The 72,089-nt window shown below is 40.3% G+C and overlaps 2 protein-coding genes and 1 long non-coding RNA gene across 3 annotated transcripts; all 3 read left to right on the top strand.

Moving 5' to 3' along the window:
* The first annotated feature begins 7,774 nt into the window (after nucleotides 1-7,774).
* LOC109040233 (uncharacterized) lies at nucleotides 7,775-19,266 on the top strand. Its single transcript, XM_072303064.1, is given in 4 exon segments — nucleotides 7,775-10,710; nucleotides 10,712-10,975; nucleotides 11,314-11,922; nucleotides 12,005-19,266. Coding segments are annotated over 4 exon segments (2,703 nt in total). The 5' UTR covers nucleotides 7,775-9,234; the 3' UTR covers nucleotides 12,359-19,266.
* Nucleotides 19,267-32,414: 13,148 nt separating this feature from the next.
* On the top strand, nucleotides 32,415-43,029 carry LOC140225191 (uncharacterized). Its single transcript, XR_011900325.1, has 3 exons — nucleotides 32,415-32,543; nucleotides 36,851-37,070; nucleotides 42,428-43,029. It is a non-coding gene; the product is annotated as an uncharacterized lncRNA (long non-coding RNA).
* Nucleotides 32,915-36,841, top strand: LOC140225259 (uncharacterized). The gene is made up of 2 exons (XM_072303517.1): nucleotides 32,915-32,964; nucleotides 33,387-36,841. The coding sequence occupies exons 1-2, from the start codon at nucleotides 32,915-32,917 to the stop codon at nucleotides 34,057-34,059; spliced, it is 723 nt and encodes a 240-aa protein (XP_072159618.1). The 3' UTR covers nucleotides 34,060-36,841.
* Nucleotides 43,030-72,089: the final 29,060 nt, after the last annotated feature.

Genomic DNA, 72,089 nt, shown 5'->3' on the forward strand with positions numbered 1-72,089 from the left:
ACAACATAGCATTGACTAACAATAAAACAGTATGCAATAAAATAAAGTCATGACAAGGAACATAGCCGAAAATGGCGCCGATTCCCATCAACCAACGCGCGGTCTCTACAATGTAACATGCTGCATTGATACTCCCCAGCTGGGACCGTCCGGAATAGCAGCTCTAGTGCAAGCACCAGAGCCGCTAAAATATGAGTGTTACATGTTTTTAAAAAAAATCTTTTATTATTATTACTCAAAACATTATAATTATTGTTCGGTTCGTTGTGATTATTTATTACAATGGTGTGCTGTCATTTTTAGTCGCTCTACATCATCTCTGTTGCTAATGTGAACCTCATTTAGTTTCGATTGTAGCTGAGGGAGGCGTAAGGCACTTTAACATTGAATTCTAACATTCGAAGGGCTATGTAGTTTCATTAAAAAAGCGATTCTCTGTAACGCCTTTTGTGAAATTTTTTCCCACTGCATAAGGGATTGTACTTTAAGGAAAAAGTAGCGGTGACTATTGCTAAATATCAGTATTTTCTCGGTTCGAAATTATTGTAAGGCTAGGTAATGTTACAGGAACACAGGACCCAAAGGCATATGCACACAACAATTTTTGTTTTTCTTGACATTTACCGGTGCGTCTAACTCAAAAGAAAATACATCCAGTGGCGTGGCGTGCCTAGCGATGTATCGATTGATCTGCCACTTAAACCTATGTAAAAGGATCGATGAACAGGGTGTTCGCAACGAAAATCTTAATAACCGATTCTTTACCACAGCTTCAAATGGGAAAATATCGATAATCGATCATTCACGCCTCACCAGTGAATACATCGTTCATGAAATGAGCCCTATCATGCATGTATTCTTGTGGATCTCAGGGCTTATTAGAGAATTGATATAAAATTCCTTTTGATTTAAATAACCCAATGGGTTATAGTTTGTTTCACTGGTCACAGCATTGTGTTTTGATGCTTCGTTCTTGCAGATTAGCTAAAAGTATTACGATTTGTCAAACAGCAACTTTCTACGTTCAATATCAACCGAGATATCGTATTTTAAAAATTCGGGGCTTGGACGTCATCCACCGCGGTAGTGACATCCTTGGTTTCCCCCGTCCTGCTTTCATCAGTCAAAGAGACACAAATGGACTGCATTTTGCAATTTGGACTTATAAATTCCGGCCCGGTTTAAAAACAACGTATGTGCCATTAGTATTTCCCTATGCACATAAGTGTTTTTTCGGATGAGGCAGATTTTATAGGTCCAAATTGCAAAATGCAGTCCAAATTTGCAAAGCAAGGTGGAAGAAACCAAGGACGTCACTATCGGGGTGGATGGCGCCAGAAACTCGACGTTTCAATAGGCGATATCTCGGTTCGTGTTAAACGTAGAAAGTTGCTGTTCGGGCCGATATTACTATTTTCAGCTAATCTAGAAAAATCAAGCGCGAAAACACGATTCTTTGACCAGCGCAACTGACTCATTTTGAGAGTACTCTGTTAGAAATAGCCAGAAGCGTCCAATCCTATTTACTGCCCAGCTAAAGGAGGTAAATTGGCTCGCATTTAGCGAAAAGGAATCAGCGCGATTACAGTGTCGTAAAAATGTTGCTGCTTCGTATTTATCTAAGAAATCTCCCAGAAAACCACATAGTGTTGGCTTCTCGCCAAAAGATTATTAATATTGAAGGAGATTTATTGTGTAAATTTTAATACTGAACATGTGTTGAGTGGTTTTAAAACAAAAAGAAAAGTTGCACGGTTTTAATCGCGCTGGTTCCTTTTTGCCAAATGCGATCCATTTCACGAAAGGGCCTAAATCTCATGTATGAAGTCAGAGTAAGTTTTGTCAAAATTGTTTGGCTCTTCTCCCTGCAAATTTTTAGACTCCGTCTTTTGAATAAATCACGCAATTTTCTGGGTCGTTCAAGAAGTAGCTTCGTAACAGATCTTTTGTCTCTAATGCGAGAAGAATAATATAAATATACCCATTATTTGCCAGAACTCTGGTGAAAACCCATTGCTTTCCTGTCGTTCCTGTATTTTCACATCTTTCTGTACGAACGTGTGTTAATTATGTACCTCTAATAAAGTTGTGGATAAAAAAGTTCGTTACAATTTATGACATGTCTCCGGCAGCGGCGTGGCGTGAATTGCGATGTATCGATCGTTATGCCATTTAAACCTATGGAAAAGGATCGATAAACAGGGTGTTCACAGCGAACACCAATAATCGATTCTTTACCATAGGTTTAAATGGCATAACAATCGATTTATCGCAATTCACGCCACGCCACTGGTCTCCGGCAATACAGCAATTTAGATTTTACACTCATTCATCCTAGTCGAGAAGGAGCGGGAGCCTCTATGGTCCCGTATCCTGATAGCCCAATAAGCGGCGAGGAGCGAACGATCGATTTTCGATTTTTCCCCATTTGAAGCTATGGTAAAGAATCGATTAATCGTTAAAGTTTTCGTTGCGATCATCCTCTTCATCGATATTTTTCCTTGGGTTTAAATGGCAGATCAATCGACGTATCGCTAAGCACGCCACGCCACTATACCCGATGGCGATGTCGTTAACCTATTTCGATATGATTTTCTGTATGAAACTGTCAGTCTTTTCGGGAGCCCTATTTCTGATTACAATTTCGCACTGAATTCACGGTCAGAAACCTTTACGTTGCTGTAATGTCTGAACTTTTCACATCTTCTGTATAATTATTCTCAGCCACGCACTTGTAATATTTGTACAATTTAGAAAAAGTAAGGGGGAAAATGTTTGTTGCAATGCGTCCGGCTACAAGACTTCGCTGTCACTCCTATATTTTTTACATCTTCTGTTCAAATATTTCGCAATTACATACTTCTAATAAAATTTTGGGGAAAATTGTTTGTTGTTGTTATACATGACATGCGTCCACCCACGCTTACAGCGACTTAATTGTTTACTGGTTCTCAGTTAAGAGGGTCGAGTCAGTACCCGATGAAATGACAATATGGTTATCCTTTCTAAAGTCAATTTTACTCTGCTAAGTTCTGTGTGATTTTTTTAAAGTTTTTTAGAGATTACCTTTTTCGATAACTATTTTCTTGAATATTTGAAGCATGCCATTAAAATTAATATTTACTTTCACAAATTGAGAGATATGTCCATGACAGTCTTGAATGAATTGTAAATGTATATGATCTGTTATGAACCTCCGTGCTTAATATCTCAAAAAATTTTAAATCAATATTTCAAGTAATACTTTTGTGAAGGCGTGGTTTGAATCAGTTGAGTCAGGAGCCAACCCAGTTTTACAACTTTACAAGAAAACTTAAATGGCCGCCGTTATCTGGCTCAGTGCTTTGAATAAAACAACCAACTCACGTACTTCTATACTCATTCATCCGATACTGGAGAAGTAGGCCAAAAAAGATGGCAGATGAACGGGGTTGGTGTTGTTGTTTGTTTTTAATTCAGAAACAACTGCGACTCCTGATGGCAGTTTTTTTTATTTTGTGCGAAGTTGCGAAACCGAGGTGACTCATTCGCAAAACTTCGTATGTCCTTGTGGCAGTATGCTTTTTGAAGCGTGAAACTCAAAAATATGCAATTTTTAACGTTGGACCATTACTTTCACTTTTTCCGTCCCATTCTATATTTTTGGGAGCGAAATATTGCTTTGCTAACGAGAATTGGACGTATTTCTGTCAAACGGAACTATGTGCATCATGACGTGAGCCGTGTTATGCATGTATTCTTATGGGTCTGAAGGCTCATGTCTTAAGGCGCATAGTTCCATTTGACAGAAATACGTCCAATTGCCGTTGAGGAGAGTCCGCGCAAGTCGTCGTTCCTCTGACGTAAGGGCGTATCTCTACTTCCATTTGAGCCGCGAATAGCATAGAGTTTTACGGGCAGCACGGCTCACGTAGAAATTGAGATACGCCCTCACGTCAGCGGACTGATTATTGAAATTGATAGACAAAGCTATGGACAAAGAAGACATAGGAGGTATAAAGCAATCCTTTTGGTTGAAATTTGTGGTTCTCATAGACTAAGGGGGAAAATGATAGACTAACAGTCGGGTCTCTCGTGGGTTGCCGTTAGTTAGTCTATTACCTACCTCCTTTGTCCATTGCAGCCACCCGCTTCCACCAATAGGATCCCTCCAAATCCTTTTTGTCTTCTTTGTCTATGGCTTAGTCTATCAATTTCAATAATCGGCCTGCAAGGGAGCGACGAAGTGAGGATGCACAGAAATCAGGCCTGTCATGCAGCAGATGCGCTCAATCGAACTCTCCTCAACAAAATTCTTCCTAACATAGCAGAGTTTTCCCCCTGAAAATGTACGAGGTCTGTTAGTTAAGAAACCGGATTTTGGTGATAACTAGCCCATTTTGCGTCTAAATTTGGTTTCCTATGACTTTCCTGATAGGTGGTAACACACATAGAGTACATAGAGTCGTAATGTAAGTGGGTGAGCTGGCGCCACTTTTAAGCATTTTCCAGGTCAAGGATAATGGCGTGCAGTCCTCCCTTTGCGGCGATTTTAGCGGCGCGCCAGCCAGGAAGATCGCACGGGACGGGACCCGAGTAATTGCTGGAGGGTGGCGCGCCTTCAATCCGGCTGGCAGCAACATGCTTACACCCGTGGTCGAATAGTTGTATCACTGCGCCTGCCGTGAATGAGTTCAAATATCCTTTCCTACACGCGTAAGGAAGCGTATTTAGCTCCGACTGCAACGTTGCAGACCTCAACTGATGTCTTATTTTTAATCATTCTTGTTACGAGAGGCAAATACAGTTTCTCTAAACAATTTCCGCGGATTTTCTTCAGTCTCCGGAAATTTTGACGCAATATTTTCGCTCGTTTCATACCTCATTTTAAAAAAATGAATTTAATAAACCCAATCCGAGATTCTGAATCGTTACAATTCAGGGATACACTTTCACTCTAATTGTGGTAAAAACGGGACAGAGAGTCAAGGATAATGACGTGCAGTCCTCCCTTTGCGGTGATTTTAGCGGCGCGCCAGCCAGGGAGATCGCACGGGACGGGACCCGAGTAATTGCTGGAGTGTGGCGCGCCTTCAATCCGGCTGGCAGCAACATGCTTACACCCGTGGTCGAATAGTTGTATCGCTGCGCCTGCCGTTAATGAGTTCAAATATCCTTTCCTACACGCGTAAGGAAGCGTATTTAGCTCCGACTGCAACGTTGCAGACCTCAAATAATGTCTTATATTTAATCATTCTTGTTACGAAACGCAAATAGTTTTTCTAAACAATTTCCGCGGATTTTCTTCAGTCGGCGGAAAGAGCCTAGCCAAGTTTAGGCCCTTTCTTTGTATACCCGAGTTGGTCAACGGGACAAGGCTCAAATGAAAGCGTATGGTAAGGCAAACTTCCATGTAAAGTATCAACTTGAAGTGACCCCTCGTTTAGGCTGTACAGCGTTGCCAATTATCTATTTTTATGCGCTATACTCAAGGAATACTGGATCATCATGGTTCAACACGCTAGTACACCCGAGTTGGTCAACGGGCTCAAACGAAAGCTTATGGTAAGGAAAATTTCCAGGAAAAGTTTCAACTTGAAGTGAAACCTCGTTTAGGCTGTAGAGCGTTGCCAATTTTCCATTTTTATGTGCAAAAATTGAGGAATTCCGGATCACCATAGTTCAACAGACTTGTACACGCGAGTTGGAAAACGAGACAAGGCTCAAATGAAAGCTTTTGGTAAGGTAAACTTCCGGGAAAAGTTTCAACTTGAAGTGAAACCTCATTTAGACTGTACAGCGTTGCCAATTTTCCATTTTTATGTGCAAAAATTGAGGAATTCTGGATCACCATGGTTCAACAGGCTAGTACACCCGAGTTGGTCAATAGGACAAGGCTCAAACGAAAGCTGATGGTAAGGCAAACTTCCATGCAAAGTTTCAACTTGAAGTGAAACCTCGTTTAGGCTGTACAGCGTTGCCAATTTCCATTTTCAAGATGGTAATATCGAGGAATTCTGGATCATCATGGTTCAACAAACTAGTACACCCGAGTTGTGAGTTTTTGGTGAGTTTTTGGGGTGAGAATATGTGAGTTTTTGGAAAAAGTTAAGTTTCATTTCAGGTGAAAAAAAAAATAAAATAAAATAAATAAAGAAACAATAGGAATGTCACCTTAAAAGTTTCTAACTTTGTAAGTGTGCTTCAGGGAAATTCGCAGCAAATCTTAAGAAAAATCATTGCTCCTGTTTTTAAAAGATGTGCATATTTATAATCCCAAATGAGTGCGAAAGTGTCCAACGTGGCAGTCTTGGATTTATAAGCAATTTTTGCGTGTAGCCATTCATATTTGACTTCATTTACGGGAGGTGTTTCTGAGATAACTATTCGACCACAGATGATGCCCACATTGCCGCCAGCTGAATTTGAAGGCGCGTCTTATTATACTGTGACAATAAAATTGCTTAGAGTGTGGCGAAAGCGATACCACAACCCACCTGGGCATACGTTTCAATTTTTGAGATCGGTGGATGATGAACATTTAATCATGTCCGTTCATAATGGTCATGGTCAATGTCAGATTCATTTAATCAAAGTTGGGAATGCACTGAAAAAGAATGTAACTCTTAAATGTGATCGGTGAATTCAACGTGAACGTGTAAATGAAGTTTCTCTATGAGGCTTTGGCTCGTCATAATATTCGAGAAGTTTTGTGGTATTTATCTTCAACATGCTTACAACCCTACCGAGAAAGTATGACAGATACCTTAGTAGGTATCTTGATTAAGTTGTTTTTTCCCCTTTTTTTAAAATTTAATTTTAATGCTCGAGGTATAAAGTGATAGTAAAAATAACCAACATTGTGTAAGTTCCTTGCACTGGAAAAAAAATCATGGTGTATTCACTAAGAAAAGGGTAAAATTACCAAGAATTCAGGGTTCTATTTGATCCCAGTTTTTTCTTGGTAAAATTACCATTTATGGAATTGGTAATTTTACCGAGAAATCTCGGTAAAATTATTGAACTTTCTCGGTAATTTTACTGGACCTTGGTAAGAACGCCAATATTTTTCATCGACTATGGTATAACTACCGAGATAAAATGGCAAAGTTACCGGGAATTGATTACCAATAAAAGTAGTATTCTTACCTGAATAAAACAGTAAAAATTCCGGTTTTTAGGTAAGTTTACTAGTCTGTCATGGTAAAATTACCAATAATGGTAAAAAAAGCGAGATGGTAAAGGTACCAACGGACCTTGGTAAAAACGCCGAGAATTTTTTTTCAGTGTGGGCTGCCGAAACTGAGATACGCTCAGATTCGCCACGAAACGTAGATTTTACACTGCTGTCAAAAATAATACGGGCTCCGAGTGAATTTTGAAATGCTCTGCATTGAAACTGTGTCTCGGTTAACATAACTTCGGAATAGGTTGTCCTCTTTTTCTATCAATTTCAATGATGAGTCCACTACCTTTCTAAGAACCGATTGATCCGGATTAATATGACCAGTCATCATTTTAAAGAGAAGAGAATGTTGCCAATTTGCATGAATCACTGCTGGAGGTGATTGCACCGGTGAGGTTTATGGTTCTCGTAGTTTGTTTTCGTTTCGCTAATTCGATGTAGGTACTAGAACAACGTCCTCAGGGTATCCGGTATCTAGCGACCGGGAAAGTCAGCACACTGGGAAAAAAAACACATTGGATCCTAGAGTCCAGACTCTTTCGACAAGAAAAAATACTCTTGATTCAATCAGATTTAAGCTTAAATCAAGAACCAAGCCTCTTAATTTGAGCGGATTTCCTTTTGATTTAAGCCTAAATCTGATTGAATCAAGAGTCCTTTTTCTTGTCAATGTTTTCAAGAGTCTGGGCTCTAGATCCAATGTGTTTTTTTTCCAGTGCAGGCTGATTATTGAAATTGACAGGCAAAGCTATCAATTTAAGCCTCAGCTGATCCAGAAAGAAGGAATTAACACAAACTAACATGTGTTTTGGACTCCCAAAAACTAACTATTAAGGTCAGAAACTGGCAGGAAAAGGCGTCATTGTACTTAAAACTACTGCTGCCATTGGCTCTTTAGCGGAATTATGCCCTTTACGGCCTTTTCAACCGAAAGAATGTCAATTTTTGCTGAGGGTTTTGTCTTACGTCTCGTTTTTACACGGAAAGAACGGACTGTGCTGTCTTAGCAGCATCGGTCTTTTCGTCCTAATTAAATTAGACAAATTTTGAAAGAAACTCGATTTCGAAAATTTGAGAGTTGTCACGGCGCACAGTGGATCGAGTCAATTCGAGAGGTCGGACCTGAAATTTTTGACCAAAACTGCAAATTTTTAAGTTTATTTCGACACATTTCAAACTTTAAGAGGTGTCTCTTGTACAATATTTCACGAGAAAACCAATAGAACCACTTTTAGAACTTTTAAGTTTTGTGTAAACGGAATTATAAGCGTATAAAGTATCCAAATTTTGTCCGACCTCTCCTACTGACTCGATCCACCGTGCGGCAGGACGGGTTCGCACAGCAGGTATTGGCCCTGAGCTCCGTTGAGCGATCGATTTTTACGAAACTCTGTATCGGAGAGCTCTTTTTGACGCGAACTATATTTAGCACGGTAAAGGAACTTCTCGGTATAAAAAATTGAGACTTTTATCATTCGTCCAAAATAAAGCTGAATACTCGATTTCAATCCGGGAAGTCATCAGCTACTCATAACACTAATATGTGAGAATTGGCCATGATTTTGCATTCAACGTATGCGCAGCTAAACAGCACTCAAAGTCAACACATCAAGACTCCACTCTCCGCAGGTAGCGGTCGGACCAACATAAAACGCCTTCAATTGCGTGCGATACTGTGCAACACGCCAAAGTCGAAGTATTTGTATTCTTGAGTTGGAACCGAACTCGAGTGAATTGCGCCACCAACTAAGGCGTGTCAACCGGTTAACTGCTTTATCTCAATCTACGTCGCATGCTTTATGCTCCTTTTTGCTCGTGGCAATCTAAGCCCCAATTTATCCAGAAAGAAAGAATGAACATCATTAATGTTGCTAACGAATATCGTTATCCGATACATTGCAAACTTCCACCCCGCGGGTACCCGTATCCAATGGCGTGGCGTGAATGATCGAGTATCAATGTTTTCCTATCCGAAGCTATGGTGAAAAATCTACTATGAAGGTGTTCGTCGCGAACACCCTGTACATACATCCTTTTCCATAAGTGGCAGATCAATCGCCGTATCGCAAATGGTATCTCTCCGTCTTTCAATCCCTCTATGGTTTGCCTCCAATCGTAACCGGTCGTCCAAAGCATTGCTTACAAGTCTTGAAATTTATTCTGTTCAGGATTTTGAATGGAGAATGCCGAAGCTAAAAATCCAACTGGAAGAGCACTCTGCACTCAGCACACCCGAGGACTACAATCCAGTGATTCCACCGAACGATAAAAGTGCGAAGGACCCCCTGGGAGACGTCTCGAGGATTGATTGCACGTGCCCTTCAATGCAGGCCCCACCTGACGCGTGCACCAGCCCGGAGTCGAGCGTTATGCCTGGCAACCCGTCTTCCCCGTCCGGAGGAAGTCACCCTCAAGATTCCAACAATACCCGACTTGCATCAGTAGAAGAGACCCAAGACACCTCGCCCTCGTCCATCTTGGATTCGCCCTCCGCTCTTCCCCCCAAAATTGAATGCGAGGATGAAAAAGATTATGCAAGTTGGACTAACCAGCTGCACACAAGCATTGAAATTAAGAGTGAACCCACTCCCCAGACGGATGAGTCAGAACTCAGGTTGGGACGAGGAGGAGAAGAACACGATTTGGAGAATGATATTCGTGATTTTGTCCCGATGACAGCGCGAGTGAAAAGAGAGGACATGAGCTCTCCACTTCCCGACCATTCTCATGAAAGTTGGATTGACCTGTCAGAAACGAATATCGAAATCAAGAGCGAACCCCCTACCCAAACAAACGCGTCGGAATCCAAGTTCGTCGAACATATTCGAACGCACGCTAGTGAGAACCCATTCGCTTGCGGCGAGTGTTCGAGCCTTTTTTCTTCTGAAAGCGCTTTAACAACACACATGCAAACGCACGATGGCGAGATACCATTCAATTACAGTCATTGCTCCTCCTCATCCAGTATTGAAGATAATTTAAAGAAACACATGCGAACGCATACTGGTAATGAGAAGCTACTTAGTTGCAATCATTGCTCCTCCTCTTTCAGTAGTAAAGACGATTTAAAGATGCACATGCGAACGCACACTGGTGAGAAGCCATTCAGTTGCAGTCATTGCACGGCATGCTTTTCTCACAAAAAGTCTTTAACGGCACATGTTCGCAAGCATACTGGTGAGAAATCATTCAGTTGCAGTCATTGCACAGCATGCTTTTCTCACAAAAAGTCTTTCACGGAACATGTTCGCACACATACTGGTGAGAAACCATTCAGTTGCAATCATTGCTCCTCTTCTTTCAGTAGAAAACACAATTTAAAGATGCACATGCGAACGCATACTGGTGAGAAACCATTCAGTTGCAGTCATTGCACAGCATGCTTTTCTCACAAAAAGTCTTTAACGGAACATGTTCGCACGCATACCGGTGAGAAACCATTCAGTTGCAATCATTGCTCCTCCTCTTTCAGTATTAAAAATAGTTTAAAGAAGCACATGCGAACGCACACTGGTGAGAAACCATTCAGTTGCAGTCATTGCACGCATCCTCTTTCCTCACGAAAAGTCTTTAACGGAACATGTTCGCACGCATACTGGTGAGAAACCATTCAGTTGCAGTCATTGCTCCGCTTCTTTTAGTAGGAAAGGCACTTTAAAGGTGCACATGCGAACGCATACTGGTGAGAAACCATTCAGTTGCAGTCATTGCTCCGCTTCTTTTAGTAGGAAAGGCACTTTAAAGGTGCACATGCGAACGCATACTGGTGAGAAACCATTCAGTTGCAATCATTGCTCCTCCTCTTTCAGTATTAAAAACAATTTAAAGATGCACATGCGAACGCACACTCGTGCGAAACCATTCAGTTGCAGTCATTGCACGGCATGCTTTTCTCACAAAAGGTCTTTAAACGGCACATGTTCGGAAGCATACTGGTGAAAAACCATTCAGTTGCAGTCATTGCACGGCATGCTTTGCTCAAAAGCATACTTTGACGGAACATGTTCGCACGCATACTGGTTAGAAACCATTCAGTTGCAGTTATTGCTCCTCTTTTTTCAGTAAAAAGGCAATTTAAAGTCGCACATGCGAACGCACACTGGTGAGAAACCATTCAGTCGCAGTAATTGTATGACATGCTTTCTCACAAAAAGTCTTTAACGGCACATGTTCGCACGCATACTGGTGAGAAACCATTCAGTTGCAATCATTGCTCCTCCTCTTTCAGTATTAAAAACAGTTTAAAGAAGCACATGCGAACGCACACTGGTGAGAAACCATTCAGTTGCAGTCATTGCACGGCATGCTTTTCTCACAAAAAGTCTTTAACGGAACATGTTCGCACGCATACTGGTGGGAAACCATTCAGTTGCAGTCATTGCACGGCATGCTTTTGTGACAAAAGTAATTTATCAAAGCACATACGGACGCATACTGGTGAGAAACCATTCAGTTGCAGTTATTGCTCCTCCTCTTTCGTTATGAAAATTCATTTAAAGGTTCACATGCGAACGCATACTGGTGAGAAACCATTCAGTCGCAGTCATTGCTCCGCTTCTTTTAGTAGGAAAGGCACTTTAAAGGTGCATATGCGAACGCATACTGGTGAGAAACCATTCAGTTGCAGTCATTGCACAGCATGCTTTTCTCACAAAAAGTCTTTAACGGAACATGTTCGCATGCATACCGGTGAGAAACCATTCAGTTGCAATCATTGCTCCTCCTCTTTCAGTATTAAAAACAGTTTAAAGAAGCACATGCGAACGCACACTGTGAGAAACCATTCAGTTGCAGTTATTGCTCCTCCTCTTTCGTATGAAAATTCATTTAAAGATTCACATGCGAACGCATACTGGTGAGAAACCATTCAGTTGCAGTCATTGCTCCGCTTCTTTTAGTAGGAAAGGCACTTTAAAGGTGCACATGCGAACGCATACTGGTGAGAAACCATTCAGTTGCAATCATTGCTCCTCCTCTTTCAGTATTAACAATTTAAAGATGCACATGCGAACGCACACTCGTGCGAAACCATTCAGTTGCAGTCATTGCACGGCATGCTTTTCTCACAAAAGGTCTTTAACGGCACATGTTCGGAAGCATACTGGTGAAAAACCATTCAGTTGCAGTCATTGCACGGCATGCTTTGCTCAAAAGCATACTTTGACGGAACATGTTTGCACGCATACTGGTTAGAAACCATTCAGTTGCAGTTATTGCTCCTCTTCTTTCAGTAAAAAAGGCAATTTAAAGTCGCACATGCGAACGCACACTGGTGAGAAACCATTCAGTCGCAGTAATTGTATGGCATGCTTTTCTCACAAAAAGTCTTTAACGGCACATGTTCGCACGCATACTGGTGAGAAACCATTCAGTTGCAGCCATTGCTCCTCTTCTTTCAGTAGGAAAGACACTTAAAGATGGCACATTTGAACGCACACTGGCGAGAAACCATTCAGTTGCAGTCATTGTTCGGCTTACTTCTCTAAAAAAATCACTTTCAAGAGACATTTGCGAATGCATTCTGGCGAAAAACCCTAGAGTTTTAGTCACTGCTCATCTCCTTTTCGGCTACAAAGGCATTTAACGGAGCATACTGCGATCAGAGACAAGAGACCCTCCTCTGACCTCTTGGCGACAGGTGGAAGCTGTTACCTTCGGGGATTCAACAATTCTATAAGGTACATGGATAATGATAATGGAGCAACAGTCATCACCCTAATATCGGCTGTTAACTTGCCGACAAGGTGGATGATAAGCCTCTGGTGACGTCATGAGGCAAAGACGTTTCCCAAACTTCGGCCATTTTAGGCTTGTTTGCAAAACGGAAATGCCAACACGTTGTTCAACATTAACCATGTAGGTAATAGCCAACATTAGAATACGGAAGTCTCGAAAGTAAAAGTCTACACCATGACCAAGATACTAGTGGAGGGTCTCTCGTCTCTGATTGCGGTAAACCATACATTCCCAGTGCTCTGCATTTTTGTCCAGAAAAAGTCGTTTAAATGAACGCATACGACACACATCGATCGAGGACCTTTCAGTCGCAGGCATCGCTCGGCTTCGTTTTCTGAAAAAAGTTCTCCATGGGTACATATTCGATCGCACCTCTGGAGAAACCCCGTAATTGTTATTATCAAACTAGAAGTTGAGACTATACAGATGACGTTATTTTTATTTTTTCCATTCAAGCACCTTTATTTGTCATGGAGTTCATTCCACCGTTACCATTCGTCGTGTGACTCCGACTTTCTCGTCAAATATAGAGAAAACTTTTAGCGCAGTGCTCTGATTCCTGTCTTAGCTAGAGGCCCAAGACTTATTGATTATGAGAGCTTGTTTCTATTTTCGCTTTTTTCCGACGTTATTTTCTCTTCATCATAATTTGTAAGTGAATATACCTATTGCAGATATTTCCATTTGAATGCTCGAATATTTCTATATGAGCGCTGTTAAATCTCCCGTTATTTGATCAACTTTATAGTTAATCTTCGCTCTGAAACTCCGGAATATTGAAGAAAATCCGAAATTCGTATTATTTTTGTTAAAATAGTTTGGTAATGAGCATGAGATTTCCCTATCGTAATTGGTAAGGCAATGTCTTATATTTGTAATGCATTTTGCAATCAGAAATTACAACGTTTGGCTCATCCGTGTTAACACTGACGTGCATAGGGAAACCAATGGCACATAAATTGGACCGAGTTTAACAGAAAGGAACCAAGCCACACCAGCTATTGCCGAGTTTAACTGGGCAATTAAATTTTTTACGAGAGAACGGTTGTTCGGATTTCTTTGAAAATTTTAAGGACTTTGCTTCGCACTATGGAGAATTTTCACTGAAATTTGCACGGAAATCCGCACAACCGTTTTCATGTAAAAAATTAAATTGCCCAATTAAAGGCAATAGGTGATGTGGCTTGGTTCCTTTCTGTTTGACGCGGTCCATTTGTTTCTAAACTGAGCCAGAAATTTTAGTTCTTAATAGCAAAATGTAGTCCAAATGTCCTAGAAAGAATGGCGTATGAGCCTCTAGAAGTTGCCAAATCGCCTGTGATGACAAATGAATTTTCAAGAAAATTTATGAATATTTTTTCTCGAATTTTGTCCTTCGCACACAAGTGTTTCTACTGAGGAGCAAAAAATTGTAGTTTTGAAAAGCGAAATTTAGTCCATTCAAGATAGTTTCGGAATGCAGAGTGCGAAAAATGCCTCATAGATCCTGAAATATAGTTCAACATAATTGCATGACGGTGGCTCATTTAACTGGGCTATAGTTATTAATAAAGAGAAAAATATGAGTGTTACATGTTTTTAAAAAAAATCTTTTATTATTATTACTCAAAACATTATAATTATTGTTCGGTTCGTTGTGATTATTTATCACAATGATGTGCTGTCATTTTTAGTCGCTCTACATCATCTCTGTTGCTAATGTGAACCTCATTTAGTTTCGATTGTAGCTGAGGGAGGCGTAAGGCACTTTAACATTGAATTCTAACATTCGAAGGGCTATGTAGTTTCATTAAAAGAGCGATTCTCTGTAACGCCTTTTGTGAAATTTTTTCCCACTGGCATAAGGGATTGTACTTTAAGGAAAAAGTAGCGGTGACTATTGCTAAATATCAGTATTTTCTCGGTTCGAAATTATTGTAAGGCTAGGTAATGTTACAGGAACACAGGACCCAAAGGCATATGCACACAACAATTTTTGTTTTTCTTGACATTTACCGGTGCGTCTAAATCAAAAGAAAATACATCCAGTGGCGTGGCGTGCCTAGCGATGTATCGATTGATCTGCCACTTAAACCTATGTAAAAGGATCGATGAACAGGGTGTTCGCAACGAAAATCTTAATAACCGATTCTTTACCACAGCTTCAAATGGGAAAATATCGATAATCGATCATTCACGCCTCACCAGTGAATACATCGTTCATGAAATGAGCCCTATCATGCATGTATTCTTGTGGATCTCAGGGCTTATTTGAGAATTGATATAAAATTCCTTTTGATTTAAATAACCCAATGGGTTATAGTTTGTTTCACTGGTCACAGCATTGTGTTTTGATGCTTCATTCTTGCAGATTAGCTAAAAGTATTACGATTTGTCAAAACAGCAACTTTCTACGTTCAATATGAACCGAGATATCGTCTTTTGAAAATTCGGGGCTTGGACGTCATCCACCGCGGTAGTGACACCCTTGGTTTCCCCCGTCCTGCTTTCATCAGTCAAAGAGACACAAATTGATGTATTTCTACCAAACAGACCTATGTGGAGGTGAGAAATATGGGGTGTGCTCGTTAGTTCTTTGGCCGTAAGAGTGAATGAGAATAATAAAGCGCCAGTGACGTCAGCGGCAATGATCGAGCTCCCGCGAGAGGGGAGATCGTCGTCGGGGCGCTGTAACTCATGAGCCCTGTCCACAACGCTCTCTTGCCATGCCCGCGGCTCATGAGTTCCGCATTCAGTTGGCACATAGGTCTCTTTGATAGAATGTAAAATCCCGCTTTTCCAATTCTTCAAAAGGAATCACGCCCCTTTTACATTGCTTCTTATGCAGCTTCGACGAGCACACCCCATATTCCTCACCTCCACATAGGTCTGTTTGGTAGAAATACGTCCAAATCTGCAAAGCAAGGTGGAAGAAACCAAGAGCGTCACTATCGGGGTGGATGGCGCCAGAAACTCGACGTTTCAATGGGCGATATCTCGGTTCGTGTTAAACGTAGAAAGTTGCTGTTCGGGCCGATATTATTATTTTCAGCTAATCTAGAAAAATCAAGCGCGAAAACACGATTCTTTGACCAGCGCAACTGACTCATTTTGAGAGTACTCTGTTAGAAATAGCCAGAAGCGTCCAATCCTATTTACTGCCCAGCTAAAGGAGGTAAATTGGCTCGCATTTAGCGAAAAGGAATCAGCGCGATTACAGTGTCGTAAAAATGTTGCTGCTTCGTATTTATCTAAGAAATCTCCCAGAAAACCAAATAGTGTTGGCTTCTCGCCAAAAGATTATTAATATTGAAGGAGATTTATTCTGTAAATTTTAATACTGAACATGTATTGAGTGGTTTTAAAACAAAAATAAAAGTTGCACGGTTTTGAAAACACCGTAATCGCGCTGGTTCTTTTTTGCTAAATGCGATCCAATTCACGAAAGGGCCTAAATCTCATGTATGAAGTCAGGGTAAGTTTTGTCAAAATTGTTTGGCTCTTTTCCCTGCAAATTTTTAGACTCCGTCTTTTGAATAAATCACGCAATTTTCTGGGTCGTTTAAGAAGTAGCTTTGTAACAGATCTTTTGTCTCTAATGCGAGAAGAATAATATAAATGTACCCATTATTTGCCAGAACTCTGGTGAAAACCCATTGCTTTCCTGTCGTTCCTGTATTTTCACATCTTTCTGTACGAACGTGTGTTAATTATGTACCTCTAATAAAGTTGTGGATAAAAAAGTTCGTTACAATTCATGACATGTCTCCGGCAGCGGCGTGGCGGGAATTGCGATGTATCGATCGTTATGCCATTTAAACCTATGGAAAAGAATCGATTAACAGGGTGTTCAGAGCGAACACCAATAATCGATTCTTTACCATAGGTTTAAATGGCATAACAATCGATTTATCGCAATTCACGCCACGCCACTGGTCTCCGGCAATACAGCAATTTAGATTTTACACTCATTCATCCTAGTCGAGAAGGAGCGGGAGCCTCTATGGTCCCGTATCCTGATAGCCCAATAAGCGGCGAGGAGCGAACGATCGATTTTCGATTTTTCCCCATTTGAAGCTATGGTAAAGAATCGATTAATGAAGTTTTCGTTGCGATCATCCTCTTCATCGATATTTGGACCACATTTTGCAATTTGGAACTATAAATTCTAGCCCGGTTAAAAAACGACGTATGTGCCATTAGTTTTCCTATGTCCGTAAGCGTTTTTCCCGAAGAGCCAGAATTTATAGTTCCAAATTGCAAAATGCAGTCCATTTTTCCTTGGGTTTAAATGGCAGACCAATCGATGTATCGCTAAGCACGCCACGCCACCATACCCGATGGCGATATCGTTAACCTATTTCGATATAATTTTCTGTATAAAACTGTCAGTCTTTGCGGGAGCCCTATTTCTGATTACAATTTCGCACTGAATTCACGGTCAGAAGCCTTCACGTTACTGTTATGTCTGAACTTTTCACAGCTTCTGTATAAACATTTCTCAGCCACGCACTTGTAATATTTGTATAGTTTAGAAAAAGTAAGGGGGAAAATGTTTGTTGTAATGCGTCCGGCTGCAAGACTTCGCTGTCACTCCTATATTTTTTACATCTTCTGTTCAAATATTTCGCAATTACATACTTCTAATAAAATTTTGGGGAAAATTGTTTGTTGTTGTTATACATGACATGCGTCCACCCACGCTTACAGCGACTTAATTTTTTACTGGTTCTCAGTTAAGAGGGCCGAGTCAGTACCCGGTGCAAATTTTTGGAACGAATATTCATCCCCCGCAAGACGTATCCTTCAACCAATAATTGCTGAACATCACCAACCATCTTAATTATACCATTTTCTTTTAAAGTGGTGTTTGAATATTTTGTCAGTGTTATGTCGACAAAATATGGTTTCTTCTAGTAAATCCGCGCGGATTGACGCAACATCAGTTTTTCCGACTTAAACTGCGTCGATTTGCTATTGTTTAGTTAAACCCTCTATGCCATTAATTAATTTTGGATCTCAGATTCTGGATTCAGCTTAGAAGCAGACGGACGAACTCTGACGTCAATACAGTGATGCAATATGCAAAGGTACCACTCAAGTCTGCAAAATCTCTGATATCCCTCGATCCTAGGATTCCAGGCTCTCAATGTACACACCTCGGAAGTGGTGTTCATAAACCTTACTAGGTCCGGCACGAAGAAATTACGCATTTTCAACAACTAAAGCGCGCACCATAGAGAACGACAAGTGCTTGAAGTATTCCTACCGTCTAGTAGGCGCTTATGTGCGTTTCGCACCGACCGCACTGTTTGGCGCTATTCGTTGAACTCTAAGTCAGTGTTTTTCAGCATGTTAATACCATTAAGTTGTGCAAGCTTTTAATGGATTACTGTCATTTAAAATGGGGGGGGGGGGGACAAAAAAAACATGAGATCTAATTAATTTTCATTGGTTTCTTCACAAGCGGTTAACACCGAACACAGTGCCTCCGTCTCTTTCCAAATTGCCATGGTTTGTTAGTCGCTGGAAACTTGGAAACAACGGCACTGGTCATTGTTTACATTTGAGGAGGCAGACCTCTAGGTTTTGCACGTCGAAAGTAATAACGCCGTATCTCTGTTTAAAACGTTTTCAATTTTTACTGGAAAGTAACGTTTTACAAGAAAACCAACAAATCTTCATCCTTTATTTTTATACTCAATTCCGGCGTACCATCAGAAGCACATAATGAAAAAATGAAGCCGTGTGGTCATTGGATCTTCTTGTAATAGCGCTATTTGTGTGGAAGAAAATATAAAATTTAAAATCGAGTCACGGCGCTTTCGGATCTGAATCGCGCATAAAATTCCCTGAAAAATTCTAAGAGTAGCATCTACAGATTTCCTTGACAATTTGTATTTTATCGAAGGAAAGTTGGCAATTTTTAAGGACGCAAACGGCGTCTCTCCTTACGGTAACGCTGTTTCACTGTGAATGAAGGCGGAACCTTTTTCTGAAGCTTCTTACCTGAATGATATTACCCGATGCATTGTTAGACATCCGATTCCGTGACATATGTCTTCTTGCCAATCCAATAGAGCTGCTGGGCTACGTCCACTGACCACTTTGCGGTTCGACGCCTCGAAGCGCTTCGCTCTTCGGCGTGGTGCATTCCTCGTTATTCCAATGATTTTAGCTTATAGAGTACTTCTTAACTCTTTAACTCGTCAATACTGTAGCCAACGACATTGGAAATTTATTCTTTTCAGGATTCTAAAAACGGAACACATATTTTCCGGACCGAATCCCAACCTGGATTTTCCAGGTACATATTCGGACCCTGTCACGGAGACATAAAAAGCACATGCACCTATGCACTACTCTACTGTATACTGCACGGGAAGGGGGGGGGCGGGGTGTGCAACTACTTTTGAAGTTTCTTGCCCTAATTTTACAATCAAACGCTCAGGAAACTCAGATTTCTGGAGTACTCGAAGATCTCTTTTGGCGCGTAAACGCAGTATACCGCCTTTGCGATCGTTTCGACCCCGTACTCGATACAACGTATCGAGTGCCTGAGTTACTCACCGGAAAGTGACGCACACTGTAACGAAATGGGCAAAAGGTCGGACATGGAGGTGTCGCTAATTTTGGATCCGAAGTGGGCATGAAGTGTTCCTAAGGGTTCATACTATACGAATCTAGCATGTATTTTCAATTTTTTTCCTCCAATTTTTTCCCAGAGCTCCTCAAACGTGGCAGATTCCGCTGTTCCTAAAATTGTTGCACTTTGTCAAAATCTTTTCGACCCTTGTATTTTGTTGTGACGTTATTACATGTAAATTTTGATGCCTGAAACTTATAACAACACCCTAAAACATGCGTTTCCGTGTGAACATCGGCCAAATTAGGGTCAAAATCAGATTCTGCTATGAAAATGCTTTGAGAACATTAAGTTTTGACCTGAAATTCCATAAAGATCGAAGCATGTAGCGGAAAGAAGTTGCGGAGGAAGTCCATGACCGGGCAATCCTATGTTTCGTTAACCGTGCGGCGCTCAGATTCTCTGAAAAATTAACGATACATTTACGAACGATTTTAAATGAAATCACGGAAAATTTCGTCGCGATATCAAATTTAGTCCTATTTTCCTTTTTTCTTTTCACCGAAAAAAAGCCATGGTCCCTTATTCTACATCTTAGCTATTCGCATAGTTTTTTTTTGTTTCCTGTGGTGAAAATTCGATGGGAGTCATAAATAATGACGCATCGTCTAAGTGTCGCAGCGATTATAGCGTTCTTCCCACCCGCCAGAGTCAAGACATCTTCGCAGTTTGACGCGCCTTCAATCCGGCGAAGATGCAACATGCTTACAGCCGTGGTCAAATAGTTGTATGTCACGCCTGCCGTAAACGAACTCAAATATACGACACGGTTCCACGCGACAAGGGACTTATTTCCCTCGATTGCAACGTTGCTAACCACAGTTAATGGTTCAATTTGAATCAATTTTTTTTTAAAAGATACGCTCAGATTTTCTGAAAAATTTACTATAATTTTATGATCGATTTTAAAAGAAATCACGGGGAAATTCGTCGCGAAATTATATTTAGTCCTATTTTCCTTTTTTTTTTTTACCAAAAAACAACCATGGTCCCTGATGCTATATCTTAGCTGTAGGATAGGTATTTTGGTTTCTAATGGTAAAAATTAGACGAGAGTCTTAAATAATGACGCATCCTCTATTTGTCGCAGCGATTTTAGCGTTCGTCCCACCCGCCAGGGTCGGCAGGGCGGTCAAGACATCTTCGCAGTTTGACGCGCCTTCACGCGCGAAGCTGCAACTCTCCTACAGCCGTGGTCAAATAGTTGTTAGTCACGCCTGCCGTAAACGAACTCAAATATCGATGGTTCCACGCGAAAAGGAGCTTTTTTACCTCGATTGCAACGCTGCGAACTACAGTTAATGCTTGAATTTGAGTCAATATTTTTTAATAAACGGCATGACGGGCGGGCTCGCTCAGAATTCTTGCGATCTTGTAAAAAGGTTACTAATGCATCAATCTCTAAGGTCGATTGATTTTCTTCATCGTCTGTATTTTCCTATTATATCCCAGAGCTGACGTGCTCCTTTCTTTAGCTTTTTTAAATACTTTTAATACAGTGCCCCGCTTATTTAAAACATGCATATATAAGAAAAGTAAATGAACTGATTGGAGGATGGCTGAACAGTTAAGCAATCCTCAAATGTGAATTTCACTCTTCCGTTTTTTTAAAAAGCTAATTCCGAAGATCCCTAGCCCTTGGCTACATTTTGGCCCCGTTGGAGCCCCTGATAAAGAAGCGAGGGACCCGTGTGTGCAATCTCTGATGAGCCGTGAGACTTATTAGACCATGTGCTAACCGTGGCTCATACAGAAATCCTTTTGCACATACAGAAATCATTTTACCCTTCTCTCCCTCGTACACCACACCTCAGTCCGGAGACCGAGGCAGTATCCATTGTTCCTCGCGAGCGACCCGACCCCAAACGTATTTTATCGTAGAGAAAGAAACAAAGCAGGAAAATTTACCAAATTGTAAGCACTTTTGTGCAAGAATCACAGAAATGACTTCAAACTAATTTTAAGGGGGGTTTCGGACCCCCAAATTCGCCAGTTTAAAGGTCATACGATTTTCCCGCGATTTGAGCCAATTTCACCTTACTTTGCCTCAACATTATCTTGGTATGTGCAAAATTAGTTCAAAATTGCGTTTTTAAGTCCCCAAATTTCGGGTAAAATTCGAGAAACAAAATTTAAGATCATTCAGTTCAACAGTTTACATTTCGCTTTTTAGAGATTAAGGCCGAGTGAAATCTGTCTCTGCAGATCCACTCGTCAGTTGCATGAACATTCGTCGCCACCGCCGGGATTCGAATCCGGGACCTATTCAACCACAGTCAGACGCGCTGACCACGAGGCCAACCTTGCCGGCCGGAATTTCATATTTTCTCCACCCTATATGGTACCCCTAAATATTTCGCTCGTTCGCAAATTTTGCTCACAATATTCGAAATTTTTTCTGTTCAGGATTCTACATGGATCAATCCGAATTCAAATGCACATCCGAAGGAGGACTTAGCGCTCCTGAAGACAGGATCCCAGAGATTTCTATAGGCAGAATAAGTGTGAAGGATCCACAGGACATTATCCCGGAGGTTGGTAACACTATATTCATAAAGTGTGAGTTAACTGAACCGGAAGCAGAATCTGCATTTGACACGGAATTTGCCTCTCATACACCTTGCCATGTGAAAACTGAAATTGGAACTTCTCCAAGTGAAGAAAAAAAGTCGTTGAATACTTCAATAGCGCCTCGTGTTCCTCCAATTCTCTCATCGGTCATTCCATCAGGATAAAATCGGAAGGAGACAATGAAATGAAAATTGGATCGACCAGTTATATACCAGTATTGAGATTAAAAACGAAGACCCTCTTAAGACTGACAGCTATGAATGCACTTACGTAAAGGAAGATAGAGAACAAGATTTTGAAAATGAGATTCAAAATCATATGCCAACCACAACATGCAAACCGTTCAGTTGCAGTCGTTGCTCGGCCCGTTTTGCTATAAAAGGTACTTTAAAAACACACATGCGAACACATGCCGGTGAGAAACCATTTACTTGCAGCCAGTGCTCGGCCCGTTTTGCTTACAAACAACATTTAAAACGCCACATGCGAACCCATACCGGTGAGAAACCATTCACTTGCAGCCAGTGCTCGGCTTGTTTCGCTAGAAAAGGAGATTTAAAACAACACATGCGAACACATACTGGTGAGAAACCATTCACTTGCAGCCATTGCTCGGCTTGTTTCGCTAGAAAAGGAGATTTAAAACAACACTTGCGAACACATACTGGTGAGAAACCATTCACTTGCAGCCATTGCTCGGACTGCTTCGCTCTAAACGCAAATTTAATACGGCACATGCGAACACATACCAGTGAGAAACCATTCAGATGCAGCCAATGCTCGGTCTGTTTCCCTCGAAAAGTAACGTTATTAAATCACATGCGAACACATACCGGTGAGAAACCATTCAGATGCAGCCATTGCTCGGTCTGCTTCACTGAAAAAGGAACTTTAAAACGGCACATGCGAACACATACCGGTGAGAAGCCATTTACTTGCAGCCATTGCTCGGCTTCTTTCGCTCTAAAAGGAAATTTAATAAAACACATGCGAACACATACTGGTGGCAAACCATTTATTTGCAGCCATTGCTCGGCTTGTTTCGCTCTAAAAGAAAATTTAATACCACACATGCGAACACATACCGGTGAGAAACCATTTACTTGCAGCCATTGCTCGGTCTGCTTCACTCGAAAAGGAAATTTAATACGACACCTGCGAACACATACTGTTGAGGAACCATTAATTACTTGTAGCTATCGCCCTGCACGTTTTGCTGAGTGAGGTAGTTTAAAACGACACATGTGAACAAACTCTGGAGAGAGCCCATTTACTTGCATTGATTGCTCGGCCGGTTTTGCTCAAAAATAATATATAATTCAGCATGTGAGCACGTTCTGGTTAGAAATCATTTTGTTGCAGCCATTGCTCAGTGTGTTTCGCTGAAATAGGAAATTTAATTTAACACATACGAACAAGTACGAGTAACAATTTTTTTATTTTTTAGTTACAGCCGTTGCTCGGCTTTCTTTGCCCAAAAAGGTAATTTCATATAATACATATGAACACATGTGATTCTGAAACTGAACAGGTGTACGTATTTCTCTGCCTATTTTTATCACAGGAGTCGTTTAAAGTTTCCTGTCTGAACGCATAGCGGTGAGAAACTTTTCTGCTGCAGTCTTTGATTCGTTCCCTTTATTGTAACTGGTCTTTGACTTAACATATGATTAAAAACACTTATTGTCGAGCGACCGTGTGGCTGTTGTTAATTCCATGCACCTTTTCTTTATAAAACTCATCTGAAGTAAGATGTGAAAACGCTTTTTAGGGACAAATCCCTCACTCAAGGTCATTACAAGTCGTCCGCCCTCACAAAAGGCATTTAATGATTCACTTGTAAACTCATACGGGCTGGAAAACATTTCGTGGTAATTTTTTCCTGTTTCTATTGTAAATTAGACACCCTCGATGAGGACTTCATCGGAAGGCAGCGCTGTGCTGAATATGTTAGTACTTACTCTGGAAGGGGGGGGGGGGGGGTAAAAATGAATCCACTCCTACCTTATTTGGTAGTTACACTCTTCAAAAATTGAGTCTCCTGCAAATGAATGAGACTGGAGTTCTTGCATTTGTCAGGAATATGCGGTTAATGTACGCAGTTTACTACAAAATTTCGCCAAAAACACGATGGTGCCACTAATATTCTGAGAGGAAAATGAGCTTGATCTCGAAAAATGCTTACTTAGTTCCGGCGGTCATAGAGGACATATCCTACGCTATACTTTGAGAGTCCACCTTTATATCTCATAGTCAAACTCGTCATGCACAGATCGGGAGAAAATCATTAGCTGGGTGCCCCTGTTTTCAACTTCGAAGTCCTCAAACAAAGTAGCTACCCTCCGACTGTATGTGGACTCTCTAAGTAGCGTAGGATATCCCCTCCATCACGGTCGGATCTTTGACAGCATTTTTCGAGCTTGAAAGAAAATTAGTGGCACCATCGTGTTTCCAGAGAAATTGGCCGTATGAAGAAGTGCTTGAATCGCAAATCTTTGACAAATGCAAGACCTCGATTGCCGGAAGGACATCATGGTTCATCCTCATTCTCTATTCAAGGTGGAGACAAAGTTGTTTTTCCCCTATGGACTCTTGAAGAGCGTCCACAGTTGGTTTCCTGCTTGATCTCGGCTAGTACCGTTTGAACAGCGAATCTAAAAGACTAGACTTTATGCTTGTTATGAAATTCATCCCACCGTAATAAGATCTTTGCTTCACAGAAAAGAGGATCGGTAGCTGCGGCTAAATGTCAGCGTCTTCTTCTCGAAATAATTTGAACGTCGAATTTCCTCGGAGAAACACTGCGGTCCGTTTCTTGAGATCAATGGACAAAGCGATAGATAAAGAAAAACTGGCGCGATGCTTCGTCTTCTTTGTTTACTATCCTGTTGTCTATGAATTTCAACAACCAACCCTTTATTTCCAAAGAGTGTAAATTGATAATCATTTCTTTGATATTTGTCAATAAGAAGGCCTTAGTGTGTTATTAATAAGCGTCCTCTCGAATCCTAATCGCTTAGAGCCTACTTTAACGAATTAAATTCAGGAAAAAGATTATAATTGATCCGAAATTTTTCCCCTTGAATTATTTAGACTCTGTCGTTTGGATAATTCTTGCAAAGCTCTGGACATTCGAATAACGCTTTAGCTGTTCCTCTTTTTGACATTTTCTCTTTGCTATCATTTCTGTATGCTTTTTAATTTCCTGTAAAAATATTTGTCAAGCACGTACACTACTAATAAAGTGTTGAAAGAAATTGATTGTTACAATGTATGACATGTTCCCGCTCAAAGCAACTTTTTGGAACCACTTCTTCCTCTTTAAGACGGGCTCTTCAGGCAGTAGTTGCCTACTGCTCAGCATCGCCTCTTTTAGTTGTAATATTTCCTCTAATAATTATACGATCATTTTTCCAGACATTCCTATGCACCTAGCAAGTAACATGCTCTCAACTCAAGACATAAGAAGCGGGAAAATTGAGGAATTTCGAGAAAATTGCATTAAATTGGGCGTGCTTGTGAAATTAACTTTCACCAGCAAACTATACTGACCAGGCGCGTAATAGTTCATGTCCCCTCACGACTAAGAGAACACAAGATGACATCTGAAGTTAAGGCAGCATCACCTAAATTCTAGGTTATCAGTTTCAACAGGGATTATAGCTCAATATTGACCGAACAAATCGAACAATTCCCGCGAATGATGATTTGATGTCAGCTACGAATGCTACCTCATGAATGGGGCTTATGTATGATCCTGGAATTGCTCAATTAAAAGCGTTACCTACGCACGTATCCTTTAGGGAGGAACGCGCTTCTGAGCTTAAAATAGCTCGAAACAGCCTCTTTGATTGAAAAAAAAGATCTAACAGTTGTGGTGATAAGATTAACGTTTCTCATTGGCTTTCTCCTTATGAGGTCAAAATACGTATGGAAAAATTTTTTCAACCACCTGTAACCACCTTTTAAGCGCTCAGCCGATAGGCAACGCTTTTTGATTTCGACTTGCCTCTAGAGGACTAGTATACTAGTGCTAATTCGTTTAAATGGCGCACCAGCTCATCGATGTGTAGGCTTTTTTTTTGGGGGGGGGGAGGGGGTCCAGTTTTAAAAAAATAAAGCTGTGATAACCGTATTTTCTGCTTTTCACGTATTGCGCGGGTAGTTTCGATCGTTTGTCTATAAGAAAATTCCTTAGAGGTAGAGTAATTCTTATCGAAATTGATCGTTGAAGTTGAGACACGCCTGATAAAACTCGCCTGATGAGCTCAACGGTGGCTTGCATTTTCGGGAAACGAAAAAACGTGTTTACATAGACAATATTGCGCTCCTTTCATTACTTTACTAATGTTGAATATTGTTCCCAAGTTCGGGTGTGTACGGCGTGTAGTATCACAAGCACCTTGTGTCAGTGTCACTCTCATTGGTTTTCGTTGTGTACGGTGTGTAGTAGCACAAGCACCTTGCGTCAGTGTCACTCTCATTGGTGTTCAGCGGTATATCAAATCTGAAGATTAATTTACGTTGACACAACTCATTGCCAGTTAGTGTCTCTCTTCATCTGTGAGTTCCTCTGTGAAAGTTCCATTCCTTGGTTTCCTTGGTAACCTCTGTTTGCTATCAGCTGATGTTTTATTTCCATTTCCCGGCCAAGTCGACGGAGTTTATACTTCCTTTCTTCACTAAATACATAGACTAAAACCTGAGCGCTTTTCTAATACGACAGTATTAGAACTTTCCCGCTTGTTTTTTCATCTAATGTATAATGGCGGATGTACGACCGGAATGTATTTAAACAATTGGATTGCATTTTGCAAAAAGGAACCAATAGCATTGCCATGATGCTAAGATTGTGCCACTTCATCTTTTGCAATAAAATTGCGAAAATCGTGAAAAACTATGAAATTTAGATGGTAATTTTTGTCTTAAATTTACAGTTTTTAGCGAGTAAAATAGAAACTTTTAATGGATAATCGGGTTTTTCCTCCAAGACAAAAGAAGTTGCACAATCTTAGCAACATTGCAATGCTAGTGGTTCCTTTTTGCAAAATGCAATCCAATTGCAAGTGAAAGTGAAAGGATCTTGGCGTCATTGATCCTTGTAACGTCACGAAATCTGTTGGCACTATATTTTTCCGTTTGTAAACATAATCGATGTATAAAAAATAGAGCTACAAGCGAAAATAATTATTATGATGATAATATTTCCAACTACATGTAGATGAGAAAAATGCAACTTACGAAAATCAAAGCAGACGTCTCGACCTACAAACTACTACAACCTAACTACATAGTTTGGTAATAGTTTTTTGTAATTTGCCATGGGCTCCTGTTTAAAATTTTCTCGAGATACTGTTTTGACTTAAAACGATACTTAAAACTTTACAGCGTTAATTTGCTATCGTTAGGTTGAAACCTGTATGCCATGAATTAGGGGTTCCTATTTGAAAAAAAGGGTTAGGGTCCGCCCCCCCTCAGGGGGGCCACCCCCCAAAATTTTGGGTACGCCAAAAAGTAGTTCCCTTTCACCTAGGAATATTCCCCAAATTTCGAATCCCTAGCATTTTTTGTTCATGAGTTATGAGCGGAGGCCCAGACTTTTGAATGAGCCGCCATTTTGTTAAAAATTGAGGTATCGACAATCGGTTTGCGCCAAAAGTTTTTTTTTTTAAGCCCTTTCGAATGATGTATCACAAGATAGGGGTTCCCATTTGAAAAAAAAAAGTTAGGGTCCGCCCCCCCTCAGGGGGGCCCCCTTCAAAATTTTGGGTACGCCAAAAAAAAGTTCCCTTTGACCTAGGAACATTCCCCAAATTTCAAATCTATAGCATTTTTTGTTCAAAAGTTATAAGGGGGGTCCCGGACTTCTGGATAACCCTGTATATGGAACCACACAATGAAAAAATGAATCCGTGTGGTCATTGGTCTTCTTGTAATAGCGCTATTTGTGTGGAAGAAAATATAAAATTTAAAATCGAGTCACGGCGCTTTCGGATCTGAATCGCGCATAAAATTCCCTGAAAAATTCTAAGAGTAGCATCTACAGACTTCCTTGACAATTTGTATTTCATCGAAGGAAATTTGGCAATTTTTAAGGACGCAAACGGCGTCTCTCCTTACGGTGACGCTGTTTCACTGTGAATGAAGGCGGAGCCTTTTTCTGAAGCTTCTTACCTGAATGATATTACCCGATGCATTGTTAGACATCCGATTCCGTGACATATGTCTTCTTGCCAATCCAATAGAGCTGCTGGGCTACGTCCACTGACCACTTTGCGGTTCGACGCCTCGAAGCGCTTCGCTCTTCGGCGTGGTGCATTCCTCGTTATTCCAATGATTTTAGCTTATAGAGTACTTCTTAACTCTTTAACTCGTCAATACTGTAGCCAACGACATTGGAAATGTATGCTTTTCAGGATTCTAAAAACGGAACACATATTTTCCGGAACGAATCCCAACCTGGATTTTCCAGGTACATATTCGGACCCTGTCACGGAGACATAAAAGTACATGCAGCTGTGCACTACTCTACTGTAAACTGCACGGGAAGGGGGGGGGCGGTACATCTACTTTTGAAGTTTATTGCCCTAATTTTGTAATGGGGGGGATGAAATAATCCAACGCTCGGAGTCAAATGGTAGAGCTGATCCATATCTCGATACAAAATACAACGGTATACACTAGATGCACGGGCTAGGTGCTACCCATACTCGCTGCCTCGAAGATACGAATGAATCCGACGCGAATCTCGAGAGCATACATCTCGCAGCAGCCGATCGAGCGATGACGTCAAAGACGTGATTGCGAGATAAATCGGCGCTTCGAGATGGATACTCTAAACATCCAAATGCCCGCCTGAGCCTGCACTTGCGAAATTGATGGCTTTCGGCCCGAATGAGCTAGAAAGCATAATAGAATGTGGCCCTAAAACGTAAGTGATATGGCCTCATTCTATTACAATTTAACAATCAAACGCTCAGAAAACTCAGATTTCTGGACTACTCGAAGTTCTCTTTTGGCGCGTATACGCAGTATACCGCCTTTGCAAGCTTAAATAGTTGCGTCAAGTCCCCGTCACCGCCGACCAACGCGTTTGTCGATCGAATCAACTACAGGTATTATGCGTAGGAAGTCAAAACGCCTTCAATTTTTTGAACGCAATACGGACATCCGTCGAGGTTGTATAGTTGTATCAAAGCGCCGTAGCAATCGCGTCCCATTATTTATCGTTACAGACGAATATAAGTTAAGAGAGTTAGTTAGAGAGGCCAGTCATAATGCACTCAATTTTATACATACATATTTTTGGGCAAAATGAGAGACGACGTTTCTCCATTTGCGACGTTGCAGACTTCCTTAGAAATTTTATTTTTCGTTCGAGAAACTGGTCAACATTAAAACTTAAATTCTCAATGATTTTTCATATTCGATATCAGAAGATTTGGTTCAAAATTTAAAGTCGTAAATTTGGATTGTTTCTCGTGGAAGAGATGAATTAAGAACGGAAATTTTGAAACACCGCAATGGAGATACGTGGTTTCGCACTTCAGTCGGACCGATACGGACATCCAACAAGCTTAAATAGTTGCGTCAAGTCCCCGTCACCGCCGAACAACGCGTTTGTCGATCGAATCAACTACAGGTATTATGCGTAGGAAGTCAAAACGCCTTCAATTTTTGAACGCAATACGGACATCCGTCGAGGTTGTATAGTTGTATCAAGGCGCCGTAGCAATCGCGTCCCATTGTTTATCGTTACAGACGAATATAAGTCGAGAGAGGCCAGTCATAATGCCTTCAATTTTATACATACATATTTTGGGGCAAAATGAGAGACGACGTTTCTCCATTTGCGACGTTGTAGCGTTCGTCCCACCCGCCAGAGTTGGCAGGGCGGTCAAGACATCTTCGCAGTTTGTCGCGCCTTCAATCCGGAGAAGCTGCAACTGGCTTACAGCCGTGGTCAAATACTTGTATGTCAGGCCTGCCGTAAACGAACTCAAATGTAGATGGTTCCACGCGACAAGTAGCTTATTTCCCTCGATTGCAACGTTGCAAACCACATTTAATGGTTCAATATGAATCAATATTTTTTAAAAGATACGCTCAGATTCTTTGAAAAATGTACTATTATTTTAGGAACGATTTGAACTGAAAGTACGGGAAATTTCTTCGCGAAATTATATTCAGTCCTATTTTAATTTTTTTTTTCTTTTTTTCCTTTTTTTTTTTTTTTACCGAAAATAAAACCATGGTCCCTGATTCTAAATCATAGCTATTGGCACAGTTACTTTTTTTTCTAAAGGTGAAAATTAGATGGGAGTCATAAATAATGACGCATTCTCTAAGTGTCGCAGCGATTTGAGCTTTCATCCCACCCGCCAGAGTTGGCAGGACGGTCAAGACATCTTCGCAGTTTGACGCGCCTTCAATCCGGCGAAACTGCAACATGCTTACAGCCGTGGTCAAATAGTTGTATGTCACGCCTGCCGTAAACGAACTCAAGTATCGATGGTTCCACGATAAAAGGAGCGAGGAAAGGAGGATTGCAACGTTGCGAACGACACTTAATGCTTCAATTTGAATGAATTTTTTTTAAAACGATTTTAAATGAAATAACAGGAAATTTCGTAGCGATATCAAATTTAGTCATATTTTCCTTTTTTTACCGAAAAAAACCACGGTCCCTGATTCTGAATTTTAGCATTTGGATAGTTATTTTTGTTTCATACGGTGAAAATTAGATGGGAGTCATAAATAATGATGATCGTCTAAGTGTCGCAGCGATATTACCGTTCGTCCCACCCGCCAGGGTCCGCAGGGTGGTCAAGGCATCTTCGCAGTGTGACGTGCCTTCAATCTGGCGAAGCTGTGACTTGCTTACAGCGTGGTCAAATAGATGTATGTCACGCCTACCGTAAACGAACTCAAGTATCAATGGTTCCACGCGAAAATGAGCTTACTTACCTCGATTACAACGTTGCGAACCCCAGTTAATGCTTTACTTTCTATCAATATTTTTTGAAAGATACGCTCAGGTTCTCTGAGAAATTTACTATAATTTGACGCGTCTTCAATCCGGCGAAGCTGCAACTCTCTTACAACCGTGGTCAAATAGTTTTTTGTCACGCCTGCCGAAAACGAACTCAAATATCGATGGTTTCACGGGAAAAAGAGCTGATTTACCTCGATTGCAACGTTGCGAACCACACTTAATTCTTGAATTTGAGTCAATATTTTTTAATAATCTGCATGACGGGCGGGCTCGCTCAGAATTCTTGCGATCTTGTAAAAAGGTTACTAATGCATCAATCTCTAAGGTCGATTGATTTCCTTCATCGTCTGTATTTTCCTATTTCTCCCAGAGCTGACGTGCTCCTTTCTTTAGCTTTTTTAAATACTTTTAATACCGTGCCCCGCTTATTTAAAACATGCATATATAAGAAAAGTAAATGAACTGATTGGAGGATGGCTGAACAGTTAAGCAATCCTCGAATGTGAATTTCACTCCTCCGTTTTATTAAAAAGCTAATTCCGAAGATCCCTAGCCCTTGGCTACATTTTGGCCCCGTTGGAGCCCCTGATAAAGAAGCGAGGGACCCGTGTGTGCAATCTCTGATGAGCCGTGAGACTTATTAGACCATGTGCTAACCGTGGCTCATACAGAAATCCTTTTGCACATACAGAAACCATTTTACCCTTCTCTCCCTCGTACACCACACCTCAGTCCGGAGACCGAGGCAGTATCCATTGTTCCTCGCGAGCGACCCGACCCCAAACGTATTTTATCGTAGAGAAAGAAACAAAGCAGGAAAATTTACCAAATTGAAAGCACTTTTGTGCAAGAATCACAGAAATGACTGCAAACTAATTTTAAGGGGGGTTTTGGACCCCCAAATTCGCCAGTTTAAAGGTCATACTATTTTCCCACGATTTGAGCCAATTTCACCTTACTTTGCCTCAACATTATCTTGGTAAGTTCAAAATTAGTTCAACATTGCGTTTTCAAGTCCCTAAATTTCGGGTAAAATTCGAGAATCAAAATTTAAGATATTCAATTCAACCGTTTACATTTCGCTTTTTAGAGATTAAGGCCGAGTGGAATCCGTCTCTGCAGATCCACTTGTCAGTTGCAAGAACATTTGTCGCCACCGCCGGGATTCGAATCCGGGACCTATTCAACCACAGTCAGACGCGCTGACCACGAGGCTAACCTGGCCGGTCGGAATTTCTTATTTTCTCCATACCATACGGTACCCCTAAATATTTCGCTCGTTCGCAAATTTTGCTCACAATATTCGAAATTTTTTCTGTTCAGGATTCTACATGGATCAATCCGAATTCAAATGCACATCCGAAGGAGGACTTAGCGCTCCTGAAGACAGGATCCCAGAGATTTCTATAGGCAGAATAAGTGTGAAGGATCCACAGGACATTATCCCGGAGGTTGGTAACACTATATTCATAAAGTGTGAGTTAACTGAACCGGAAGCAGAATCTGCATTTGACACGGAATTTGCCTCTCATACACCTTGGCATGTGAAAACTGAAATTGGAACTTCTCCAAGTGAAGAAAAAAAGTCTGTTGAACACTTCAATAGCGCCTCGTGTTCCTCCAATTCTCTCATCGGTCATTCCATCAGGATAAAATCGGAAGGAGACAATGAAAATGAAAATTGGATCGACCAGTTACATACCAGTATTGAGATTAAAAACGAAGACCCTCTTAAGACTGACAGCTATGAATTCACTTACGTAACGGAAGATAGAGAACACGATTTTGAAAATGAGATTCAAAATCATATGCCAACCACGCCATGCAAACCGCTCAGTTGCAATCGTTGCTCGGCCGGTTTTGCGATAGAAGGTACTTTAAAAACACACATGCGAACACATACAGGTGAGAAACCATTTGCTTGCAGAAATTGCTCGGCTTGTTTCGCTATAAAAGGAAATTTAATACAACACATGCGAACACATACCGGTGAGAAACCATTCACTTGCAGCCATTGCTCCGTCTGCTTCGCTCAAAAAGGACCTTTAAAACGGCACATGCGAACTCATACCGGTGAGAAACCATTTACTTGCAGCCAGTGCTCGGCCCCTTTTGCTCAACAACAAGATTTAAAACGCCACATGCGAAAACATACAGGTGAGAAACCATTTGCTTGCAGCCAGTGCTCGGCCCGTTTTGCTCAGAAACAATATTTAAAACGCCACATGCGAACACATACCGGTGAAAAACCATTCACTTGCAGCCATTGCTCGGCTTGTTTCCCTCTAAAAAAGAACTTTACAACGGCACGTGCGAACCCATACCGGTGAGAAACCATTTACTTGCAGCCAGTGCTCGGCTTGCTTCGCTGGAAAAGGAGATTTAAAACAACACATGCGAACACATACCGGTGAGAAACCATTCAGATGCAGCCATTGCTCGGTCTGCTTCACTGAAAAAGGAACTTTAAAACGGCACATGCGAACTCATACCGGTGAGAAACCATTTACTTGCAGCCAGTGCTCGGCCCCTTTTGCTCAACAACAAGATTTAAAACGCCACATGCGAAAACATACAGGTGAGAAACCATTTGCTTGCAGCCAGTGCTCGGCCCGTTTTGCTCAGAAACAATATTTAAAACGCCACATGCGAACACATACCGGTGAAAAACCATTCACTTGCAGCCATTGCTCGGCTTGTTTCCCTCTAAAAAGAACTTTACAACGGCACGTGCGAACCCATACCGGTGAGAAACCATTTACTTGCAGCCAGTGCTCGGCTTGTTTCGCTGGAAAAGGAGATTTAAAACAACACATGCGAACACATACCGGTGAGAAACCATTTACTTGCAGCCATTGCTCGGTCTGCTTCACTCGAAAAGGAAGTTTAATACGACACATGCGAACACACCCTGTTGAAGAACCATCAATTACTTGTAGCTATCGCCCTGCACGTTTTCCTGAGTGAGGTAGTTTAAAACGACTCATCTGAACAAACTCCGGTGAGAGACCATTTACTTGTATTGATTGCTCGGCCGGTTTTTCTCAAAAATAATATATAACTCGGCATGTGAGCACATTCTGGTTAGAAATTGTTTTGTTCCAGCCATTGCTGAGTGTGTTATTCGCTGAAATAGGAAATATAATTTAACACATACTAAGTACGAGTAACAATTTTTTTAGTTACAGCCGTTGCTCGGCTTTCTTTGCTCAAAAAGGTAATTTTATATAATACATATGAACACATGTGATTCTGAAACTGAACAGGTGTACGTATTTTTCTGCCTATTTTTATCACAGGAGTCGTTTAAAGTTTCCTGTCTGAACGCATAGCGGTGAGAAACTTTTCTGCTGCAGTTTTTGATTCGTTCCCTTTATTGTAACTGGTCTTTGACTTAACATATGATTAAAGACACTTATTGTCGAGCGACCGTGTGGCTGTTGTTAATTCCATGCACCTTTTCTTTATAAAACTCATCTGAAGTAAGATGTGAAAACGCTTTTTAGGGACAAATCCCTCACTCAAGGTCATTACAAGTCGTCCGCCCTCACAAAAGGCATTTAATGATTCACTTGTAAACTCATACGGGCTGGAAAACATTTCGTGGTAATTTTTTCCTGTTTCTATTGTAAATTAGACACCCTCGATGAGGACTTCATCGGAAGGCAGCGCTGTGCTGAATATGTTAGTACTTACTCTGGAAGGGGGGGGGGGGGGTAAAAATGAATCCACTCCTACCTTATTTGGTAGTTACACTCTTCAAAAATTGAGTCTCCTGCAAATGAATGAGACTGGAGTTCTTGCATTTGTCAGGAATATGCGGTTAATGTCCGCAGTTTACTACAAAATTTCGCTAGAAACACGATGGTGCCACTAATTTTCTGAGAGGAAAATGAGCTTGATCTCGAAAAATGCTTTCTTAGTTCCGGCGGTCATAGAGGACATATCCTACGCTATACTTTGAGAGTCCACCTTTATATCTCATAGTCAAACTCGTCATGCACAGATCGGGAGAAAATCATTAGCTGGGTGCCCCTGTTTTCAACTTCGAAGTCCTCAAACAAAGTAGCTACCCTCCGACTGTATGTGGACTCTCTAAGTAGCGTAGGATATCCCCTCCATCACGGTCGGATCTTTGACAGCATTTTTCGAGCTTGAGAGAAAATTAGTGGCACCATCATGTTTCCAGAGAAATTGGTCGTATGAAGAAGTGCTTGAATCGCAAATCTTTGACAAATGCAAGAACTCGATTGCCGGAAGGACATCATGGTTCATCCTCATTCTCTATTCAAGGTGGAGACAAAGTTGTTTTTCCCCTGTGGACTCTTGAAGAGCGTCCACAGTTGGTTTCCTGCTTGATCTCCGCTAGGGAAGGTATGGATTCGATCGAAAAATGAAAACGTGAATCGGTCGACATGAATCGATCGACAACTTGTTAAAAAACCGTTGTCAATTCGATCGACATGAATCGATTGACATGAGTCGATCGACACCGATTCGATCGACAACTTGTTAAAAAACCGTTGTCAATTCGATCGAAATGAATCGATTGACATGAGTCGATCGACACCGATTCGATCGACAAATTGTAAAAAAACCGGTGTCGATTTCATCGACATGAATCGATCGAAAAATGAAAACGTGAATCGATCGACATGAATCGATCGACACCGATTCGATCGACAACCTTGAATCAATCGACAAACCCGTGAATGGATCAACAAACCCGTATGTGGATCGACAAATCCATGAGTCGATCGACAAACCATTAAGTCGATCGACAAACTCGTGAGTTGATCGAATCGGTGTCGATCCATTCACGGCGATCCATTCACGTTTTCCTTTTTCGATTTATTCATGTCGATCGAATCGACACCGTTCTTTTAATAATTTGTCGATCGAATGAGTGTCGATCGATTCACGTTTTCATTTTTCGATCGATTCATGTCGATCGAATCCATACCCTCCTCGGCTAGTACCGTTTGAACAGTGAATCTAAAAGACTGGACTTTATGCTAGTTATGAAATTCATCCCACCGTAATAAGATCTTTGCTTCACAGAAAAGAGGATCGGTGGCTGCGGCTAAATTTCAACGTCTTCGTCTCGAAATAATTTGAACGTCGAATTTCCTCGGAGAAACACAGCGGTCTGTTTCTTGAGATCAATGGACAAAGCGATAGATAAAGAAAAACTGGCGCGATGCTTCGTCTTCTTTGTCTACTATCCTTTTGTCTATGAATTTCAACAACCAACCCTTTAGTTTCAAAGAGTGTTAATTGATAATCATTTCTTTGATATTTGTCAATAACGAGGCCTTAGTGTGTTATTAATAAGCGTCCTCTCGAATCCTAATCGCTTAGAGCCTACTTTAACGAATTAAATTCAGGAAAAAGATTATAATTGATCCGAAATTTTTCCCCTTGAATTTTTTAGACTCTGTCGTTTGGATAATTCTTGCAAAGCTCTGGACATTCGAATAACGCTTTAGCTGTTCCTCTTTTTGACATTTTCTCTTTGCTATCATTTCTGTATGCTTTTTAATTTCCTGTAAAAATATTTGTCAAGCACGTACACTACTAATAAAGTGTTTAAAGAAATTGATTGTTACAATGTATGACATGTTCCCGCTCAAAGCAACTTTTTGGAACCACTTCTTCCTCTTTAAGACGGGCTCTTCAGGCAGTAGTTGCCTACTACTCAGCGTCGCCTCTTTTAGTTGTAATATTTCCTCTAATAATTATACGATCATTTTTCTAGTCATTCCTATGCACCTAGCAAGTAACATGTTCCCAACTCAGGACATAAGAAGCGGGATAATTGAGGAATTTCGAGAAAATTGCATTAGATTGGGCGTGCTTGTGAAATTAACTTTCACCAGCAAACTATACTGACCAGGCGTGTAATAGTTCATGTCACCTCACCACTACGAGATCACAAGATGACATCTGAAGTTAAGGCAGCATCACCTAACTTCTAGGTTATTCAAATTCCTCGTAACCAATGTGAAATAAAAACGTTAATATCTTCGTTAGGAGTTGGTTTCAGTAATTTTTGTTGTGTGAATCGTGTTCTACATGAAATTCTGGTTAAGAAACATGTATCAGATCGCTTAAATTCGTACCTTGTCTAGTGGTCCATTGCCCTGGTTCGTTAGTCGCTGGGAACTTGTAAACAATGGCACTCCGGGCACCGGTCAATGTTTACATTTGAGGAGGCAGACCCCTAGGTTTTCCACGTCGAAAGTAATAACGCCGTATCTCTGTTTAAAACTTTTTCAATTTTTGCTGGAAAGTAACGCTTTACAAGAAAACCAACGAATCTTCATCCTTTATTTTCGGCTCGACTCCGGCGTATTATCAGGAGCACAAAATGAAAAATGAAGACTTGTGGTAATTGGGTTTTCATGTAATAGCGCTGTTTGCGTGAGAGAAAAATACCTATACAATTTAAAATCGAGGTACGGCGATTTTTGATCTGAATCGCGCATAAAATTCCCTGAAAAATTCCAAGAGTAGTATGTACGGATTTCCTTGAAAATTTGTATTTTATCGAAGGAAATTTGGCAATTTTTAAGGGCGCAAACGGCGTTTCTCCTTGTCCAGGCAATAAAGGATTTTACCTTGCAAAATTTAGGTGAAATCAGGTTATGATTGATTCCTATGTAATTTTTTACGCTGAATCCGAATTTTTGGTTTCCCAACAAATTTTCCTTGTGCTAACTCCGGAAAATCGGAAAAACCGCGAAAAATCACGTTTTTCCGCGGTTTTCCCGAGATATCTCTGTTCCAGTGCGATATATCGAGAAAATAGTTATTTCCAAAAATAAAGCTGATAAAATTTCCTATAAAAATGATCTGAACGTTTTTTTCATACGTCCATTAGGTAGAGTGCTGGAGCCGTGGAAAGCTCTAAAAATTCGTAAAATCGCGATTTTCCACGGTTTTTTCGCCATTTGAGTGCAATAAATTTGTTCTTTCGCAAAATTTCAGGATAGTCTTACCTTAAAAATTAATGCTGCTTACTTTTAAGACAAAAATGATGCCAATTTTTTCATTATAGGTCCATTGGGAGCGGTTTTAAAGCCGTGAAAAGCTCGAAAATCGCGATTTTCCAGCATATTTTCGTAACAAATCCGTTCCTGTACAAAAAACTCATTTAAAGTGACTTCAAAATTCAATCTTATAAAATTGTCAACATACATACGTAGAATTTGCTCCCATGGCGCGCCCTGGTGCTCTGCGACATCCAAACGCCAGGTGTGCTTATCTACGTAAAGGTTAGTAGACAACGAACGACGTAATAAAATAGTGCAATTTTCAACCTACTTAAATGATGTTGAAATTTCCTTGTATATCTGAAGAAACAACGGATATGGATTTGTCGAAAGCGTAAATAATGCAAAAAGTTGAAATTTAAAGAATGTATTGATACAAGTTTTCAATTATGCGAAAACAACTATAATAGTATCGTAATAATTAGATAAGAACTATGATAGTAAATATGTTCAATGTCAAGAAGTATAATTCAGATGCATGGTCAGGCACTCTGCTGACTGAATGTCCTGAGGATCTGAAATCATAATGAGAACTGAGAAGCACGGGTATAATGGCATAACCTAACATATTTTCTATCGGTGAAAGAGCTACTAAGTTATAAAATTGGGTCATGGTTTAAAATGGCAAGAGGAACGTAATTGTTGAATTGTTATAGGTGTTATCGGTGTTTTTTTCTTTCTTTTCTGCTATTTGAGAATGTTAATTTGTGCCTACTATAATGTAAATTTTCTCTGCTTAATCAACTCATGGAAAATCTATTGTAAAATTGATGGGAAAATTCTCACCTGCGTTGTCGTCATTGCCATTTTTGCAGTATTTTACGACTTCAGCACGACATCGTCTAAATCGGAGAACAGGAACTTCTGGTATGGATTTATCTGAATTTGAATTGCTCGTTTGAGCTTTTGCAACATCGTTTACTAGAATAAGAGAAACGTATGCCTAGGAAAATCTTTTGGTATTAATCTGAGAGGAGAACAATGATAAAAGCAACCTGCATTGATACGGTTCGCAGATACAATCGCGATTTTTCGCTTCCTTGGCATTTCAGGATCTTATTTTTGTTGTCGATGAGTATTTATCCATTGATGGTTGGTTCATAATGACGCTACAATTATTTGGAAATAATGTGACACTTGTGCAATTAATAGAGTAATGTCATGATTGCTGAAATCAAGGATATTAATTTAAAATGATGATTTAAAATTCTACATCCATAGTACAAGCCTCCCAAAATTATGAGTAGTTCACGGGCGCGTGCTGTGATTACTCTCATTCTCGTTTTCTCAATTACCTAGAGTCGCTTCATTTACATCACTGATAAAACCGAAGTGGAAGAAACCGTGATTTGAATTTCTGCGGTATATGAAGTCAATGAGTACATTTTTTTTAGCATCACTGGCCATTTCTATCAATTCAAATAAAAATAAAAAATTGAGTGAAATTAATACCTGCAAACGTCTCCGAACTTCTTTCATCTCTTCGGTCGTCCGCTGTTCTTTCTGTGAACGATTCAGGAGTATATTCCATAAATCATCAGGATCATCTACGACAAGTTCCACGGATAAGTCCTCATCGAGTGCATTCTCACATGTACCATTAAAATTTCGACACATAATTGTGCAATTTAATCCACCGAAAACATCATCACATTGAATTTTAAATTTTTGAGGTATATTTTTAGCCCCATATTTTTACACAAGATGATTAATTCGCGGCTTAAAAGTGGAAAATCACAATTTTTCGCATAATTCTCCCAGCTACCCATAATTCTCTATGCGGCACTTTTTGACCCATGCTAAAAGCTTTTCACGTCATATTATGTGTTGAAAATTTTATAAGATTAAATCTTGAAGTCTCCATTAGCTGAGTTTTTGGCCCAAGAACGGATGTGTAACGAAAATATGCCGCAAATCTAGAAAAATCATTCCAGAAATTGTAGTAGTACATTCTTTAAATTTTAACTTTTTGCATTATTTACAATATGGATTTGTCGAAAGCGTAAATAATGCAGGATTGCACTATTACAACATCATTCCATCCATCCATATCCGTTGTTTCTTTAGATATACAAGGAAATTTCAACATCATTTAAGTAGGTTGAAAATTGCACTATTTTATTACGTCGTTCGTTGTCTACTAACCTTTACGTAGATAAGCACACCTGGCGTTTGGATGTCGCAGAGCACCAGGGCGCGCCATGGGAGCAAATTCTACGTATGTATGTTGACAATTTTATAAGATTGAATTTTGAAGTCACTTTAAATGAGTTTTTTGTACAGGAACGGATTTGTTACGAAAATATGCTGGAAAATCGCGATTTTCGAGCTTTTCACGGCTTTTAAAACCGCTCCCAATGGACCTATAATGAAAAAATTGGCATCATTTTTGTCTTAAAAGTAAGCAGCATTAATTTTTAAGGTAAGACTATCCTGAAATTTTGCGAAAGAACAAATTTATTGCACTCAAATGGCGAAAAACCGTGGAAAATCGCGATTTTACGAATTTTTAGAGCTTTCCACGGCTCCAGCACTCTACCTAATGGACGTATGAAAAAAACGTTCAGATCATTTTTATAGGAAATTTTATCAGCTTTATTTTTGGAAATAACTATTTTCTCGATATATCGCACTGGAACAGAGATATCTCGGGAAAACCGCGGAAAAACGTGATTTTTCGCGGTTTTTCCGATTTTCCGGAGTTAGCACAAGGAAAATTTGTTGGGAAACCAAAAATTCGGATTCAGCGTAAAAAATTACATAGGAATCAATCATAACCTGATTTCACCTAAATTTTGCAAGGTAAACCCCTATTCTATCCTCTATTGCCTGGGCTAACCGCTGCTTCAATCTGAATAATGACGAAGCCTTTTCTGATTCTTCTTACCTCCAATTCTATCACTCGATGCATTGCTAGATATCCGATTCCGTGACATTCTGTATGTCTCCTCTTGCTAGTCCAATAGAGCAATGGGGCTATGCCCCCTGATCGCTATGCGGTTCGACGCCTCGAAGCACTTCGCTCCTCGACGTTGTTTATTCCCCGTTACTCCAATGATTTTATCTTACAGAGTATGATATACTTGAGAACTCATTAACTCGTTACTATCCTCGCCAACGACATTGGAAATTTATTCTTTTCAGGATTTTAAAAACGGAACACATATTTTCCAGAACGAATTCCAGCCTGGATTTCTTCGGTACATTTTGGGACCCTGTCACGGAGACATAAAAGAACATGCACCTATGCACTACTGTACTGTAAACTGTACGGGAGGGGGGGGGGGGATGTGTGCAACTACTCTTGAAGTTTCATGCCCCAATGAACCACTAGACAAGGTACGAATTTCAGAATTCTGATACATGTTTCTTAACCAAAATTTCACGTGAAACACGATTCGCACAACGCAAATTACCGAAATCAACTCCTTCCGTAGATAGTTAATGATTCTTGATCTGTGAAATCAAACCACCCGCTCATAGAAACTCAATTCTCTACGTGATTCACATCGCGCGCTAAACGTTATCATGGCAGTCTCTGCGATATAAAAATCTGGGAACCTTAATCTTGACGCTTTGGTTCAGCTATAGCAAATTGCTTATAGTTTGAACAACTCATGGTAGGAAATGAACATCGCTCGATTGAGAGGCTTGCTGAAACCGTTGTAGTGCGCGATTTGACTCACGTAGAGCTTTGAGTTTCTTGTGAGCGGGCAGTTCAAAATCCGCGTAACCAATTTGAAATGAAAAGGTTAATATCTTCGTTAGGAGTTGGTTTCAGTAATTTTCGTTGTGCAAATCGTGTTCTACTTGAAATTCTGGTGAAGAAACCTGCATCATAATGCTTGAATTCGTGCCTTGTTTAGTGGTCCATTCTGCAATCAAGCGCTCAGGATACTCAGATTTCTAGAGTTACCCTTTTTTTTTATTAATATTATTTTTATTTTTTTCAAAGTTATTTGGGGTTTTTTATCTATATGAGGATTCTGCAACTTTGAATGAGCGTCGGATTGGGGTTTGTAGACATCTTGCTCCCGGCCTTCAAATTTTCAGAGATTAAGGTCGAGTGGAATCCGTTTTTGCAGATCCACCCGTTAGTTCTATGAAAGTTTGTCGCCACCACCAGGATTCGAACCCGGGACCTATTGACCTACAGTCAGACTTGCTGACCGCGCTGCCAACCTAGCCGGCCTGAATTTTTTATTTTTCTTCCACACCATGTGGTACCCCTAAATATTTCCCAAAGTTTGCTCACAACATTCGAAACTTCTTCTGTTCAGGATTCTACATGGATACATCCGAATTCAAATGCACATCCGAAGGAGGACTTAGCGCTCCTGAAGACAGAATCTCAGAGGTTTCTGCAGGCGGAACTAACGTGAAGGATCCACAGGACATTATCCCAGAGGTTGGTAACACTATATTCAAAAAGTGTGAGTTAACTGAACCGGAAGCAGAATCTGTATTTGACACGGCATTTGCCTCTCATACACCTTGCCATGTGAAAAATGAAATTGAAACTTCTCCAAGTGAAGAAAAACAGTTTGTTGAACACCTCAACAGAGCTTCGAGTTCCTCCAATTCTCTCATCGGTCTTTCCATCAGGATAAAATCGGAAGGAGAAAATGAAAATGGAAATTGGAACGACGAGTTACATACCAGTATTGAGATTAAAACCGAAGACCCTCTTCAGACTGACAACTTTGAATGCACATACGTAGAGCAAGATAGCGAACAAGATTTTAAAAATGAGATTCAAAATCATATTCCAACCACGACAAGTAAACCATTTACTTGCAGCCAGTGCTCGGCTTGTTTCGCTGGAAAAGGAACTTTAAAACGGCACATGCGAACGCATACCGGTGAGAAACCATTTACTTGCAGCCATGCTCGGTTTGCTTACTAAAGAAATTTAAAACACATGCAACACATACCGGTGAGAAACCATTTGCTTGCAGCCATTGCTCGGCTGTTTCGCTAAAAAGGAAGTTTAATACAACACATGCAAACACATACCGGTGAGAAACCATTTGCTTGCAGCCATTGCTCGGCCTTTTTCCTCACAAACGACATTTAAAACGCCACATGCGAACACATACCGGTGAAAAACCATTCACTTGCAGCCATTGCTCGGTCTTGTTTCGCTCGGAAAAGGAACTTTAAACAACGCACATGCGAACACATACCGGTGAGAAACCATTCACTTGCAGCCATTGCTCGGCTTGTTTCGCTAAAAAAGGAATTTAATACAACACATGCAAACACATACCGGTGAGAAACCATTTGCTTGCAGCCAGTGCTCGGCCCGTTTTTCTCACAAACAACATTTAAAACGCCACATGCGAACACATACCGGTGAGAAAACCGTTCACTTGCAGCCATTGCTCGGCTTGTTTCGCTGGAAAAGGAACTTTAAAACGGCACATGCGAACACATACCGGTGAGAAACCATTCACTTGCAGCCATTGCTCGGCTTCTTTCGCTGGAAAAGGTGATTTAAAACAACACATGCGAACACATACTGGTGAGAAACCATTCAGATGCAGCCATTGCTCGGCTTGTTTTCGCCCAGAAAGGAACTTTAAAACGGCACATGCGAACACATACCGATGAGAAACCACTCAGATGCAGCCATTGCTTGGCTGCCTTTGCTTTAAAAGGAAATTAAATACGACACATGCGATCACATACCGCTGAAAAACCGTTCAAATGCAGTCACTGCTCTGCCTGTTTCGCTCTAAAAGGACATTTAAAACAGCACACATACTGGTGAGGAACCATGTAGTTGCTCACATTACAACATATTTTTATCGATGCCAGCAGATCTAAGATTTTTTTTCAAATTTGTCATAGGTTTAATTGATTTAATTATCACGGAATGATGAAAATAAAGACTGTATTTAGTTTTTATATTCTTTTTAATTTTTTTTTCTATCTATTTTAATTGAAAACATAACAATACCTTCAAAATTGTGGTAAATAAAATTTGAAAACCGTGGATTTAAACTTGCCAAAAATTGTTATTATTTTTATTCAAGAACACACAGTAACAAAGTCTCATAAGATCCATTTAGATGAACATTTGTTACAAATGTTGATGAACATTGGTTACAAATGTTGATGAACATTGGTTACAAATGTTGATGAACATTGGTTACAAATGTTGATGAACATTGGTTACAAATGTTCATACAGCTTGAGCAACTAAATGATACGGTAGGAACGCAGTCTTATGTAAAAGAACGCAGAACGTCTGAGAGGACAGAAAATAATTCTACAATGTATTAAAGCGAATAAGACAAATGTGCTAATAAAACTTAAAAAATTAAAAACAGCAGGAAAAAACTTCCGGAAGGAACGAAGAAAAATTTCCTTTAAGAAAAACAAACTTGTAAACGAAATATCAAGTAAGAAAAAACCACCCAAGTACGGAATTCGGCATAGTTAGTAACAATAACTTCGACAAGTAACGAAGTACAACCAGGTAAAGGTAAGTCCCTGGATGCTTAACAAACTTGGCCACCAGTTGCACTACACACTGTATTGACAGAATGACTCACATCTGCCGCTAGCCAGTAAGGGACTTTTTTTGACTGATCGTACCCGTATGCTTAATTTACATATTTTTGTTCTAAAGAATACGAACACATTAAGGACTCAGAATAAGTCGTAAATAACAAAGTGTGAAAAAGTTTGATGCCAAAACGGGTGGCTGATCGGAGGAAGATTTCAGGAACAACCCGAAAGACCATAAAAGGTATCAGATTTTTAAATGAAAATAAAGAAAAGGAAAAGTTTAAACCATGTAGAAGAAGATAATCAGAAAGAAAACAAAACAAATTGTGAAAAAATTGGAGTTACATACTATTCAAAAATCAAAATAACAAAAACAAATGAGAATCAATTTTCAAAATCACAACCCTGTTTTGGAAGCACAGCGGATTCAAAATAGGCAACGGAAATTGTTTCGATTAAGTAGTTAACGTTTACAATTTGCATTCTAATTTAACTATTTACAGTACTAAATTCATTTATGGGGTAGCTTCATTAATCATGATTAATAATCATTAAATTTTGTGGGTTTAAAAATGCATCCTTTGGTTTTTTGAAAAAAGATTCTTTCTGGAGGTAAATTATTTGAATTTCTTCAGTTACTAAGTGGCATCACATAGTGGCCATAGCCATATCTCCTCTAACATCAAACGCAGTAACTCCTAATCAGACAAGAATCAATCACTAAAACTCTACATGGACAAGTGCAACTCACCAATTTTAAAACATCATAAGCTCCTATCTTACAAAGTTTCTTGCAAGAAAACTAATTGTTCCACGTGTAAGGGTGTCAATCGTCTTCTTTTTTCAGGAACAACATTATTAGTTCCAGCAGAATGTTGACGTAAGTGCGCAAGCAACTTGCGACGTAGGAATCCCAAATATTTGTTTGCAACTGGTCTAAGTAGGGGGTACTTAGACTTACTTTCGCGCCAGAACTTGAGAGGATCATCATCAAGTCCTATTGAAGCTTCTGCAATTTCCAGGTCCAGGAGGGACTTAACCGTCATTTCACTTTGGCTCGATTTTTTGGAAAGCACTCTTCATTTAAGCAGCACTCAATCTGACTTTTGAACCATGCAAAAAATAGAGAGGGGGGTATGCCTTTTGAAATACCCTGTATTTTTCGAAAAAGCCATAATTTTCTGTATGTTCCTTGTCCTCCAAGCTCCTCAAATTATGTTAATTTCGTCACATCATGCATTTTTAGAAAAAAATTGAGATATTCATGACCACAACTAAATCTAGTTTGAAACTATATTCTTTGAAGAATGCACCACTAAAATCCCACTTTAAAGCATCAAAAAGTGAGTTCAAACTCCTTTTCTGACGATAGGCTTCATATAATTTTGAAACTTTAAACACGTATTTCCTGAAATAGCAAAAACCGCATATTTATGCACCTTTTTCCCAAGCCCCTCTCCTCGTCTATGGTTATTTAAAAGAACGCATAATGGCAGAAATCCGTTCACCTGCAGTCATTCCTCTGCTTCTTTTCCTAATGAAATTATTGTTCAAAGCATATGGGTGGTAATACTGAAGGAATGCGTTTATCGGTTTGCAGCGTTCTTGATTCCCTCCTGTCTTATTTTATTCATCACGTGGAAAACCACTAAACATCATTTCTTGAAACGTTGGGAGATTTTACTTCACCTTGTAAAGATTATTCTGAGAAAATTTTAAGCCATGATTTTGGTTCGGTCTCCTTTTAAAAAATGAAATAAAGGGTAACTAGCTTTTGAAATAAACTCCAACCCCGAGATAAGCGTTTTCACAACTTCACCATCGAATGCAAACGTTCATCAAGAGAAAAACATCACCTGCAGTTCTTGCTTTTACTCCTTTGCCTCTGCGATTGAAAGTTAATTACACCGCTCAACATGGGTTCTGTCCTGCGAACTAAACCAATTTTTTTCGATTCCTAGGTGATGTAAAAGTCCGAAAATGCCCGTAATAACGTCAGGAAAATTGGCTGGTGCTCAGGGCGCCGCTATTTTGAATTCTGGCGCCTACAAACCTAAGTGGATACTTCACGCATTGCACAATGCTTGAAGTATCCACTTAGGTTTGTAGGCGCCAATGCGCGTTTCGCGCTGGCCGCCCGCCCGCCGTGCGGCGGCGCCTGAAGCAACTATTTCACAACAGAGGTGTTGCACATTATTATACGAAATTGAACGTATTAAGAATGACAGGTATCCTTTAAAAGTACAGATCTTTCCTCGCAAAATAAATCAAGATACTTATCGTACACAGGAAAAATCTAAGAGCCTTTAGCTGAGGCAAATAAAGAGGTTTATCCGGTTCAGGTATAACAAGGTGGGAATTTCTTGAAAGATAATTAAGTCCTGTTACACCAAAGAGGTGTAGAGAGTTTTAGTGAATTTTGTCTCATGGAATTGACGCTCCCCCATTTTTACCAAAACTCTCAACTATATATTATTCTCCGTTGGACCGAACAGACAAAACAAAAAACAAGCATACCCTCATTCTTCCAAGACATTATACATTTCTATCCAAACACGTCGTGAGCAATGGTCGTTTGTATTTACATCTGGGCCAATTAACTTGGGTCTCAACTGGCACGTGGATCAAAACTCTCGTGCCGAAAAAAACGCGTGGACGTAAATTACTGGAAAAAAACAGGTGCGCGGACAAAAAATCGTTGACGAAATGTCCCATAACCGGCATTCAAGTTGTTAGAGATCTTAAAGTATTGAAGACCTGACAAAAAACCGACTTTAGTGGACTCCGCTGTTGAGGTATAACATTATTATCTCACACTTTTTCTTCTTGTCAGTACTTGTGAAATGCCTTCAATGGACCACTAGACAAGGTACGAATTTCAGCATTCCGATACATGTCTCGTAACTAAAATTTCACGTTGAACACGATGAGCACAACAGAAATAACTGAAATTAACTCCTTACGAAGATATTTAAAGATTCTTGATGCGTGAATTGCTTGATGAAACCACCCGCTCGTGAAAACTCAATGCTCTACGTAATTCACATCGCGCGCTAAACGTTATCATGGCAGTCTCTGCGATATAAAAATCTGGCAACCTCAATCTTGACGCTTTAGCTCAGCTATAGCGATTGCTCATGGTTTGAACAACACATGGCGGGAAATGAACATTGCTCGATTGAGAAGCTTGCTGAATTTGTTGTAGTGCGCGATTTGACTCGCGTAGAGCTTTGAGTTTCTTGTCAGCGGGCAGTTTAAATTACTCGTAACCAATGTGAAATATAAACGTTAATCTCTTCGTTAGGAGTTGGTTTCAGTAATTTTCGTTGTAAAAATCGTGTTCTACGTGAAATTCTGGTTAAGAAACATGTATCAGATTGCTTAAATTCGCACCTTGTCTGGTGGTCCATTTTGTATTTATATTTCTCGGATGACGATCGCATGTCGTGTGGTAAAAAGATCTAAATACGACTAAATCAACTCCTCGGTGACGCAAATTGCATAACTTCTGAATTGAAGGATAACTGAGTTCGCTCACTTGTGCATTACGATAATGTTGCGCTGAGACACCACACCGTATCATACAATGGACCACTAGACAAGGTACGAATTTAAGCGATCTGATACATGTTTCTTAACCAGAATTTCACGTGGAAAACGATCACACAACGAAAACTACGGAAACCAACTCCTAACGAAGATATTAACGTTTTTATTTCACATTGGTTACGAGGAATTTGAACTGCCCGCTCACAAGAAACTCAAAACTCTACGTGAGTCAAATCGCCCACTACAACGGTTTCAGCAAGCTTCTCAATCGAGCAATGTTCATTTCCCATCATGTGTTGTTCATACTATTAGTAATTTGCTATAACTGAGCCAAAGCGTCAAGATTAAGGTTGCCAGATTTTTATATCGCAGAGACTGTCATGATAACGTTTAGCGCGCGATGTGAATCACGTAGAGCATTGTGTTTTCATGAGCGGGTGGTTTGAATTCACGCATTAAGAATCATTAAATATCTTCGTAAGGAGTTAATTTCGGTAATTTTCGTTGTGTGCATCGTGTTTTACGTAAAATTTTGGTTAAGAAACATGTATCGGAATGCTGAAATTCGTACCTTATCTACTGGTCCATTATTTTATCTGCCTGGAGGTCATTTAATCTGATATGATTACAGGTAATTGGATACCACCAATAAATGAACCTGAGCTCAGGACTATTGAAAGACACGATTTATTGTGTCACCCATCTCGGTTGTGAATATAATTTTCCCTCCCACTTTGGTCCTATCCATCTTACGCACGTGAAGCAACCAGTGCGCATTTCATTCACTACCGACTGAGCAATACGGCCACGACGTAAATGCAATTATCGTATGCCTCAAGGCGGTGGATTATAACATCATATACTGCATCTTGCAAAATACAATATACCTGTTAATATTGGGCGCAGAAACTGTAAAAAAACACCCGTTTTCTGTGATTTTTTGAAGTTTCCTTGGCTCAAGAAGATTCGTTGAGCCTCCAGACCATGTTCAATTGATCTAGCGACTTCAACTACATAGGATCCGATTGTAATCTCGAAATTTCTTTCCACGACCAAAATCGAGACAAATCAACATGGATTATCTTTAGGGTCAAAATCAAAAGTTCGCCAATCGGGCCGAAACCAAGCAAACCCGCTTGAAAATGACCCGCTACATGCGATTTTCCAGTCAAAAAGCTTCACGAGTTCGCTGCTTGGCGCTATTCGCAGTAAACGCCTGGCAGAAATTGGTCAAAAACACTTGTCTTCGGTGAGTTTTTGACTGTTTCTAGGCTCAGGAAGTTTCGCCGAGCATCGGGATTTAGGAAACAATTTCGAATGCCTTCAACTACATAGGATCTGACTCTAATCTCCCATTGATCAGCCAGTTAGCTACAAGATGTGAGATTGCTGCCCGATATGTTCTGTTCTTAACACTTTTCTTTTATTGGGGCAAAATAATACGACGGAGATAATGTTTATCATTCTGATCGAGTTGAAATTCAGGCATAACTATCGTCGGTTGAAACAGATGGAACAATTACAGGGATGCTTGTTATTAGTAAGTTCAGAATTTAGGAGAGTAAGGATTGCACAAAAAATACGGAACAAAGACTAACATACAAATACATATTTTTATCCTTGGTTACGATTTTTTTTGTGAATGTTTCATCTTCGTATCAGAGGGGTTAAGGAATTCTGACTTATTGACCTCAATTTCTAAAAATAAAGAGTGTGGGTAAGTAAGGTTGTACGTTACGGAACATTTGGTTTTCCATATCGATCGAAGTATCTGATTGATTCATCGAAGCGAAAATTTCAATTCAGAGGAGCGAAAACTTGATTGCTTTAATCGAACTTTCTCTGTCAGTTTGGTTCGATCAAAAAGTTCGATCATACGTCCGATTTTGTGTATTGAAATCTTACCTCGAAAAATGGACTAGTTTGATTGGTATGGAGGGTGATGGCAAACTGCCACCCGGGTCAGAAATTTAGGGAAAATGCCATGAAAACTGCCACCCGTGTAAATTTGACAAATGCCTCCCGTGCGGACAAGTGCCACCGGCATGAATTTCGGCCGCAGCAAATTATGAATCTTTACGATTTCATAAAAAGAATTTCTTTCAAATTCAGTAAAAAATAGAAAAATTGATGAGAGTAACAAAAAATAAAACAAAGAAAAAAACTTCTAAAGGTAAAAAAAACTTCCAAACGTAAAACTAATTCTAGGAAAACTGACAGTGACATGTAAAAAATTGCTTGTTTTTAATTTCAAAAACTTTAAATAAAAAAGGGGAGATTATGTTTCTTTACGATTTTAAAATTTTAAACTTTGACGAGGTTTTACTCAAACCAAAACGCCCGTTTGAAAATGATCGCTCATTTCTTATTTGATTTTCTGAAAATGATTTTTATCTAGTAAGCTTTTCAACAGACAGTCCTCAGCCCGTTTAAGTGTGCAATCCCGAACCGCGCGGCCGCGAGACGCGTCAGTCCAGTGGTAGTTGTCATATTTGCAAGGGTGGCAGTTTTCATGACGGGTGGCAGTTATCCGTAATTCTAGGAAACGGGTGGCAGTTTGCCGAATCCCGGTATGGAACACAGAACGTTGGACTCATTCAATCGATTTTTTTTTGTGTATGAAAATATTGCTAATTTTTGGCGGGAGATCTAGTGTGTGCAAAAAGACGCAAGAGCCCCGCATTCAGGCATAGGTAAATACGTATAAGTAAATCAACACCGAAAAAAAAAGAAGTCAAACAAATAGGTCTGTGACAACTCTCGGATGTTGTTATTAACACTCTGGTGTTAAAGTAACATCCTAGGATGTAAAAGTAACATCCTAGGATGTTAACACGGTGTTATGGCAACATCCAAGAGTTTTAACAAATTGTTTTAACATCTGTGGTGTTACCACAGCACCTTTTTTTTCGATGAAACTGCTGTCTGCGGAGACTTGTCACGTATACCCTGAGGTTCATAAAAATCCTTAGATTTTGAAAATTAGACGATTCTAATGGAATTGGCAAGGTGAGAGGGGGTGCACGGACTATTCCACGCCCTTCGCATCATAATTACAAAGAAACAACAACGTTTTTGAATAACGATTTCTTATTATTCAAAATTCGTATTTTTTTACAATAAACTTAACAGAGTAAAAAATTGCATAGAACAAACACATTACCAAAAATAATTCGTGATCGAACAAGGTACAACATAAAAAAGTATCTGTAATCTTTACAATACTGTTTATTTACAAAAACACTCAAATGACTATGATGATATGAAAAATAAATTACCTAGAGTAGATTAATGAATACATAGGAAAATTTAAAATGGTAGACTGGTGTAAAGATATAGAAAAAGTCTCTGAGATTGGCATTTCCTCTGAGAAAATTCAAAAGCTTGTGAGATTCCGCCGTCTCAAGATAGGGTCCAATCATCAACTGAACCTTAGAACAAAATACTCAACCACAACAAATGATAAGTTGAATTTTTATAAGAGGATAAAAAAAGTGTAACAAGAAAGAAAAAAAATATTTTGACCATTTACATCAAAAAAGGGACAGTTAAAACGCGTTCTAGTAAAATTCAGAATTTTCAGAAAATTATTTGATAGGAACCCTTAGAAATCGCCTTAACGAGAATGGACACTTTTTCACGAAAAATTATGGAAAAATTGCACGATATTATTCACTCTTGCTGAACCACATACGCAAAGGAAAAAAATCAATTTCCAATTGCAGGTTTGAGTGAATATCCAGAAAATTTTACGGCCCAGTATTTAGGCGGTATGCACCTATTTCAATAACAATACATCGGCCTTTAAAATTTCCTCATGAAAAAAGTTGAGTATGTGTAGGTAATTTGACTTTAACACACCTATCTATCTCATGAAAATAATCTCCTCAAGTATGGGCTTATACATGTGATAAGACAAAATGGACCGCGTTTAACAGAAAGGAGCCAAGCCACATCAGCTTTTGCCAAATTTAATTGGGCAATTTAAGCTTTTACGAGAGAACGTGTGTATGGATTCTTTTGAATATTTTGAGGAATTTGCTTCGTACTACGGAGAAAATCCACTGAAATGTGCACGAAAATCCGCACAACTGTTTTCATGTAAAAAATTCAATTGCCCAATTAAATTCGGCAATAGCTGATGTAGCTTGGCTCCTTCCTGTTTAACGCGGCCCAAATAACGAGGAAAGACAAGCCCAGCAATCTTACTTACTGCACGGTTTCTTGAGCAAAGCCCTGAGCTCTCAACTAAAGTACTGGAAGAAGTATCAGGAAATGATGCAACTTTTGTCATCCTGCTTCTTCTTGAGCGGGGAGATGGGCGAATTCGCCATGGACTGCTGCCTCTTGGCGCAGGCCAGAGTGTCGTTGGGCACGTAGGAAATCCGCACTCCTCCATAGGCACGTCGCTGGGGCAGCTGGTAAACCGTCAGGTCATCACTACTCGAACTAGAGGAACAAGTCGAACAGTAGCTATCCGAATCGTATTCCCGCTCTTCCCGATGACGAGACCGTCTATCAGGGTCGAAATCCCGTTCTTCCCGATGACGAGACCGTCTATCAGGGTCGAAATCTCGCTCTTCCCGATGACGAACGTCTATCAGGTCGAATCCCGTTCTTCCGATGACGAGACCGTCTATCAGGGTCGAAATCCCGTTCTTCCCGATGACGAGACCGTCTATCAGGGTCGAAATCCCGCTCGTCCCGATGACGAGATCGTCTGCTCGGAATCTGATCGATGGAGTCGTCGCTCTTGGCACCTTGAAACCTCACGCTCAAGTTCCCTTTATTTTTCTTCTGCGGAGAATTCCCCGACTGAGCGGCCAGATCCGGCATCGAGAAAGCGAGTTTGTTCGCCGGCTTGGAGTCCGTCAGTTGAGGTTTCCACGAGTCCAAGCTCAGACTCAGATCGGCCAGTTGTAGGTCTTTACCGAGTGGAGCGTTGCTCCCGGTTATCAGTCGAGCGATGAGCTCGGACTGCATGCTGTGGGTGCTCTGTTGGAACAGCAGTCGTTGCAGCTCGCTACGCACGGAGTTGGCTCCGCTCTCCGCGATGAGCTTCTCCAGCTCTGCTTGCAGTCGTAACGAAATGCCGTTGTCGAGGAATAGTTTGTCTAGGGGGCTGGAGTCGGAGCGGTTGACTAGGAGGTGTTCCACCTGCGACTGGAGACTCACGTTCCCGGCGCACTCTCGTAGGATCCGGTCTATGTCCAGGTTGCAGGAACCGGATTCTTGGCTACTCGTGCCGCTAGGGGTTGGTTTTTCGGTGATTAGTTTCTCTAGGTTCCGCTCGAGGAGGACTCGGTCCAGGCCTTTGGAAGGGGTGCTGGGTAGCGGTGGGAGGCCTCGCACAACGTTCGGGGATGGCGGAGTGGGGGAGCTTGGTCCTGATGAGGTCCGCTGAAGCGCTCGCCGTCCCATCTTTGGTGATCGCACTGGAGGTAGATTCTGGGATATTTGAAGGGAGCTACTGCTTTGGGTTGCTTTCAGGGAATTTGGTCTGAAACGGAAAATGAAATCTCCGTTAGAGCTCAGTATATAATTTAAAATATTCACACTTCTATGCTGCCGTGCTAAGGAAAAGCACCGTACACTGAAAAAAAAAAAAGTAGCATGATGATTCTTGAATTTGCCGCCAAGAAATTTTTTTTTCTTGCTTTAAGCTGACTTTTTCTTGATACAAGAAAAATAATGCTTGGGTTAAGCAAAAAAGTAGCTTGTAACAACCAGAAAAATTCTTGATTTAAGAAGGGATACTTCTTGGCGGCAAATTTAAGATTCTTTTTTTTCCAGTGTATGAACCTTCAGGCGTCGCAAAATTTCCATATATAAACACGAATTACCTGGTGAAATTGTAAATATTTTTCCTCCAATTTTTCAGACAATGTTGTTTGCAATTTCACCTAAAGAAAATTTTGAGGAAAAATATTCATACCTTTCCTCCAAAATAAACATTTTATCGAAGGAAATTTGGCAACTCTCAAAATGTTCATGCGGCGTTCATCTATAGCACGGCAGTTTTATTATTATTCAGGTTCAGATTAATTCATTTTTAAAATGAGAGCAGATTCTAAAGAAAATATATTTTTTATAAATATTTTGTAAATTAAGTTCGAATTTTCCAGCTCATAAATTAAAAATCAGGATCGCAGCTGGCAAAGGGTGTTGCCTCTAACAGAGAGTTGCACTTTAAAGATTTTCCGTCCGTTTACAGCCAAAAGTGACTTTTTTCAAGATGGCGAAATTACTTATTTTTGAGATTAACAGACTCTACTAGACTTTCAACTTTGGAGCACAAAAACCGATTTTGTAACTTTCAAGGATTGCTAGCCCTCTCTGAAAAAATGTCAGTTAACCCACAAAAAATTTAACCCCCCTCTTTCAAAATCTTGACAATGAACATAAAATTTTTGTTGAAAAGATTGGTTTTTGGAACAGCTCGATAGTGGAACTACACGGACGCTCAGCGCGGTCAGCGACTTTGAAAATTGTCTTTCCTACTCCACGATTAAGAGAAACGCTCAGTTATTATCAAAGCACACAATTTCTACAGATTTATCTGTATCCTTTCATAAATGGACGGAGTTAAACAGAAAGGAACCAAGCCACATCGGGATCAAACCGAGCAAAAGAGGTTTAAAGTTTGACTCCTGCATAAGACTCAATGTAAAAGATAAACTTCAAGTTCGATTTCTGCAAAATTTGCTCCAACAAAAACTTTGAATTTTTGGCGATAGATAGTAGAGCAGTGGTTGAGTTCAAAATCACTCATAACTCAATTTTTTCCAAAATGTGGGTTGGTTCCTTTCTGCTTAACTCGGTCCAAATATTCTCTGGGAGTTCTTCTTGAAATATTCTTTGAAAGTCCAAAATGTCTGGAAATTTAATTAAGAGCATTTTTTCTTCTTTCACACTGAAAAAAGCACTCCGGCCGTGGAAGCCGTACTTACGGGCTATATAGAGATACCGTCCGTGTTCCGGGCTCAGAGGCCGAAAGTTCCGAGCGTAGCACACGGAGCAGTCGAAGTGAACTTTCAGCCCGGAACTTTTGGCCTCTGAGCCCGGAACACGGACGGTATCTCTATATTGCCCGTAAGTACAGCTTCCACGGCCGGAGTGTTTTTTTCAGTGCAAGACTCAAAGTTAAAGGCGGTAGGTTACTCACTTGTTCTTGGTGTGAACGATTCCATTGGGCAGGTGATTGCTATGGGCAGGTGGTGTGGAGTGAAGCGACTCTGAAGATGGGGCGGGCGAGGGGAGGGTGGGGGTGCGGCGATTGCGAGCAGGGGAGGTGGAGGGGGTGGAGGAGGCCTCGGAGCGGGGCCGGGAGTGGAGGTGATTGCGGGAGGGGGAGGGTGGTGCGGCCTGAGGATCGTGGGTGAGGGTGTTGGTATGAGTGTGGATGTGGTTGGGGGTGCCCCCGTTGGGGAGTCCCGGGCCGGGGGGACCGGGGGGATGGCCGGAGCTGTCCGAGGGCGTGGGTGGCTCCCCTTTGCTGCACCCGATTGAGCAGTAGATGGCGCCTCGCCGCGGGAGGAACGGTCGACCCAGGAGCGCCGCCCGGCACGTGTGACAGCAGAAGCATTGCTCCGTCGCGTGCCAGTGTTGTCCTTCGTGGCTCATTTGACCTGCGACACGGAAAATTTCATCATTAATGTAAGAAGAATTCCCAAGAAGAAGAAGAAGAAGAAGAAGAAGAAGAAGAGAGAGAAGAAGAAGAAGAAGAGGAAGAAGAAGAGGAAAAAGAAGGAAGAAGACTAAGATAAGGAAGAAGAGGAAGAAGAAGGACAAAGAGAAGAAGGAGGACCTGCGACACGGAAAATTTCATCATTAATGTAAGAAGATTTCCAAAGAAGAAGAAGAAGAAGAGAGGCAGAAGAAGAAGAAGAAGGAGAAGAAGGAGAAGAAGGAGAAGAAGGAGAAGAAGAAGGAGAGAGGAAGAAGAACAGAGGAAGAAGAAGAAGAAGAAGGAGAGAGGAAGAAGAAGGAAGAAGAGTAAGATAAGGAAGAAGAGGAAGAAGAAGGAGAAGACAAAAAGAAAAAGTAGGAAAAGAAGAGGTACAGGAATGCAAAGAGAGAAAAGAGGGTGAAGAAGAAGTTATGAATTAGGAGTAGGAAAAGGAGGTAGGACGAGGTAGTAGATGAAGGAAATAGAAGAAGTGAAGGAAAATGGAAAACGAGGATGGCAAATTAGAAGAGGCAAAAGGGAAGGGAAAACATGAGAGACGTTGAAACCGCTAATATAGCAATTTAGGTCACGTTCGTCGTCTGGGATTTGGGAATTTTGAAAACTTGACTGAAAATTCGAGTTTCCCGTGCGAAAATATTATCTTACACCAAGTTACACAGAAATCGATTGGAGGAGCCGAGATAGCATTGACCTACCAAAGCTACAAAATGGCAAAAATTCACCCGAAACTTCACGAAAAAAAATTTGATGAGTTTCCTTGTAAAAAATAATACTCAGAAAGTAATTCTGAAACGTTGGAGCAAATGTTTGTCTTTGCAGTAATTACATATGTCCGAGTGTTGTGGTTCTGATTGGTTACAAAGCTTGGGAACCGATCGTAACAGAGTCGGTTTGAGTTTAGTTAGGTCACGCAACTAAACAAACTTCCCGGATATGCTGGAAGTATCACTCGAATTGAAGGCGCCCCAATCCTCAATTTGTACACACTATTCTTGCAACTTCGATCAATAGAACATTCTACGCTAAGTCTGGTGCCTACTAAGTGACAAAAATTCACTAAAAACTTCGACAAAAAAAAATGATGGGTTTTTTGGGAAGAAATAATGCATGAAAAGTAATTCCGGAACGTCTAAACAAGGTAGTGTTACAGTTCTGAGCTGTCTCAAAGCTCGGGAATCAATCGCAACAGAGTCAGATTGGGTTAAGTTAGGTCACGCAACTAAACAAACTTCCCGGATATGCTGGAAGTATCACTCGAATTGAAGGCGCCCCAATCCTGAAATTGCACCCACTATTTCTGCAACTTCAATCGATGGTTCTCTTTTGCTGACAAGGACCCAGACAAAATTGAAATGGAAAGAAGAAGGACGGATAAAAGAGAGAGAGAGGGGGGGAGAGAGAAAGAGAGAGCAAACATTCGTGCACCCTCAAAGTGACAAGATCTGGGACCATGAAATTTTGTCATCCTGGTCGGCATTCGATGATTTGAACCCGGGACCTCTGAGTTAGCAGTCAGTTCTGCCGTGCTAAGCAAAAACGCCGTATGAGCATTCAAATTTTACCTTTTCTCTTAGAAAATATTTATTTTTGAAGAAAGATATGAATATTTTTCCTTGAAATATCCAAAATTTCCGGATCAAATTACGAACAAAATTCTCTGAAAAATTGAATTCCAAATGTTTACGAATTTTCCCGAAAATTTATGATTTATCGAAGGGGAGTTGGCAATGCCTGATGGTTCATGAGGCGTTTTTACGTAGCACGGCAGTACTGCGCAAACTACTGAATCAACCGAGATCTGCCAGGGTCTTTAATTGTCTCCGGCAAAAATTGACCGCGTTAAGCAGAAAGGAACCAAGCAACTTATTGCCAAATTTATAATTAATTAATGGCAATTTAATTTTTTACCTGAAAACGGTCGTGCGGATTTTTGTGCAAATTCCAGTGAACTTTCTGCGCAGTACAATGCAAATTCCTTGACATTTTCAAAGGAATCCGCACAAACGTTCTCTTTTCAAAAATTGAATTGGCCGATTAAATTTGGCATTAGCTGATGTGCCTCGGTTGTTTCCTGCTAATCGCGGTCCAAATTGGACTGCATTTTGCAATTTGGACCTCTAAATTCTGGCTCATCTGAAAAAACACTTAAGTGCATAGGGAAACTAATGGCACACACGTTGTTTTTAATCCGGGCCAGAATTTACAGGTCCAAATTGCAAAATGCAGTCCAATTACAGTATAAGGATAAGTAGTGGGTAGAGTACCTGTATAGGGAGAGTACCGACAGATCTGCAACTCCGAAAGTCCATCAGGCCTTCACCGATGCCTCCGCGAATAAAGTTAGGGCCCAAAAGGGCAGCCAACCTATGAATTTCAATTATCCAGAGCGATTTACCGATACTATTGTTACGAACCGTCCTTTATTAAGCACGTGTTTGACTCCGTTTTTGCATAAATTCACTCAATCTCGCGGATGAACGCTCATTTCTGTGCATTCTCGGCCATCTTGGTTAGAATTGGAATCTGCAGACTGGCAGTGAAATTTTGTGCGTTAGAAGTTGGTTAGAAGGGTGGCTGCACTTTTGGGCCCTAAGCCCTCCATGAACCGATCCGTCGGTACTCTCCCTATACAGGTACTCTAGTAGTAGGTTCGGATTCGATTCTTACCATGGTCAACTCCGATGGGCTCTCCGCAAGAGTCGCAGTACTCGGCGAACATGGCGTCGAAACAATGGAGGCAGTAGGGTCTCCCGTCACGCATGATGTAGCGTTGCCCGCCAAGCTGCCGATCGCACTCCAGACACGCGAAGTGTTTCATATGCCAGGCCCGTCCCTCTGCTTCCGTGCACTCGTCCGCCAGGATTATCTGCAATCACCACCAATAAATATTACAACACGAAAATCACAAGGTAGATTTACACAGGTATGGACAAGTTGAAAATTTCCCATGAGCCTCAGTACGTGTCACATGACTACGTGACGTAGGTTAAGAAGCCCGTTTTTTAATTAAATTACTATCAAATTAACATTCAAACGTTTGTGCGTTTAAACGTTAAAATTAATATCGCATTATCAAAATTGTGCAAAAAATCCCACAAAATTTTGACAAACGATAAACCGAACATAATAAATCAAAATAATCAAAACATACAAAATGGCGGAAGTTAAGGGGCCTCTGGAGAGCCAATCAGAGGCCAGTTGTTTAGTTCTGTCCATACCTGTGTAAATCTACCTTGCGAAAATCATATATTTTTGTTCGGACCTTCTCTGCCGTAATAGTGAAGAGAGCAGCAAGTGCAAAAATGATAGTTTGAGAAAACGGGCTCAGACGCGCCCGACCGGAAAATTGTATGAAAAAGTGTCTGTTCTTTGTCAAATTGCCATTATCATCAGGAAGACTCCTAGAAATCGTTTGGATGATTACAAATCGACCGATTTTATTTCAATTAAAATTGAAAATGCCTTTTTCTATGCCTAGGTCTGGATACGACTATTCAAGTTCTAAGGATGTCCGTGTTGCATACGCAAAAATTGCAGGCGTTTTAACAGTTTTCTCTTGCACAACGCAACATGAAGCGGAGGTTGTTAGTTTTCAAGAAGTTTCTATGTTGCATTTACAATTGTATTCATCATGAAATCTTAGAAATTCGAATGCACCGTGTTACATCACGGCAGCGTGTAAGATAGTGCAAATTTTTCTCAAAAAACATGTCCACAAAGGCACCGCAGATTTCATTCCTACAGCTTACTATACTGATAACATTTTCCTAATCTGCACAATTTTGCAACGCTGTCGATATACAACACGGCGCATTCGAATTCCAGGGTTTCACGCAAACACGATTGTTAAGGCAACGTAGAAAACCCTTAAGCACTAATAACCGCGGTCAAGCGTTGTGCGTACTTAAAACAGAGCGCCTACAATTTTTCGTGTATGCAACGCGGACATCCTAAGAACACGAATAGTTGTATCCGGACCTAGGCATTGAGAAGCCGAGGCGCCTTCAATTTGTCTTCAATTTTTTATTTTGTTTTGACAAAATGTATCACTCATTGAGTTCATAAGTCGTTGTTGAACAAAGATAGGGCGGTTTGCGAGTTTAATCAAAAGTTTAAAAACAGAAATGAGTAAATAAATATTTGGCAAATACTTGCCTGACTTCATACGGCAATTACACAATTTTTAAACCTACTTCTTAATCTTCTCATTTAATTTACTTGGAAGTCTTTAAAAATCGTATTCTATCAAATGAGTACAATCTTTAGCCTTAACGAGTAGCAGCGTTCAATAAAATTCAATCCACTCGTTCATTCGGTTGAATTGAACTTTTTTTTCTCTATTTTTTTCTAATTGAAAAAATGAAGGAAAATATGTCAGTTGTCTAACCTCATCGCAAGCGGAACAGCGTGGCTTGAGCGTTTCGGCGTGGTGGCGGCCGCAGTAAAGCTTGTTGGCTCGCCAGAAGTAGATCAGGTCGACGAGGAGCTCCTTACAGACGCAACACACAAAACACGCCGGGTGCCAGCACGCATTGGGCCCAGCGCGGGACGCGAAGATCCCCATATCCCCACTCATCATCTGCTCCTCACACTGGAACACAAAAAGAATACACGTAGATTAAAACAATGCTTCTCCATTTTTCATCGTATTGATCGAATACCAACGACATTTCTACAAAAATAGTTAGTCAGTTAATATATTTAAAGACATTCAGCGTCACAGGCTTTTAACGTCTTTACAAAGAATTTGGAAAATGGGTGTATATACAAGATTACGATTCAAACATTATTTTTCACCTATCATTTTCGTCAAACTTCAGAAAATTCGATCGCAGTTATTATACACAGAGATATCTGCCGTGCTGAGCAAGAACGCCGTATGAGCCATCAGGTGTTGCCAAATTTCCCGCGAAAAATCACGAATTTTCAGGAAAATTTGTGAATATTTCTCTTTAGATTTTTCGGAGAATTTTGTTCGTAATTTGATTTAAAAAGTCTGGACATTTCAATGAAAAATATTCATAACTTTTTTCTAAATTTAATCCTTTCCGAGAGAAAATTTGGCAACATTCGAATACGTGCATGGCGTTTTTATCATCCATCATCAAATATGTTTTGGCTTCATCAAGTTTTGAATTTTGTATTCTCTTTTATGAGTTGTGCGAAATTTAATGGACACATTTTATTGCACTCATTTGGAACAGCAGCTATGACTTTTTTTTAAAAGTCTGCAATAGATAATAACTTCATTTTCTCTTGAAAATAGCTCTGAACTCTGAAATCCTTCATTTACCGCGGAGTAGGGGCTTAAGGGTGAAAGGTATAAGTAACATATACGTTTGAGTGAAAATAAAATAGGGGTTGCGGGTGTCATGATCATTCTAGACTCACAAACGAAGAATGAACAAGAGAAGGACTTGATTAAAGGGAGGATATTTGACACTTTCTAGTCTGAAATGGAAGGAATCGAATCGGTCACGATAAGGTCAGACGAAGAAAAACAATCAAGAGAGTAAAGAATCCGATGCAATAACAAAAGTGTGTTCCCTACTGTTTATTTTGAGAGAAATGAAAATAAGAACAAGTGGAGGGAGAGGCGAAAATCGAAAAGTGCTCTCATGGTCCACCTCAGGCTTGTTTACGTTAGAAATTACCGACTTAAGGGTGAAGCGCGAGTGCTTTTTCTGATGTAGCTCTATCAAGGAGTGAAGTTTACGAATAAGAATTCTTGTCGATATGAGCATAACTCTTCAAAGAGCATGACACTTCGAAGTAATGTAAGCTAAAATCAAGTATTGGACTCATATTTCAATTATAGACTATTTAATTTTCATATCTAATCAAGTATATAAAGCTATTTCTAATTTATCTATAGTTTTTAGGTTGAGATTTGTCATAAAATATTTCTTATTTCGGCTCTGCGGCTGTGATTTTTGGAACGACTTTGACAGAGCGTTGCAGCGGGGAAAAATTAAACTTTAAACGGGGGTTTACACGAGGTTAAAATGCCAAATCTTGCTAATTTCTCGGTCAGGCGCATGGCAACGCATAAATGCACTCGCAATGGGTCAGATTTCACGTTCATTCGCACGATTTCACAAAAACACAAAATCGTGTTTCGATGCTTGATTCTTTCAGATGAGCTGAAACTAAAAAAAAATTGTCCAACAGCAACTTTCTACGTTCAATACTAACCGAGATATCGCCCTTCGAAAAGTCGAGTTTTTGACGTCATCCACCGCAGTGGTGACACCCCTGGTTTCTTCCACCTTTGTTTCATCAGTCAGGAGGAGAGACGCACATTTGCATGGTTACTCACTGTGCAACTTGGATGAAACTAAGATGGAAAAAACGAAGGGTGGTGTACCTACCATGGTGGATCACGTCATCAACCGAATTTTTCAAAGAGCGATATCTCGACGGATATTGAACGTAGAGACTTGCTGTTTGGACGGATCTTATTTTTTTAGCTGATCTACAAGAATCAAGCATCAAAATACAGTTCTCCCTGGTAAAAATTGGCGATAGGAGCTGCGTTTCAAAATACCATAGGAGTTCTTATAGCCGACTGAAGAGGGCGATAGAAAATCATATAGCTGGCTGTAGAAAGTGGAGAAAATCATACGGCCGGGCTACACGAAGCGATAAAAAATTATACAGCCGGACTATAGTTCCTATCGCCGGGCTTTACACTTTATCGCCTGGCTGTTGCTTTTTCGGCATCGGCTATAAAAGGCTATAAGAAATTGTGTAGAAATTCGTGTGCTTTGTAAATCCTTAAGTTTGTACGGAATCACCTTAATATTTACAAAACGCACATTATATTTTCCTTTACTACATATTTTTTTTTCATCAATTAAAATGAGAATAATCCATACAGAGTGTGCAAACATTTCTAAGTCATGAGTTGAAAAACGCTGACTCCACGAGATTAAATATTAGAGCCTAACACAAGCGGAGCAGCGGCGCACTGGCGCCTACAAACCTAACAGGGATACTTCACGCATTGCTCAATGCGTGAAGTATCCCTGTTAGGTTTGTAGGCGCCAATGCGTGTTTCGGCGCTGGCTGCCCGCCCGCCGCGCCCGCAGTGTGCCACGGCGCTTGAAGCAACTATTTCACACCAGAGGTATTGCACAGTATCATACGAAATTGGAGGCGGTCCAACATATTAGGAATGGCAGGCATCCTTCAAAAGTACGGAGCTTTCCTCGCAAAATAAATCAAGATACTACGGCCCAAAATGAGAGCAGTATTCCAAAAACTCACTAAGTCCTAGCATCCGTAATTAGTAACGTTTAGCATAAACTTTATCGTCTGGTTGTTGCTTAATCGCCATCGGCTATAAAAGGCTAAAAGAAATTGTGGTGCCGGCTACAGAAGCTATTGGAAATCTTACAGCCGGCTGTAGGTCTATGGTAATTTGGAACACAGATTCTACTGCCAATTTTTACCAGGGCTGTGACCAGCGCAACTCACCCATTCAAGTGGGCTAGGCGCGTTGATCATGAAGACGCCTCTCCGACCAAATTTCGCCGCAGGTTGACCTGATTTTGATTTTGCCGGGAACATGACAATGGTGCAGACGGCGGATCGGGGATCAACATGGAATTAGCGGTTCTATTGAAGTACGAATTCGAATTAGATGCCATACCCGGTCAGCGTTTACAAAACATCCCAAAAGTTGAAAATTCGCACGGGGGCAATTAGAGAAATTAATAGCGCCCCCGCCCCGCCCACCCGAAGAATCCACCCTAGAGCCATGCAAAACGCTGCCTTTGTTCTAGGCCCGAGCCAAGTTCCACTATTATTATGCTGCGTGTGCTCCCGGCCTTAATATAACAGGGCTTTCGCGGAACTCAAACAAAGGGAGTTCAATTCACCTGTCACTCCTTTAGCGGAACTTCCACGCTAAACGAAAGAGTTAAACCCATAGATGGGGAGCAAAGGCAACTGATTGTGAGATTGGATATCCAATTGGAAAATTGCGAGGGATTGTCCGTACGATGAAGCAAATTCTCGTTCGATCAAGCCAAAATCTGATCGGCTGGTCTAAATTTTTTCCGTATCTTCGTGAAAGAAAAACAGTTGTAGAAAGCTTGCACGGTTTAAAGGGACCAATTGAGTTTAAATTTCTATTGCATTTGAAGGCATTTGTTTAATTTATTGGCAGAAACTTAGCAAAAGTAATGCATTTTTTTTAGAAAGCTTAGGATTTGAAGGCATTTGTCAAATTCATCGGCAGAAACTAAGCGAAAGTAAAGCATTTTTTTTAGAAAGCTTAGGTATGACTTCAAAAAATATGACCAGTTATTAACTTCAAAGGAATATAGACATCTGGCAATGAATATTTTTCCAAGTTCCGAAATTTTCTTCAATTTTCAATCACCCATATCGACAATGAACCAGAAAAACAAATCTCACGACAGTTTGTTATCTTCCGGCCAAAGTATATCACGAGTGCTGTACGGCGTTTCAAAATTTCCGTCGCCATTTTATTTTCTTGCAGAGAAATTGTTCAACAAAGCTGTCCGAAAATTTCACTGAATTTTTTTTTTTGTGCTGCCGATGAAATTCAGTGAAATTTTCAAACAGATTCAACCAACAATTTCATTGTAAAAAAATAAAATGACAATGAAAATTTTAAAGCGTCCCATGGCGTTTATGATACTTTGGCCGGATGGTGAGGAGTTAGGATGGGAAGGAAAGCAATTTTTCGTCATAAAGTGAACTGGGTAGAGAATTGAGCGTAGATATTTACGGTTTCCGTTTCGCCGAACGCACAATAGCGCTGCTTGTAAATCCTGTTAATCCCCTTAATTTTTGAGCGGACGTCCGACTTTAAATCAATTAGGTAGTGCATTTCCTCTTCCCTCCCTCAGTTCAGCGTACATTCACCTACGCTATTTTGACAAACATTAAAAAATGTTGTGAGTAGCTCTATAGACGGCTCAAAAAACGAATGTTAAAGAGAGAGGCAAACGGGGTTGCACTAATGAACGGATTTAAAAACAAAGCTTCGTGAATTTTGCAAAAAGCAATGATGACAAAGATGAAAAAAAAAAAAAAAAAAAACACTTCCGCTTTCCGGGCTGAATAAAAATAATTAAACGCAAAAGCGCTGCCTAGGCCATTTGTTTCAAAGGTTCGAGACAATAACGATTTGGAAAAGGACTTGTCCAACATAATTACTGCCAGGCTGTGCTTATGCAGCGACACATTTATAGGTGAAAATTAATGTGGAGTTTGTGGATTTTATCCTTAGGTTGGCAACTCTGCGATCAATCGTGTAGGCTTCACTCGTTTATTTGGAGAGAAGAAGGCTCCGTGGAAGGGGATGATAAATAATGATGCCTGCAGACTATAAAAAAATCAAGAACAACGATCAATTATTTTTGTGGAGGACTTGACGATTATTACAGTCGCTTGAGTCTGTTTCAAAAATAGGGAGGAGTAGGAAAAAGGAGGGGGGGGGCTAGAGAGATGAATCAGCGTGGCAAATGCAAGTGACGTTGCGAGGAACTCTAGGATTCGATGAGGGGCGTTTCGACTATTTTCATTCGCGACGTGCCATGGGAAAAGTCAACTCTGAACTCCCAAAAACGTTTTGGGCTGAAAACCAACGTGAGCAAGAAATACTTTACCCCTCTCCATATGAGGAATACTTCTTGTCAGTGAAGGTTTTTCGTATTGCGAGCTAAACACGCTGAACATCGTGATTATACTGCTTCGCCTTCAATCCGACAAAGTAGGCAAAACGAGCTCCCTTCAGCAGCTATATAGTGGTATCTTACCAACAGGAGTTTGTCACGATAAACCACTGACCACCAATCCTAAAAACGGATGGTTCTCTTGTATCTTCTCAGAAATTAGTTAATAATATAACAGAAAGTAAATGGTTGACAAAAAAGTTGTGCCGACTTGTAGTAGAACTAGTAGACTCTGCCTGAAAACTAGAAAGACACAATAACTTGGCAGCCTTTCCTTTTCACGGTCTAGAAAAATAAATGCCCTGATGTTTCCCAGATTTCCCTGACACGTTTCGGTGAAATTCTCTGACAGTTGAAGATATGCCTGGCGGTTCACAAGACACAATTAGAATTAGTTTTTAGGCAAAATTTGTTGTTCGAAATGTCAAACCCATTCCAGAAATAAAATAAAGTTAATACGAACAATTTTCACCTGAAAATTTTGCCATTTTCCTTGACATATTTGCCATTGTCCCTAACATTTTTGCCATTTCCCCTGACTTTTTTGTCATTATCCCTAACATTTCCAAGTTTTTCCCGACCATTTAAAATTCCCTGTCATTTCCCGGAATTCCCTGACTGTGGCAACCCTGCTTCCGGGATCGCAGTGGATCGTTTACTTGTCAGTGTACGGCGGGCATGAGGGAGGGAAGAATGGGAATTTTAGGGTGACCTGCGACTCAATAGAACCCCACACCCCGTAGGCAGTGGACATTACATCGCGATAGGGGCGAACTGATTATTGCGAAAACAAGCGTAAGGAGGGAACCGATTACTCAACGGAATGCCCGCGTCCCGTGTCCTTCATCGTCGTCCTTCTAACGTAAGGACGTATCGCAATTACCACGTGAGCCTTGTTCTCCATATAACCCCATGCTTTTCAGGGCTCACGTGAAATGGAGATACGCTCTTACGTTAGAGAGACGACGATATGCATGATTACGAATCACGACCCCCTCGCTTTGGGAAAAGTCTCCCTTACTTTTCTTAATTCAATCCGTGAGAAGCGACCAAGCGCACAGTGCTGCTGTTCTGTCGAGGCGGGATACCCCAATAGCAATAGCACACCGGAAAATAAGTTTGTTCTAAGGTGATTCGTCAAGCTCCCAAACGAAAACGAACGAATAATCGAAACGAAGATTGCCCAAGTACGTTTTTGAAGTTACTTAGCACATTTATCATTGTTTCTTAGAAATGGGTTTGTAAAGATCTAAATCAAACGCTTCTTATCGTGATTCGTCAAGCTCAAGTGACTTGGTCGGACTGACATGCGATATATCGAATCGGTTAGGTAAAAAATCTTGAAAGATTTTGAATTTTCAGCCAAATGGAGGACGATAGCCCCTGCATTTGAGTCTGAATAATCATTCAAACCCAAAAATTGGCAAATTCTGAGAAATGAAAGTAGAATAGTATTAGGAAAAAACCTTGCATTCGATACAGAAGTCGATAGCTGTATCGAATGCGAGGTTTTTTCTGACACTATTCTGCTTTCATTTCTTTGAATTTTGTCAATTTTTGGGTTTAGAATGATTTATAAGGCTTACGCGCAGGGGCTATCGTCTTTTGTTTGGCTAAAGAATCAAAACCGGCCGAGATTTTTTATCTAATTAATGCGATATATCATCACACGCAAGTTTGACCACGTCACTTGAGCGTGACGAATCTCCTGAAAAAACGTTTGATTTTGATCTTTACAAACCCATTTTTAAGAAACAATTATAAAAGTGTTTTAAGTAACTTTAAAAACGTACTTAGACAATCTTCGTTTCGAATCTTCGTTTCGAATCTTCGTTTCGAATCTTCGTTTCGAATCTTTGTTCGTTTTCATCACTTATTCCGTTTGGACAACTGTGAGGCGGGTTGGGATCACCTGGGCCGCTAGGCACAGGGGTTGATTAGCGCAGACAGAGGGCGAGAAAGGAAGAGAGATAAGCTCGGGAAAGGGACGAAACAGGGCGGGGGTGCCATCTTACCATCTTTCAAGAGCATTCGGTGCCAGGGATTTATTGCGGCTTGGCCCTAAAGTTCACCCTCAAACCGGGCCTAGGCATCATCAACTTCTGAGGGGTGAAAATTTGTCAAGGAGTGTGGGTGCAAGCGGGGAGTTTTTTCGCCCGTCATGGTGCGAGGATGGGGTGACGCACAGTCGCACACAGGGCTGAGTGAATCAGAGAAGTCGAAAATACCATTATTTACTAAAACAGCAAATTTTAATGTATACTTCGTCACAATTTTAACTTTAACGGGTGTTTCTAGAAGAAAATTTTACGAGGAAACCAATGGAACCGCTTTCAGAACTTCAAAGCTTTGTATAAATGGAGTTATAAGCTTTTAAAGTTTTCAAACACTGAAAAAAAATTATCGGCGTTTTTACCAAGGTCCGTTGGTACTTTTACCATCTCACTTTTTTTACCAATTATTGGTAATTTCACCAAGACGGACTGGTAAGCTTACCTAAAAACCGGTATTTTTACTGTTTTTTTTAGGTAAGAATACCACTTTTATTGGTAATCAATTCCCGGTAACTTTGCCATTTTACCACGGTAATTCTACCACAGTCGATAAAAAATATTGGCGTTTTTACCAGGGTCCAGTAAAATTACCGAGAAAGTTCAATAATTTTACCGAGATTTCTCGGTAAAATTATTGAACTTTACCAATTATAAATTATTTTTTACCAAGAAAAAACTGGGATCAAATAGAACCCTGAATTCTTGGTAATTTTAACCTTTTCTTAGTAAATACACCGAGATTTTTTTTTCAGTGAATTTTGTCCGAATTCTCCTGTTGACTCGTTCCACTGTGCGGCGTGGGCCGGAGACGTTGGCAGCGCATGGGGATTTTCCACCCTGCTTAGCTCCGATAAAACCGCGCAAATCAAGTAGAAACCCGTTGGAGATACGCGGTTTTTCGCTTGGTGCCGCGGTTTTCTCCCCTCAGACGTAGACGCGGCGCTCTTAACGAGAGAGGAATCCGGAATGCGGCCGATTAAACGTCGATTAATGGAGAGTGACGAGCGGCATCTGGGATTCGCCCTTGAAAGCTTCCGAAGTTGAAAGTTTTGAGTTCCGATTAAGATTGGGGGCTCTGTCTGGTTCGCACCCTGCTCCTTCCATTTTCTAGAGCTATGAGATTGGGATGTTCAGTAGTGTTTCTATTCACACTGGAAAAAAACACATTGGATCTAGAGGTCAGGCAGTCAACCGTCTTAGATTTCAAAAGTCTCAAGATAACATTTTTGGCAATTTCTGCCATTTTGGATTTTTGAATTTTAAAAATTTGAGTTGAGATTCAAGTTCCTCGTTAAAAAATACCCCCTGACACCATGACGGTAACAGTCAAGTTTCATACGTTAGAAAATTTGGACCCTGTAAAATGTTTTACTCGGCGTGAAGTTACCACTTGGCAAACAGTGGTTGACGGTAATAGTCAATTTTCATACGTTGATGCGCCTTCAAATACATTTGATACCGTGCAACACTTTCGTGGTGGAATAGTTGCATTGGCGCCTACAAACCTAACAGGGATACTGCATGCATTACGCAATGAGTGAAGTATCCCTGTTAGGTTTGTAGGTGCCAATGCAACTATTCCACCACGAAAGTATTGCACAGTATCCAATGTAATTGAAGGCGCATCAACGTTTGAAAATTGACTATTACCGTCAACCACTGTTTGCCAAGTGGTAACTTCACGCCGAGTAAAACATTTTATAGGGTCCAAATTTTCAAAGAAGATACTCATGGTAAAATCACCGTCTTTTAGCGCACTTTTTCGATGGCTCCTGACTCTAGAGAACATTGACAAGAAAAAACACTCTTGATTCAATCGGATTTTTGCTTGAATCAAAACGAAATCCGCTTAAATTAAGAGGCTTGGTTCTTGATGTAAGCTAGATTCTGATTGAATCAAGAGTACTTTTTCTTGTCGATGTTTTTAAGAGTCTGGACTCTACATCCAATGTGTTTTTTTTTCCAGTGTAGTGTTTTTATCCAGGCTTTAAAATCGATACAACCTCTATCGAGGGGCTTGGAGGACAAGGCGCGTAGGGACATGATTTGCAATTTCGAGAGATAAGGGTTTCAAGGTTCAAAATTCATGGATACTAATGGCAGAAAAAGAGTTCAAACTGACTTTTTGATCAACGAAAATAAAAAGAAAAATCGAAAAACTTTTTCGCCTTGGAGGCCGCACAAGAAAATGATCAAGATTTAAAAAGGAACTCGCTTGCACTGCACGTCAAATTAATTTCGTTAGTTAAATTAATTTAATTAATTTAGTTTTAGTTCAACTAAATTAATTTGACGTACAAATGAGTCTTTTTTGAATTTTACGCAATTAAATTAATTTGACGTTAAATTGAGTCTTTTTTAAAATTTTGATGACTTTTTGATGCTTAAAATTGGAATTCGGGAGCGAAAACTTTACAGAACGTGCATTCAGACTAATTTTACTTGAAAACATAAATATCTCAATTTTTTCAAAAACTGCACATATGCGCCTTTTCCTCTAAGCCCCTCTATTAGAGTACCTATGGGAGACCTGTACCTGTACCATTCTCTTATGGTGACGGATCTAAAAGGAACCCACCGCGTGAACGTATTGGTAAGGGCACCAATACGTAGAGGAAAATTTATTATGGATTTGTGCCTCTAGTACTAAGCCGAAAAAAATTCGCTTTCTCTTCGAAAAATACGTTATGTTTAAGGTTCCACTCGGCACCATCGAGAAACAACCAAACGAGAACCTGTCACCAATTTTTCACGCGAGCGCGCTCTATTAGCATTTTTATTTCAACTTGCTCGGTGGCAGCATTGCAATTTCCACAGGAATCACATCATTCTCCACCATTAGGAAGCGTGTGGAAATTGTGATGGATCCACCATCGGAATGGCAGCAACGAGACGCATCTAGGCGGAAAGCTAGATGCGAAATCCGGGCCGGATTTAGAAAAAAGGGCAGCTTTTCATTTTGCTAAAACGAGCGGAATAATGAAAACGAGCGATAAAGAGAGTCGCTTACGGTGGTGAATAGCGATTGGAGAGGGGGGGGGGGGCTCCCGCGAAAACCCCCAGGTGCGCCCATGGCATGGCATCAACACCCCCGGTTTCCTGGTTCCGAGGACCCAGCCAACCAACTAATCTACCGTTCTGGGTGAAAAGTGAAAACGCCGTATGAGCCTTCAAACGCTGCCTTTTTCTTTAAAGTTTTAAATTGCCTTTTTTAATAATTAAAATTAGAGATTTTCCACGAAATTATAGTCCAAAGTATCCGAAAATTTCAATATTCTAGACTTTTTATCAGTTTCTAGGTGTTTGAAAAAGTGAAGAAATTGAAATCGTCGGAATCAACGGAAGGCGAATATTAAATGCAAGGAGGCAAAATTGACTAGAAAATTCAATTTTTCCCAGGTATATGACCGCACGATTTATGTTCAAGCTCTTCTTGATTGTTGCGTGAAAAAAATTAGTGAAATTTTTAGTTCAAAATATTCAAAAAGTTTCCTGGTTAAAATACAACTTGCGAGTGAGAACCCAAGTTGAAATCTTGCTGCATGCATTTCGTCTGGGAAATGACGTTCTGAATGATTTAAAATGATGCTCTGTATGATATAAAATAACATTTTGTCATAGAAACGTGGCAACATTCAAACGCTCGTTCGGCGTTTTTCCTTGGCATGGCAGTGTATCGACTGTTATCCATTCAGATTGCATGAGGTCAATTTGATGGTAGAATAATTATTGCCTTAATTAAACGATGCAAAAATGTCGGCAGGATGCACAAAATGCATATCTGGTATATTATTTTGTGCCTCCCAATTCAGATTTAATCAGTGCACGGATTGCACTTTATGACCAAATATCATGATTAAGGCCTTGGTTTCCCATTTTCTTATGTTTGGTTTTGTCAAATTATTTGGGCTATTTTTGTGCATATTTCTTATCAATAATTTTGATTTTCAACCATCGAGACACCAATGAGTTTTTCTCAGATTTAACAACTTTTTTTTTAAAAAAATGAAAGAACAACTATCGTTGTTTTAAATTTAGGCGAATTGATTATAAATAGATTTTTTTTTTATTTGACGCATACTTCTATATTTAGGTTCAGAAGAAAATTATTTTTTCGGCGAATATAAAATAACTATGTTTGATGTAAATGAAAAAGACTTTCTTCTAGTGAAGACTGATAAAAGTAAGCAAAAATTTTGAATCCTCCTTTCTTTGCGTCAAGTGCTTACACGTTTAATTTAAAATACTGTAAATAAATTTAGCTAAGCTCCTGTATTAATTTAAAAAACAACCTTTTTTGCGCTTATTTTAAGATTTTTAAGTTTGATAAAGCGTAAATGCAGTTCGTATCAAAATATATTTTTTTGAAAGCTGTCTTTTTTTTCGTTTAAAAACAAAATATTCAATCACACATTTACACACC

The sequence above is a fragment of the Bemisia tabaci genome, chromosome 8 (assembly GCF_918797505.1).
Source record: "Bemisia tabaci chromosome 8, PGI_BMITA_v3".
Classification (NCBI taxonomy): Eukaryota; Metazoa; Arthropoda; class Insecta; order Hemiptera; family Aleyrodidae; genus Bemisia; species Bemisia tabaci.

Bases quoted from the DNA above. Each gene is read 5' to 3' on its own strand.
- LOC140225259 (XM_072303517.1), top strand. From the start codon at position 32,915: ATGCAAACCGCTCAGTTGCAATCGTTGCTCGGCCGGTTTTGCGATAGA. The intron at 32,965-33,386 runs GTACTTTAAAAA...CCTCTAAAAAAG, and splicing joins GGCCGGTTTTGCGATAGAAG to AACTTTACAACGGCACGTGC.